At 38.5% G+C, this 72089-nt stretch overlaps 3 protein-coding genes across 6 annotated transcripts; 1 reads left to right on the top strand and 2 right to left on the bottom strand.

Annotated features, from left to right (window-relative positions):
• Positions 1-9247: 9247 nt before the first annotated feature.
• On the bottom strand, positions 9248-11329 carry LOC107778451 (late embryogenesis abundant protein D-34-like). Its single transcript, XM_016598706.2, has 3 exons — positions 10931-11329; positions 10113-10409; positions 9248-9604 (listed from the first exon to the last, which is right to left on the bottom strand). Exons 1-3 carry the CDS (start codon positions 11255-11257, stop codon positions 9443-9445), a joined length of 786 nt encoding a protein of 261 aa, XP_016454192.2. The 5' UTR covers positions 11258-11329; the 3' UTR covers positions 9248-9442.
• Positions 11330-12522: 1193 nt separating this feature from the next.
• Positions 12523-15175, bottom strand: LOC107778450 (lactoylglutathione lyase). Its single transcript, XM_016598705.2, has 4 exons — positions 14984-15175; positions 14592-14822; positions 13107-13182; positions 12523-12846 (listed from the first exon to the last, which is right to left on the bottom strand). The coding sequence occupies exons 1-4, from the start codon at positions 15062-15064 to the stop codon at positions 12806-12808; spliced, it is 429 nt and encodes a 142-aa protein (XP_016454191.1). The 5' UTR covers positions 15065-15175; the 3' UTR covers positions 12523-12805.
• A 15841-nt stretch (positions 15176-31016) lies between these two features.
• On the top strand, positions 31017-45821 carry LOC107778449 (uncharacterized). 4 transcript variants are annotated; one of them, XM_016598704.2, is made up of 3 exons: positions 31017-31355; positions 32840-33235; positions 44506-45821. In XM_016598704.2, coding segments are annotated over exons 1-3 (1428 nt in total). In that variant the 5' UTR covers positions 31017-31354; the 3' UTR covers positions 45537-45821. The 4 variants fall into 4 exon arrangements, with proteins under 4 accessions (XP_016454190.2, XP_075085673.1, XP_075085672.1 ...); XM_075229572.1 differs by having other exon boundaries at positions 31019-31355; positions 44509-45821; XM_075229571.1 differs by having other exon boundaries at positions 31217-31355; positions 32371-33235; positions 44509-45821.
• Positions 45822-72089: the final 26268 nt, after the last annotated feature.

Genomic DNA, 72089 nt, shown 5'->3' with positions numbered 1-72089 from the left:
ATTTTGCATTAATAATCAACATAAGCATCAAAGTTTACCAGCGTGACATCATATATGCATGCTGGTACATGATAAACATTTCCACCATTTATTGCTTTTCATGTTAAGGAGTAAAGTTACCAAAACGCACAAGAGATTGCCGCCCTTAAATTAAATTTCAAATGATCAGTGAAACTTGAGATGGTTTCTATGTGGATTATGTATTTAAACAGAGACGAGCATAATGTGCATGTGATAAATCAATGTCATATTACAAATTTTAAGATAAAGAGTGGTGTAGTGATTCTATTTGTATAGTACGCTGATATCTGACAAAAGAAGTATTAACATACATGTTGGTGGAATCTGACGATCAGATGCGCTTTTCCTTTCTTCATACAACTTGGGAAATTGCTCTTCCAGGAAGTGCTCAAGAATGTGGATGCTCCAGTTGGCAACCTGGACATCTACATAGCTTGTCGCTAGGATTAATCTCACAATTTTCACAATAAATTACACAAGGGAAAACAACATAGTGAGAAATGGCGATTGGAAACTAAGTAATAATTCCTTTTCGGGAAAAAAAAAATCAACATAATGGTTGGAGGAAGTTGAACTGACCATGGCCACAATTAAGAACTACAGGTCGGCACAACAACAGTTTGCAGATCCCACAAAGCAAATCTGTGATAAACACCTGCTTGCTGCCTGCACTTGTATGCTCATGTGCAAAGTTAAGGTTCTTTGATATTGTAGGAACAACTGCAGCTAATAAAACATCTACTGAGGAGTGCTCTGCTGGTCCACATTTCTGTGGAGAACAAGATCGGTCTTGCCATACATTTTACAGAAACCAGATAAAATTTACTTTTAAACACAACCATAGCCAATATTAGAAGACGTCTGAACCTCCAAATAGTAACAGTGACGAACAAAATGGGAGAGAAGAATGAACTTGTCAAAGGTAGAAAAACCGAAAAACACACATTTCATCCGTCGAAGTTGCCAAGTTGCCAACAATGCAACAATTGTGAACTTGATGACGCAAAAATATTGTATTTGTAGCATAGTAACTCATTCAGTATCATGCTCCTGCTAGTACGTACTTGCATTTTTATTTTTGTTCTCTATCTAATTTGTTTAACAATGTCCAGACACTTTCCCTGATTGTTTCGTCCTTCGAGTATGCTTTTTATCCTTTTAATTAGTTTCTGGGTTGAAAAGAATAAGATAGTTTCTGGGTTGAAAAGAATAAGAATTCTTATTAGCGTAGGATAAGATTTCTCAAATTCCATCAGCTTGTGATCAGGTGAAAAGTAAATTAATCAAAGGGCAATACCCAAATTCATTACATAGAAAGTTACACCAGTAAAAGTGAGTAAATTCCACAACAGATCGGATGTGGCAATCTGAACTGCACCTTGAACGCTATCATATTAGACGTCAAAGTTAATGACTGAAGCTTAACCATAATTGGACACTAAATCACATTTTTGTATGTAATATGGCCATTAATTTGGTTTCTTTTCGAGTGGGGGCCAAGTTTTCATGACATTTGCTATGACATCATATCTACTATTAGGCCAAGGATTTTTTCTACAAATTGAGGAGCTCCTCATTTGAAAACGCACTAATTCAAGAGTTTTTCACTCTTATCTTTCTTTCTCCTCTTTTATTTCATGATAGAGTATTTTGTAAGAGAGTGAGTGTTGGGAAACACTTGTATGAACCCTTTCTTTAGAGTGAAGTTGTGAGGTTATTCTCTTGGGTATTTGGGACTAATTAGAGTATTTACTCTAATTTTGTACTTTCTTGTTGGTATAGTAAAATTGTTCCTCTCCGCTTGTGGACGTAGGTCACCTTGACCGAACCGCGTTAAATTTATTTTTTATCTTCTTTAATTGCGTTATTATCAACTTGCATTGTCTTTATTATTGTCATTATAACGTTGTTTGGCTAAATTTAGCACTACCCGATATTTCGATCCTAATAAATTGGTATCAGAGCCAGATCTAACCGGGTTAGTTTAAATAGCCAAAATGACTCTAACAAAGTCTTATGTTGAGAAATTTGACCGAAGTGCAAACTTCGGAATGTGGCAATTAAATATGGAAGCTATTCTAATTCAGGATGGCTTAGATTTGGCACTGCAGGGAAATGAAAAGAAGCGGAATAAAATGACGGACGAGGAGTTTGCCGTCATAGACAAAAAGGCAAAAGCATGTATTATTTTAAATCTCTCAAATGAAGTTTTGCGTGAAGTTGCAGCAGAAAGCTCAGCCAAAGGCATATGGGAAAAGCTGAAAACTCTATTTATGAAAAGAACAGTAGAAAACAGGCTTTACCTAAAGCAAAAACTCTACACTTTTCGTATGGCTGAAGGTACCTCTATACTTACACATCTTGATACTTTTGATTCTCTTCTTATGGATTTAAGTAACATAGATGCTGAAATCAAAGATGAGGATCAAGCTGTGTTATTTCTTGTTTCCTTACCCCAGTCGTTTAAACATATAAGAGATACTATGCTTTATGGAAAGGATAATACCACTTATAAAGATATCAAATCTATTTTGAAATCAAAAGAACAAATAGATAGAGATATTACTGGGGAAACTAGTGGGAACCAAGGGGAAGGCTTATTCATAAGAGGTAGATCCAATAAGAAAGATTCAAGTAGTGAGAGACCTAAATCAAGGTCAAAATCCAGATACAGAAATGTCATGTGCAAATATTGTCATAAGAAATGTCACAGTATTTCTGAATGTTTTAAATTGAAAAATAAATAAAAGCATACAGAAAAGAAAAATGAGCACAAAAATACTGACACTGCCGAAGCAAGTGTAGCTAATGATGAGACTGAGGGAAATTTCTTTAGCAACTAATAATAGTTTCAAATCTATAAATGAGTGGATTTTAGATTCGGGTTGTTCTTATCATATGTGTCCCAATCGGGATTTATTCACTACATATGAATCTATTGGAGGTGGAGTTGTCTTGATGGGCAACAATGCTGCCTGCAAAGTTATTGGAAAAGGTACAATCCGAATCAAAATGCACGATGGTGTGGTAAGAACTTTTACCGATGTTAGACATGTTCTTGACTTGAAGAAAAATCTCATCTCATTGGGCACTCTAGAATCTCTTGGGTGCAAGTACACAGGTGAAGGTGGAGTTCAGAAAATTTCTCATGATGCTCTTGTGATCATGAAAACACGCAGATCGGGTACGTTATATACTCTATTGGGATCTACTCTTATAGGTTTTGATACCCAATTTTGCCCTCATATTTTCTAAAATAGTATATATATACCTTCAAAACATCATTTTTGCATCATTATTTAGCTTATAAATCTATACGAGTATTTTCTATAATTTTTCATAATTTTTAGAGCTTTTAAATTAATTTTTCTGTACTTAAATTATAATTATTAATTACTCCTTCAAATTATTTTGTGATGACTTAGTTACCTAAAATTATTATTTGCACCTATAATACATGTTTCAAATATTTTTACTTCATTTTATATAATTACATTAGCATTTTTTAAGCTATTTGCATAATTTTACAGTAATAGCCTATACTCATCCATAATTGCTTTTTATTTATGTTATTTGTGTCAAAATAGTATTTTATATTTTTATAAGGCTAAATCATTATTTTTAATTATTTTAGTGCATAAATAATATTTTATTTATTTATTAATCATTTTTATAAATTATTGTATTAATAAATTTTGCATATTTAAATAGTAGCCGAGATTTAAACCAATTTTCGGACCAAAATGGCCCAGAACCTTAGCCCAATAGACCCCAAGCCCAAACCAGGCGACCCTTGTAACCAACCCGGTCGCGACCCGCGCGATCGCGAAGCACAAAATGCTCCCTAGAGAAAATAAGCTTCGCGTTTGCGGCACATACCTCGGGAACGCAATGAACAATGACGTAAATCTACGCGAACACGATGAGAAATATTCCACCAGCCCCCAGCTCCCTTACGCGAACGTGTAAACAAGGACGCGAACGCGGACAACAAACAACTGGAACTTCGTGAACACATGACCACAATCGCGTCCGCGATGAACAAATCACTGGTCTCCCAAAATCACTTTGCGACCGTGAAGAACAACATGCATCATAAGCCAGAAACTCTAAAGCATGAAGAAAGGGCTTATAGCCCATCAGAACATACCAACAAGTTCTATAACACAACACGAACTTGCTCAAGGCCACAAATCACATCAAACAACATCAAAACTATGAATCACATCACAAATCGAACTTATAAACTTTCAACTTTTACAACTTGCGCGACACGAATGAAAGAAGCGGAGTTTTCCTAATAGTTCTGAAGCCTCTCGAAGATAAGTACATACGCCTCCATACCGATCTGCAAGATTCTACTAAACTTGCTCGTGACTCGTAAAACCCATGAACTTAGAGCTCTGATACTAACTTGTCATGACCCAAAAACCCACAACAGGCATCGTGATAGTACCTAGTCTCTAAGACTATGTAAGCCGATTACTAACAAGGATTAAGCCAATTTTTAACAATGATGATTTGAAACATAGTTTAATATAAAAGCTGAAACAAAAGCGGAATAAGCCTACACAGTAATAATCATAATAACCTCCCAAGACTAGTAATACAGAGTCGCGAATTCTAGTTGAATACATAGAATCATCTCAAGGATCGAAATACAATATTGTTCAAATGACTAACTGACAATACAATGTAAGGAAAGCACCCCAAGGGACTCCGATGACCAAGCAGCTCTACCTTGAATGCTCGCGATCATTAAGCTAACTCTGTCGGGTCCGATATCTCCAATACTTGGCTCTACACAAAAATGTGCAGAAGTATAGTATGAGTGAACCACGGTCGGCACCCAGTAAGTATCAAGACTAACCTTGGTGGAGTAGTGACGAGGTACAATCAAGACACTCACTAGACAAAATAACTTGTGCAGTATAGCAATATAAAGTTAATAATTAAAGTAGGAATTAGTCAATGGCAACCTGTGCAGTAATAATCAGTCTGGGGTCTTAAAGTTCAAAGGTGCAGAAGGAGCTCGGTTGATAATATAACAACCTATAGAGATAGCTTCTGCCCAAAAGGCGTTTGTCAACCCATCATTTGAAATCATGCAACGAGCCCTTTCCAAAAGAGTTATATTCATCCTTTATGCCACACCATTTTGCTGAGGTGTCATTCTCACATTACGATATCTAGCAATTTCTTCATTCTTTCAAAATTCGTTGAATTCATCATTATAAAATTCCAAGCCATTATTTGATCCAAGCCGCTTAACCTGTTTTCTTGTTTCCTTCTCAATCAAAACTTTCCATTGTTTGAAATTTAAGAAAACATCACTTTTATTTTTCAGGAAATAAACCCAAACTTTCCTTGAATAATCATCAATGAAAGTTAACATATACCTGGAACCACCTTTTGATGGGGTACATGAAGGACCCTAAAGATTTGAATGAATGTCATCTAAAGTACCTTTTGTTCTATGAATCGCTGGAGATTTGAAGCTGACTCTTTTTTGCTTCCCGAACACACAATGTTCACAGAACTCCATATTTCCGGTACTTTGGCCACATAAGAGACCTCTTTTGCTGAGGATGGAAAGACCGGGACCTCTTTTGCTGAGGATGGAAAGACCGTTTTAACTCATATGTCCTAATCGCATATGCCACAATTTGGTGATGTCAGAATCTGATTTATTTGATATTGAAACTGCAGTAGCACCTGTTGTCGCACCCCGTTTTCTCACGAAAGCGGGCCTCGACGTGTGACAAATCTTTTGGGTGTTAAAAGAAGAAGAGTCGTCACCTAACGATTTTTGGGATGCGTTAGGGCACTTATTATGTAGATAACTCTGTTTGACTAGTCAACGTCACCAAAGATCGGGTAAGGGCTCAAATTACCTCAAAGAGAAGGTTTTAGGCACTCTTCGAGGTCCACAACTGTGGGTCCCGACCGAACTTAAAACTATGTGGATTATAATTAGATGAGATAAACAAAGGGATTAAGGGTCAAAGAAATTTAATATAGCACAATAAGGATTACAAAGATATAACTATCAGGTCTATATTAGATGACTAAATGTATAAAGAGAAAAAAAATGAGGGGGGGTCCTAAGTTTTTTAGCCTAAAGGATCACCCCGTGCAACATAAATAATACTTCACAACTCCCTTGAGGTAGGGAATTGCTCATATTATCCAGGGGGCACAGACTATCATCTCATGCTACCCGATTACTATGTTTAATTATGATTTAAAGATATTTGGTTGCCCTGCATACATGCATGTAAATGATGGAAAATTAGAGCCAAGGGCTAAAAAGTTCATTTTCCTTGGATATGCATCTGGGGTGAAAGGATACCGACTATGGTATCCTGATCTCATGGCACCAAAATTTATAATTAGCATATATGTAACCTTTGATGAATCCTCTATGTTACATTCTAGAAAAGAGTCTTCTAGTTCTTGTAATACAGATAATGGAAAGAGTACACAGAAGTAGGTGGAGGTTGAGATTGGCATTCCTTCTGAGCCAAGCTCATCAACTTTGGGACAAAATACAGTTGAAACTCCTGAAGTTGAGCCAGAAGCTGAAATTCCCGAAGTTGAGACTCTTGAAGTTGAACTAGAAGAAGAGGAGTATTCTATAGCCAAACATAGACCAAGAAGAGAAAGTAAACAACCATTAAGGTTTGAAGATTATATTGCATTTGCTTTTTCAGTTGCATAGGAAATTGAAGAAATTGGAGAACCATCAAAATATTCAGAAGCAGTTTCTGGTGCTGACTCATCCAAGTGGTTGATTGCAATGAATGAAGAAATTGAGTCTCTCCACAAGAATGGTACTTGGTTTCTTGTGAAGCCGCCATCAGGAAAAAGAATTATTGGTTGCAAATGGGTGTTCAAGAAAAAGATGGCATTCCAGAGGTTGAAGATGCGAGGTATAAGGCACGATTAGTTGCAAAGGGCTATAGTCAGGTACAAGGAGTTGATTTTAATGATATTTTCTCACCTGTTGTTAAGCATAGCTCTATTCGTGTCTTGCTTGCCTTAGTTGCCATGTATGATTTGGAATTAGAACAACTTGATGTTAAGACATCTTTCTTACATGACGAACTTGAGCAACAAATATACATGCATCAACTCGAAGGATTTGAAATTGAAGGAAAAGAAGATCATGTTTTCTTGTTGAAGAAATCCTTGTACGGATTAAAGTAGTCTCCAAGACAATGGTACAAAAGGTTTGATTCCTTTATGTTGGGTCATGGTTATTCGAGGAGCATGTATGATAGTTGCGTTTACTTTCGGAAGTTAAATGATAGTTCATTTGTGTACTTATTACTTTATGTTGATGACATGCTCATTGCTGCTAAGGATTTAACAGAAATTCACAATTTGAAAAGTCAGCTGAAAAGTGAATTTGAGATAAAAAATTTGGGAGCAACTAAGAAAATCCTTGGCATGGAGATCAAAAGAGATCGAAAAGCCAACAGGCTATTCCTGACCCAGAAGAAGTACTTGGAGAAAGTCTTGGAAAGGTTTGCTATGAAAGATGTTAAACCAGTTAGTACCCCTTTTGCTACTCATTTTAAGTTATCAGCTGCTCAGTCCCTCGGTCAGAGGAAGAAGAGAGGTACATGGCACAAGTTTCTTATTCTAGTGCAGTCGACAGTATTATGTATGCAATGATTTGTACACGTCCAGACATTTCACAAGCAGTGAGCGTGGTAAGCCGGTATATGGCTTGCCCTGGTAAAGCACATTGGCAGGCTGTAAAATGGATTCTCAGATACTTGCGAGGTACTTCAAACACATATTTGGAGTTTGGGAGAAATACTAACACTTTGGTTGGTTTTGTAGACTCGGATTTTGCAGGTGATCTTGACAAAAGAAGATCACTGACATGCTATGTACTTTGCGTTGGTGGGTGCGCTATTAGTTGGAAAGCTACATTACAACATGTAGTAGCTTTATTTACTATCGAAGCAGAATATATGGTAGTGACCGAGGCGATCAAAGAAGCCTTATGGTTGAAGGGTCTATTTGCAGAACTCATTTCACACAAAGGTGGTATTACTATTTTCTGTGATAGTCAAAGTGCCATTCACTTGATTAAAGATCATATGTATCATGAGAGGACGAAGCACATTGATATAAAGTATCATTTCATCCGAGAAACCATTGCTTAAGGAAAAGTCTTTGTTCAGAAGATCAGCACTACTGACAATCCTGCTGACATGTTCACAAAACTTCTTCCAATGTCCAAGTTCAAGTTTTGCCTAAACTTGATTGGCATTTATAAAGAATGATTTTGCCCATTGGGGGTTTTACGTAAAAGGTGGAGCAAATTTACTATATATAAGCCAAAATTAGGCCAAGGTGGAGATTTGTAATATGGCCATTAATTTGGCTTCTTTTCAAGTGGGGGCCAAGTTTTCATGACATTTGCCATGACATCATATCTACTATAACATATTTGTGGACCAAATTTTCATGACATTTGCCATGACATCATATCCACTATTAGGCCAAGGATTTCTTGTTATAAATAGAGGAGCTTCTCCTCATTTGAAAACACACTAATTCAAGAGCTTTTTCACTCTCGTCTTTCTTTCTCCTTCTTTATTTTGTTATAGAGTATTTTGTAAGAGAGTGAGTGTTGGAAAATACTTGTGTGAACCCTTTTTTTGGAGTGAAATTGTGAGGTTATTCTCTTGGGGTATTTGGGACTAATTAGAGTATTTATTTAAATTTTGTTCTCTCTTTTATACTCTTATTGGTATATTAAAATTGTTCCTCTCCGCTTGTGGACGTAGGTCACCTTAATCGAACCACGTTAAATTTATGTCTTCTTTATCTTATTGTTGTTATTATCAACTTGCATTATCTTTGTTGTTATCATTATAACATTATTTGACTAAATTCCTCACTACTCGATTTTCCGATCTTGACACCGCAAGTCTTCTTTATCTTATTGTTGTTATTATCAACTTGCATTATCTTTGTTGTTATCATTATAACATTATTTGACTAAATTCCTCACTACTCGATTTTCCGATCTTGACACCGCAAGTCCTTCGCGTTGAGAAGGAACACATTTTACTCGAAATTAGGCCTTGGAATTAATTTTAATTATTTGCTTACGTCGGGAACTAATTAGCATGCTCGCCTATAAACAAGTTAACTAATCAGCACGCTCACTAGGCATTTTTACGTAGCAACTTGGAAAAAGATAGAACATTAACTAATCAGATTCATCTCTTTGGTACAAACTTGCAAAACAACAACTGTTCCACGATACGCAGCTATAAAAACTAATTTAACAAAGTAGAAAAATTTTACACAGCCAAACACCTAATTACATAGGACCAAAAGGCAAAAGAGGCCACACGAAAAGCTCTGCTAATTATTATACGTGCAAGAGTCATACTTATGAACTTCTTTCATTTAGTCTAGCAGCTGCAGCCACAGATGCAGCTACACCACCGGCATAAGTGGTCAACTCTGGATTGTTCCGCAGCTCCGCTTCCATCACCCCTTCTGCATCTTGCCTTGTCGCTGCCTTATCAGCCGGTAGTTTAGCGGTGGCACCCTATAATTAATTCACAACAAATACAAATTAAATACCAATGATTTCCCCTTCAGAAATCGGGCACTGCAAGTCGATCACAAATTTGGGTACATTCCAACCTATCTAAGGTTGTTTATATTCAAAAGGAATTCACTCATTCTCTTGACAATATTAACTTGACAATATAAAGGTAGTATTTCGACATGTTGAAACATATAACCTGCTTACTTTCAAATTTCTTAATCTCACTTATTTTTACTTATAACTTTATTCAAAATTCAGTATTCAAAGAATATAATTGAACAAAATAGTTTATTTTCGATTATCAATCTCACTTTTTTTTGGGAGAATTAAATAAAGGTCTAACTCTATATTCAAAATTCTAAGGATTAGTCAAACTTGAACAAAATAATTTTACTTAGAGGTCAACAACCCGTTTTAGAGAGTTTATAAGAACCAATTATACTTTAAAGTTAAGATATAAAATAAGTGAAATGCAACGCCATATTGAAATAACGTTAACTCTTACAGTCAAGACATCGTTAAGTTTGATTTTATCCACGTCTTGAGTCAGTCCCTCATTAACTGAAGCTGCCGACTGAGCTGTGGCCGCTAATCCTCCGGGCGTAATGAGGCTAAAACCGGTGGCTCTGACTTCTGCGGCTTGTATTGCGGCTGCATCGCTCTGCTCCACCGGCTTGTACCCGGCTGTGAGCGCCGTTGCCGCCAGAGCTTCTCCTATTGTTATGGGTGCTACCTCTGGTTCTCCTCCAGCTCCCCCAACTGCTGCTGTTACTGGAACAGGCTCCACATATTGCCCCAATACCTGCAACTCTCAAATCATGCTCTACGTATTTGTCGTTTACAATATACAAGGATGCTTAATAAAACTTTATAAAGAATTCACGAACTAGACACTTAGCAGAACAAACTATATTTTGACTTCTGAGTAAAATTAACATGAAGAGAAGAGACGAATCTTCCAACTAATGAGAAGGGAACAAGGAAGATGGGCACTATTTCAATTTTCATCGTCAGTGACAACCATTTTCAGCAGGTCATGCGACGAAATTAAAGAGTAACATAATAGCTTGACCTCAACGATAAGGGCGACCATACAAAATTTGGTGTCTTGTGCATTTGATGTTTGGTTTATCTATTTTGAATCACAATACGTTTTCAGAACGTAGTATTACCTCTCTGTTTCATTTGAAAGGGCAGGGTTTGACTAAGCATGGATTTTAAAGATAAAAAATTTGAACTTGTCATCTTAAACTTAAAAGACTTTTGAAAGATTCAAATTGCCATTGGTTTTTTTAAAGCAAGTAGTAAAACAAAAAGAGAGACCTGTCCAGCAACTGATTCAGTAATTATACGTCTGCCAGGAACAGTAGTTTCGGTCACGGTAACACCTTCATCACCAGCAACAGAAGTGGTAGCGTCGTGGCTGACAAGCCCACTTCTTTCGTTTTTGGTAGCAGCAGACTGCATAACAGAAGCTGGACCACCCTTTTGGGTCTGACCAAAGACCATGGTTTCAGCGCTCTGCATCATCGCTGCATCTTGAGGTGCAATTGGCTGCTTAGCTAACTCTCCTCTTACATTAAATACGTCTCCATATTTTATGGGTTCCTGCTGCTCTGTTTCAGGCCTTTGAGGTTGCTCTTCACTCATCTTTCCCGTCTTTTTTATGTTTCCGCTCTAGCTACTAAGGAAGGAGGAAATTTCTCATTCATATACTACTTTGATATTTCCTTGACGTTTTTATGTACCATGCAGATGGTCGAGGAAGTTAAGGAGCTGACACCTTGCAATTCTGTGCGAACGTGGCAGACTTGTACAATGACTCAGATTAATTTCTAACTTTTGAATGTTCTTGAATAGTCAAGATAACTAATGGGAATGAGAAATTAGTTGAAATTAAGGAGCCCTGCCTAATATTTTTACCATTAGTTGAAATTTGAACATGAAAAATTACCTAATATTGCTCTCCTCCACTTCATCACTACTAGAGCACAACTTAGATGTTTGAACACTCTTCATTAGCAACTAGTTATTGAAAAATCATAATGATGAGAATAACCAAGATTACAACAATTAATGATAAGACACTAATTGTTGGTTCGCCTAATTAATTTTGCTGCATAACCAAGTCTAATAATTTCTTATATTCTTAAATCAAGTAAAATGATTAATAACAAGGGGGGATAATTCGATTCTTACTGACAAGTTACAGCACCCATAACTCGTAGTTACATGCACAAGTAATTCATTCATCTTTATTTTATTTCATATAAGTCTGAGGATACGCATACTTATTGATTAATGTGTTAGCCTTTTTTTTTTTTTTGGTTCATGCCAACTCTCTTTAACTATTCTGGCGAAGGGAAGGAGCAAATCTTGCTTCATATTTGACAATTCATTTTACACGATTTGGAAAAGATTAGGCAGTTATATAAAAACTATATTTGTCAGTCGAGCAAGTAATTTTAGATGTTGCAGCTTATCATACTAGTTATATGAACTTATTGCATCCGACAGAAAAGCGAAAGTAGAATCAACTTTCCGCTTCCTTGACAATTTTCAATAATCACTGCTAATATCTAACAGTTTATTATGGTTATTGAACTAAATATAAATCTCTCAGTGGCTATGGCTATTTGTTATGAACGACATCGGCCAAAAGGCTAGGGTAGAGGACACGTTTGAGAAAATGAGATTTGAAACCCTGCTTAAAAAGAAGCAGGTACACAATGTTAAGATGGATTAGGACTACGCAAGAATTCAATCTATTTTCTTCCTTAGTTTTTCTTTGAGTATCATTCTGGAACCTCCCTTCTTTTCCATGTTTCCTCTTCAGTTGATAGTTTGGATTATTAGCTTAGTTGAGTTTGTAATAGAAACAAAGAAGCTGTAATTCATTCTACTAGGAGTACTACTTTTTCCACTAGCATAGTCTTATTGAAAGATCGATCAACATACATACACTCACACTGTTAATTTGGATTCATTTCTTATCATCTGGCAGATACAGTCAAGAATACAAGCTTCTTGGAACCAATTGCAAGGAGAAAGCAGGTTGATAAGTAAACACCACAAGTATTTTCATACTAATAGCCAATTTCACACAGCTTCATCATCCAAGCTAATGTTTCCTGAGGGTTTATTATACACTAAACTCTACAGCTACCAAGTACACAGAACCAAGAGCTTGGTCATTGTTCACGAGGCAGGAGCCCCACTGCTTACCTCCAAACCATTTCCTGCAGATTCAGGACCATATGTCATACAACTAAGTACCACTCTTGAAATCTTTACCTAATCAACTGCACGAAAAGAGCTCAATATATACTAGCATAGACATCCCATTGCGAGATTCTAAGGGTACAATGAACATCCTTTTGACATTTTTCTTCTTCTCTAAAGTTGAGCAGATGGTCATCCATTTTCATTAACTTAAAAAAGATTATTATCCCGGAACGAAATGTGCTATTGGCTTACACAACTAAAAAGAAAATCTCACCATCTGGATCAAAGAAGAAGACTTGTTTGGTCTTGCCATCTGGTTGAGTCCTCTCGTCAACTTCAATTCCTTTCTCCTACACAGCCAAGTTAAGAGAAAAGCAATGATGAGGAGATCTATTAGTCATCGATAACCCAGAATTGAGAAAGAAACCAGTCTAATCTAACCAATATATATATAGCAAATGCATCTGATCTTTGCCGAATCCATCTCAAGTTTTGCTTTTGCTATTGACCATTGTAAGTAGTGGTGGCAAAATGGATAAAAGAAAATAGTTATCCACCCATATTATCCATTAAAAAATGGATTGAATAATGAACTTTTTAAAAACGGGTCAAATATAGATAAGAACCATATTATCCATTTAGAAAATGAATAACCAATGGATAACTAATTGGTTTAACTTTTATATTTGTAAAGCCGCAAATTGAGGGTTCCTCAAGTTTGGGAGACTAGAAATGTTCCCAAAAGTGGTCATACTCAAAAAGCCATTGATAATATGGATATCTATATTAATTATTGTTAACCCATTTTTTATCTGTATTAAATATAGATCGGGTCGGATAATTTATCCGTGCTTGCATTACCTGTTTTCGACTCGTACCATATCCGACCCGACCCGACCCACCCGTTTGCCACCCCTAGGTTCGAGTCATCATTAATAAAGAAGTTGTAGAACATAGACACCAGTCTTCAATTCATGCTCACATTAACAATATCTAAAATAAATACTCCATCCGTTTCAAATTAGATGAGGTACTTCCTTTTTAGTCTGTTCCAAAATAAATGACACATTTCTGAATTTGAAAATAATTCAACTTTAAACTCTTTATTTTACCTATTTTACCTTTAATGAGAAGCTTTTATAACCACACAAATGTCATGGCTCTACAAAGCTTTTACCCCTTAAGTGTTTAAGACCACAAGTTTCAAAAGTCTTCTAAATTGTGCCGAGTCAAACTAAGTCATCTAAATTGAAACGGAGGGAGTACCAGTTATAGCTCTGCAAATGGATAAGCCTTAATTAGCTATCAGCCTATCCAACTTTCAATTGCTTCACCTCAGCTCACATTAGAAAAAAGGCTAATGCATTTCTATTAAATACAAAACGACTAAAACAAGAAAAGCTTGATGCAGTAGTAGGCAGAACAGCTCCAACCTCCTTGATAAACCTCAAAGAGGCAACAATCGACATTTCTTCCTACATGAACCTTCACATAAACAATTTTATTTTCCAATTTCCATTACAAGAATTAACATCATTTAAAGGGAAAAGAAAGGAAAATGGATAAAAAAAGATACCAAAAATCATCAAAATAAGGATGATATCAGCACTTTGACATCACATTTAACATAATCAACAGAAAATAGGAAAATCAAATAGTCAAATTCCTGAAACTAACTTTTTGTCTTTTAATCATAAACAATTACTTTAGGGGAATAATAAACAGAAAGTGAATTTAAAAAGAGAGGATTCAATTAAACCTTGAGAGTCTGAACAAAAGAATCGAAATTGGAGACGGAGAAGCAGACATGGTGACCTCTAGGCAGATTCTTCGGGTCGGCTACGGCTGACGTGGCACTCCAGGGACCTTCTGGAAGCTTCGTACTGGGGTCCCTCTCGATAAGGTGAAGATAGAAATTAGATGGTGCCAGCTTCAACCATATCACATCAAACTCAAATCTTGGTGTTTCCACTTTCTCAAACCCAAATATCTGCGAAAATTCCCAAAACCAATTTGCATCAGACAATCAATTATGTCTCATTTTGTTTTTTGAACCATCTATAAGATATGATATGTGTTTATTCTACTCTAATTTAGAGTTTAAACATAGAAAATATTATGGTAATGAAAGTTAATCTATAGGATGAAAACCTCAATGTAAAATTGGGCAAGGTGTTTGATATCAGAGGATTCTCGAGAGACATGATTAAGGCATGTTCCTTGTGCTGCCATTTTCTGTTGTTTGTGTGTTGAAAATTCTACTGTAGTGAGAATTGAGGTGCTCAATGTACTATATTTATCTGCTTTGCTTTCTCGACTACACGTGCTCGTTTTTGGTTCTGGGTTAATGGCTGGACTTGAAGTTGAGCCCATTAAAATTGGATTTCTTTAGATGTCAAATCTCAAATATTTTTTGAGGGAATTTTACGCAAATATCCTAAATAAATCTTAATTTATCAATATCTAATCATTAATTATAAACTTTACAAAACTAGCCAATCACATACATAAATTAAAAATTCAAATAAATAAAGATTTTTTCTCTCCAAAAATCACACACAAAAATCTCTTTTCATATTTTTAAATGTGATCAGCAGCATTAGATGCAAGATAGGAAAAAATATTTCATTGATGAGGTAGCAAACAACGTGATAAAATTTCAAAACAAAAAATATATATCGGATTCTAAAAATCTAAGCAAAAAGGGATATTTTTCAATGGGTATGGTTGAAATTTATTGAAAACATATAAATGAGTCATGCAAAATTTGACGAAGATTGGAGGTGATTTGGATTGATTTGGTAACAAAATTTGTAGTTAAAATTGAGTACAAAATTTTTTTCTGTGGCACATATATCAAACATGTATCTTGCATGTATCCCACATACAGGTATACGTGTGATTTTTATTTGATACAAATATGATACATATGTGATAAACAAATGATACACAATATAATGCACATACTTTTTTTTCATATTCATCTTCTGCTTCAAATTTTTAATTCATACCACCTCAAAACTCTGCCAAATCATCCCAAAATTGAGATTTAAATTTTTTAAGATATATCCAATCTATTCAACAACACTCACTTAGGGTCCAAACGCACACGCAAGTATATGCGGTCGACAAGTAATAAAGTGATAAGAAAGTATCGTTTCCATGAGGATTTATGATCAACTAATATCCAATCTAAGCTATTTATAAATTTAATGCTCAAGTGAGTGTGAAGATGATGATTGTGATTTTTGTAACTAAATTACTACGAACTAATAAACAAGAAAGAAAATAAGATCGCAAGTAGAGCAAACAAACACTTAGGAAGAATGCAATGAGATGGGGATATTCCAGAGTTGTGGGATTGGCATCTCTCCTATTGCATTTTTCAGGTTGATGTAATCACTTGACTTATCTAATTTGTTGATTAGCAGAGTTTATTATGCTCGCGAAGTTCTTTCGACGCTTCGCTCGCCTATTCAAGCCAACCCAAGACTATATGTCTATAGAATCAAACTTGACCAGAACGCATGTATATTTCCTGCAAAAATAATCAAGTAAGGCAACTAAAATATGTCTATCCTAATCACGAATCTATTCTCCTATTCCCAGATTCAAGAACTTACTCTATTCAATCCTATATGTAATTTATAGTTCCCACTTTCGAGTTCAACTATAACTTCGTAGATAGTACTCTATTGTTAGCTACGCAATAGAATAATTAAATACAAAATTGAATAAATAAATTACTATGATAAAGTCAAGCAAAACAATCAACTGTTAATTTACAATAGTCAAGAACAACCCATAACCCCGGAATAATGAGGTTCTTAGCCACTCATATTCCTAACGATCATCAAAATATTTTTTTTAAATATAAAAGTTATGAATACTAGATGAAGAATGGAAGAATTAATGAATTCCCTACCCCCGAGTGTTTCGTACTTGTGTTTCTCTCTCAAAGTCACCCCTGCCAAAATAGGTTTAGGTTTGCTTTTATACGAGTTGGGAGCGTCTTGGGGTAGAAATAACCAAGTTCCGACAAATAGAATAAATTCCCGTCACCAGCGCCCAGGGTAGTGTGGGGCGCTAGCCCTGGCATTGAAAATTTGGAGGTTCTGATTTGTACGCCACAGGTAGCGCCCCACGCTACCCTAGGTGCTACTTGTAGATTTTCTTTTATTTCGTCCCCCTTTTGCTTTAATTCACGTACCTTCGTCCCAAATTACCTCCGGATGATTCCTACACATAAAAATACCATGAATTAGCACAAATCATTATATTACACATCCGAAATCTACGAAACATGAGTAAAATGCGAGGCAATATGCATATAAATATACATACTTTAAGCTGAATATCAACACCCCGCACTTAGACTCTTGACTCCCCTCGAGCAATGGAACTATAACAACACCCCAACAACGTACATTTCACTAGGAAAGAGCAATTCAATTTTTTATTAATCATACACTCTACCTTTGACTATGATTGATACCAGCAATCAAGCATGAATACACGAAATTCACATTCTTCTATTTTTAAACATGCCCAAGTATACACAACGCAACTCAACCAATTCAAACAACCTATCCACAACCACCATACCTCAAGAGCCGATTTGTTACCACTAAGCACCCTCAACACGCGCACTCACCCAACAAGAGAAGTTTACAACATTATCAATCTGTCATGAGATCAAGTGACCTCTCCCACAAATAAAAGAGTGAATATAGAAATAGTCCACACGTTCAAATATGACATTGAACATAAATTAAGGACATTACAAAATTGAACAAAATTCGCCTACTCTCACAAAGAATTTTATGTGCATTATGTGGTCGTACTATAAGCTTGCCCATAGTGTATATCTCTACTAATCTAAGCTATCCAAATCTAGGATCAATTAGGGTTTTAAGATTGTAATGTATGCTAAGGGACGGGAAAGATACATTTAGAAATAGTAACTAACCCTCATAAGCACTTTAGTATACTACACTCAAAAGTCGAGCACTTTTTCTTCTTACCCAATTCACTCGCCACATATCATAAAAAACATAGCCCTTTCTTTAATTAAGCACTCTACATCCCCACTAGAACGAATTAATAATATTAGGATGTGTGTGTTTTTCTTCTTTTTGACTATCAACATTATTTATCTTTTTTTTTTCTTGCAATTTTCTTTTCTCTTTTTTTTTCTACACACACTCCATACATTAAGACTCATCGGCTAGCGGTATTTTTCACAACTTTAGCGCACCTTATGGGTCTTTCCATGATTTTACTCGAAAGCTACTTCTCAAATCTCTTACCTTACTTCTTTTAGTGACTAAGTGCCTTCGGAGGTAAAGATTCAACAAGCTCAAATTAAGAACAAAATAGGGATACAACTTATATTGTGGGTGCCAAAGAAAAGGTCTACAAGCTCAAAGGGGCTAGCAACGAGAAGATTTTATTTGTAAGTGATAAGCACATCTATGATCAAGCAAGAAATGCCTACGTCATCTCTTAGACTAGCACAACTTAATAGTTTCGCTTCGATTAACATACGGGGCAAGTTCTAGACTACACAAGATAGCACAAAATATCACTAATCCTTACACACACATTGCACATGACTCAACCAAGACGGTTATGTTCAACTCGCAAGTCAATCAAGCACATATAGTTGAGAAATTTTAAGCAATATTGCACTAGGTGACATACAAGTCAAACATCTAAGAAAAAGACGTCACAGAATAGGCTATTTACTTTACTTTAGGCATCACAATTCAAATCAAATATAACAGGAAGACAGAGCACATGCCATAGCCTAATATGCCAGCACCAAACATGTCAAAAGGTATCTCAGAGCAGCTCAGTTTTCTTCATATCCTACTCCTAAAAAAATAAAAAAAATAAACTAAATACCCGGTTCAAGCTACACCCTTGAAAAAGAATCGGTGTCCAAAGAAAAACCAAGGGATACTACCTAACTATCCTAAAACAATAAAAGAAAATCTTTTTGATATTTTTAATCAGACCTTAATCCCTCCAGAAAATTGTCCAAAAGATCCATCGTCAGGAAAAGTCAGAGCTTTTTTTATTTTTTTTCTATTTTTGTTATGCCTACTACGAATTCTAAAAGAAAAAATAATTTAAAAAATGTTATACACTTACAACTAAGCAAGTAGTTCCCCCACGCCACACTTATATTATGCATATTTTAATTCAAAACAAAGTAAGGTAGAAAGAAAAACTCCCTGCTAGGTGGACCCATGGGGGTCATACTCGGATCCTTCATCCTTAGAGTGCCCACCAGCCAAAGCTTCGGGCTCATCATCATCCGCTCCTAGGGGCACCAAAGCCATTGGCCCCGTGTTATCATCACCAATCTTATTCTCATCGTCTGAGCATTTGTGGGTGTTCTCATCCTTTGATGGGTGGATGGGTCTGCCAGGCGCAATCCCCAACATCTCCTTTGAAGAACTGGATAGATCATTGTGTGTATGCATACGCTCCTCATCTGTCACACCTAGCATGTTTATTATCACATTCAGGGAGCTATAGAGATACCCGTTGAAGTTGTCATCCCTCTCATTCTTCGCAACCTAGCTCAACTTGGATGTGGACTCCAACAAGGAAGTAATGTCCATCAACCCCTTTGGTGCCTCCACCACCTCATCATAGTCGGGGTACTCTGGTACCTCACGGGAGTGCATGTACTGCGTCAGGAGGTTGCCAAAGAAGAATCTTTTTATTTTTCGCCCAAAGCGTGTGCGGGCCATCTCCCCTAGCATGATCTCACCCGCATTCATGGGTCGCCCAATCATCAGAAAAAATATCAAATACACTCGGGCTTGAGTACATTCACTGTTGTGCTCAACCGACATCAATCTGGCATGCATAAAGTTTTGACACACCTTGGCAGTTTTGTTGAAGTCGAAGCACATCATCTTGAGAGGGCATCCCCCTTAGTCCTTGCCCACTTTGCATTAGAATCGACGCCACATAGAGTGTGATGTATAGACTGGCAGCTTGGGCATTTGACAAACTTTTGTAGCCTCTACGGGTTAGGGCAATCAACTCCCAAGAATTTTCATAAGGATGCCTTGTCCAATGGCACTTCCTTTTCTCGAACCCACGACATGAACCGATCCCCATTCCAATTTTCATAGAGTTCCCTCACCATGCTCAAATTTGTATGCCCCGGGCACTCAAGGAACTTATCCATTTTCATATCTCTCAACCGGGCAAGCATATCCGGGAAGTTCTTTTCTAGAGCTTTCATGTTGATTCCCATTTCAGAGACGTACCGCCTATATGGCTCAAAGTTATGATATCATTGGATGGCGTCCTCCTGAACCAGATCCAAGTTGGGTTGTAGTGCTTATGGTGCTCTCCTTGACCCATCGGCAACCTGCTTCCCTTTAGCTTGCTGAGATGACCCTTCACCTTTCTTGAGCTTTTTGGGAGGGGGAGAAGTAGTAGAGGACTTCCCCGCTCCTTTTCCCTTGGGACTATTATCTATATCGTAACATGACTTCCCAACTGATCAGTGGTAACTGCCAGACCAGCCGTACCTCGATGGTAAATGTATAACTGCCCAAGTGATGGTAACTGCCCGATCGACCGTAACACGATGGTAAATGCATGACTGCCCGACCGTCCATAGCACGGTGGTAAATGCGTAACTGTCCAACTGGTGGTAACTGCCTGACCGGTCGTAGCACGGTGGTAAATGCATGACTGCCTGACCGGCCGTAGCACGGTGGTAAATGCGTAACTGCCCAACCGGCCATAACTCGGTGGTAAATGCATGATTGCCCGACCGGCCGTACCACGATGGTAAATGATGATGCATATAACACTACGTTATGAACATTAACTTCGTTATCATATGCCTCAATAGGGACTTAGAACATACTTAGACATGCTTTGAGTTACATTTTACAGAAATGAACAGCGTAGGCATCCTTATCTACTAAGAGTAGAATCATTTATAGAATAACATCACGTTTACGTTTCGTTGATTGAATCATGCCAAAAGAAGGATGGATTAGCCTTAACATACCTGGTTTTAACCCACTTGCTCAAGAGTTCAACTCATATCCGCTTCACGATCTATACGATAACAAGAATAATACTATTGTCAACCATACGAAAAATTCTCTTAATTGCATAGCGGAAGATAACTTATCCTATAATGAAATGGAGTATTTCCCATGTTCTTAACATTCCCACAAGCCTACCATCGTCAAGGTAATACAACAGCATAACTAGCAATTCCTATAACAAGCTTTACAACTCAAACAATGATACAACGAGCGGAAAGCTCGGCTACGGTTATCAACCATACTTCTCCAATCTTTTCTTTCCTTCAAAACACATATCAATGATTACACCAACTGTAACTCAAGTTACTCCAACAATTTCCATCCACAACAAAACTTAAAAAATTACCGAATAGTCGATACAACAACAACAATGTCAAAATATAATTTTCCGCTATTAATTCCATAATTCTCATCCCACAATTTAGCCATGACCTAGACGAATTTAAATATACCAAGGAGAAGAAAATTCTTACATTATTTGCCAAGAAATACTCGTATTCCACCTTACTTCACAACGAAGAAATCTCGGATTAACCAACGTGCCAAAATGGAAGAACTAGATCGAGGCGGTGCACAAAACCCGTATATTGTCTTTGAGAAAGATTACACTTTGCTTTCATGAAATTTTGAGCTCATGTTGCTGATAATCATCTCAAGTTAATGTTCTTTGCTGCTATACTATGTTGAACCTATCTATTCTTCAATTTCATTCTCAAATCAAGTGAAACAAGAGACATAATTGTAACCTTTTTCCATTTACACATGTCCTCCTTAGCTTCTCTCTTGAGACATTGAGTTTAATAGTGCCACCACCACTTATGGGTGTAGATTAGTCACTAATGTTTCTGCCACCATGTGACATGTGGAATGTTATCCACTACACCAATTATTCAATAATTCAATTTAATTAGTCTTCCACTATAATTTCTCACTTAACTAATTACACACATAATTAATTTATGGATCTCATTTAACTTAAATACTAATCACTTTTAATCTACTTCATATATCCTACTATCAAGGTCATGTGGTATAGCAGTGCATTAGTTCATAAATACAGGGTATTATAGCTTGGACCGTATTTTATCCAAAAATGCCAAACTTCGACGAAACTCATTTTATTCAACTTGTTTACCCTCTGACCTTCACGACACATACTTATCACTTGTTATAAATAACATTAATATTTATAACCTCAAAAATAGTCTTGTCCTTGAACTTATGTCAATTATCTTTCGACAAATCTAGCGTACAAAAGTGTGGGATGTAACAACAACTTCGCATTCTCATATGCGTGCAGTCGAAACTCTTCGAGCTCATTCAGTTTCAACATCCGTTTTTCCCCAACTAGATCCATATCAAAGTTGAGCTTCATGATTGCCCAATATGCCTTGTGCTCAAGCTCAATAGGCAAGTGACAAGCCTTTCCATATACTAACATGTATGGTGAAGCACCAAATGGAGTTTTGTATGCCGTGCGATATGCCCATAGAGCATCATCTAGCTTGCTAGCCCAGTCCTTCCTACTTGCTCTCATTGTCTTCTCCAAAATTTGCTTCACCTCCCTATTTAAGACCTCAACTTGACCACTGGTTTGCGGATGATAAGCACGTGTGACCTTGTGTCTCACCCCATACTTAGCTAAGAGGTTGCCCAACAATTTGTTATAAAAAGTGAGTACCTCCATCACTTATTAAAGCACGCGGAGCTCCGAATCGAGTGAAAATATTTTTCTTCACAAAGCTCACCACCACTTTAGCATCATTCGAAAGCAAAGCCACAGCCTCAACCCACTTTGACACATAGTCAACTGCAACCAAGTTATACCGATGGCCATTTGATGCTGGAAATGGCCCCATGAAGTTTATTCCCCAAACATCGAAGATTTCAACCTCAAGTATGCCCATCAATGGAATTTCATGCCTTCTTGAAATTGTACCCGTCCTTTGGACATATTTTCACAAAAGCATGTGCATCCTTGAATAGTTTAGGCCAATATAATTCTGACTGCAACACCTTTGATGTCGTTTTGTCTCCACCATGGTGCCTCCCATATGATGATGCATGGCAATCATATAAAATTGCCTCCATCTCCTCCTCAGAACACATCGGCGCACCAGCTGATTTGCACATTGCTTAAACAAAAATGGCTCATCCCATAGATAAAGTGTAACATCATTCATGAATTTTCTCTTACCATCTGGAGATAACTCTGACGGAGTCACCCCACTTACAATGAAGTTCACATAGTCAGCATACCATAGGGTTGTGCTAGCTGTGATGGCTAGAAATTGGTCATCAGGAAAGCTTTCCTGAATTTCGCTCCCTTCCTCAACATGTGCGTGAGTCTCCAAGCGTGACAAATGGTCCGCCACCTGATTTTCTGTCCCTTTTCAATCTTTGATTTCCACGTCAAATTCCTGCAAGAGAAGAACCCAACGAATTAGTCGAGGCTTAGCATCCTTTTTCTCAAACAAATACCTGGTGGCTGAATGGTCTGTGTAGACGATGACTTTAGTTCCCGCCAAGTAGGCCCTAAATTTGTCAAACGCCCATACTACCGCTAGCAACTCTTTTTTTGTGATTGTGTAATTTATTTGGGTCGGGTTTAGAGTTTTTCTAGCGTAGTAAATTGAGTGGAAGACTTTATTTTTCCTCAGGCCCAATACGGCCCTAATTGTTGTGTCACTGGCATCATACATCAACTCAAAAGACTCTCCCCAGTCTGGGACGATGATAATTGGTGCAGTCACCAATATCTTTTTCAACTCTTCATACGCCTTCAAGTAGTGTTCAACAAACTTGAAAGACATATCCTTCTCAAGCAACATGCACCAGGGAGCAAAGATCTTAGAGAAATCTTTAATGAATCTACGATAGAAACCTACATGTCCCAAAAAGCTTCTGACTCCTATGACAGATATTAGAGGCGGCAGTTTTTCAATTGCATCCACTTTTGTCATATCCACCTCTAACCCATCTTTGGACACCTTGTGCCCGAGTTCAATTCCTTTCTCGTACCATAAAATGGCACTTCTCCTAGTCCAACACTAAGTTCATCGCTTCACACCTGGCAAGCACTTTACTCAAATTCGTTAAGCATTCACCAAAAGACGGTCCGAAGACCCAAAAATTATCCATAAACACTTCAATAAATATTTCTACCATATCAGTGAAGATTTCTATCATGCACAACCCAAATGGCATTCGCTTAAAAGCATAAGTTCCATAAGGACAAGTGAAGTAGTATTCTCCTGGTCCTCTGGTGCAATTAAAATATGGTTATAGCCGGAATATCCATCAAGGAAACAATAGTAGTTTTGTCCGGCCAACCTATCTAACATATAATCAATAAAGGGGAGGGGAAAGTGATCTTTTCTACTAGCATTATTCAGTTTTCGGTAGTCAATGCAAATTCTCTAACCAGTGACAGTCCTAATTGGGATTAATTCATTATTATCATTTATGACTACCGTCAATCTACCCTTTTTAGGTACACATTGCACTGTACTCTTGCTATCAGATTTGGATAGATAATACCTGCATCGAGCCACTTTATGACTTCCTTTCTTACCACTTCCTTCATGACTGGATTCAAGCGGCGTTAGTGTTCCATACTCGATTTGTGCCCCTCCTCCATGAGGATTTTATGCATACAAAATGATGGGCTAATACCACGAATATTAGCCATGGTCCAACCAATTGCCCGTTTGTGCTCTCTAAGTATGCGAAGTAGCTTTTCTTCCTGCAAAATAGATAACTCATAACATACAATAACAGGTAAGTTTCATCAACACCCAAATAGGTGTAATGAAGATGGGAGGGTAAGGGCTTTAGTTCCAATTTAGGAGCTTCTTCGATAGACGGCTTGGGGGGTGGCCCAGTTGGTCTATCTAGAGGCTCGAAATCGATCAGTCCTTTGATGTAAGCACATGCATCCATATGATACACCATCTCCTTTACCTCGTCATCCAAGTCAATGCTCTCAAACAACATAAGTGCTTTCTCTAGAGAGTCATCCAGATATGCACCCACATTATTTTTTTCTTCTTCTTTTTCAATCATATGTATCGTAGCTAGATCCTCAAAGTGACTTGGCAGCTGAATTACCTTGTACATATTAAAGATTGCTTCCACATTATCAACCAAGAGAATCATTTTTCCTCCACAATCTTTTATCACAACATCAGTGGTGGCTAAGAGAGGTCGTCCCAAGATGATAGGGACTTGTTCATTAGCTTCATAGTCCAGTATAATGAAATCTACAGGTAGAATAAATTGCCCAATTTGTAGTAGCACATCTTCTATCACCCTTTCGGGATGGACAATAGATCTATCAGCAAGCTGCAACATGACTGTGGTTGGACTTGGAGCTCCCAACCCCAATTGACAGAAAACTGAAAGAGGCATCAAATTTATGCTCATCCCCAAATCACATAGTGTTTGCCCCACATCTACCTCACCAATTCGAACAGGTATGGTGAAGCTCCCCGGATCCTTCAACTTTTGCGGTAATTTTCTTTGGATTCTCGAGGTGCACTCTTCAATAAGTGCCACTGTCTCAAACTCTATCAACCTCCTTTTGTTAGCCACAATATCTTTGATGTACTTAGCATATTTTGGGATTTCACGTAACACATCAACCAATGGGAGATTCAATTAAATTTGGCTCAGCATATCAAAAAATTGAACATCCTGTCAACGCTTTTCTTCTTCAATCTTTATGGGAAAGGAGGTCGTGGCCTTGCAATCAGAGTTTTTTCACTTTCTTCAGTTTCTTTCTCAGTTTTTCCCATATTTTTGGGGATCAGTTCACCCTTAGGAGTGACTTGTTCTTTCTTTCCTTTTGGGACTTCTTCTAATTCTCTGTCATTCCTCAAAGTTACAGCATTTACCTGACGATTCTTATATGTATTGCTGGGAAGGCCCCCTGCATGTCGAGTATTTTGTTGTGCAACCAACTGTCAATCTACCTTTATATATTTCAAAATTCAGTCCTCAATTGTTGATTATCTGTTTGAAGTTGCTGGTTGCCAATCAACAGCTTTTTCAACATATAATTTGTGCTTTCTTCTTCCTATTGAGGTGGCTTTTGAGGCTGATTATAGTTCCCTTAAGGCCTGTATTGATTCTGAGTGGTATGTTTCCCACTCCATGAGGAATTTGGGTGATTCCTATGGTTGGGATTATAGGTGTTGCCATATTGATTATTCTGGTTCATTGGACCTCTACCTTGCTGGCCCACATAATAGATAGATTCAGGATTCACCGGACATTGGTCACTCATATGACCATCTCTACAAATTTCACAACATATGGTCATCCTCTGAACCTGCTGCATCCGATGCCCTTGACCCATTGCCACCTTAGCCGTTTGGTTGTTTAGTTTAGCAATCTTTGCTCGCATGCCTGACATCTCATCCTTGTACATGTTGCTTTCTGTTTTATTATCCTTCTTGAGTCACTTCACACTGTCAGTTATGATCATTTGCAATGAAATTATTGAGCAGGGTCTGAATCCCACTGTATGGCTTTTGCATGCAACCTCCTCCACAAGCTGAATCTCGATTTAATTTGGAGGTCTCGTCCAATCCATCCATAAAAATATGTCCCAACACCTCATCAGTCTGACAATGATATGGACAGTCTCTCAGTAATTTTTTATATCTTTCCCAAGCTTGACGAAGAGTCTCACCATCTCGTTGTTGAAACCCAAGTATCTGGCTCCTCAGTGCCTTTGTCTTCTTAGTGGAAAAAAACTTGATTAAGAATTTTCGTGCCAAATCATCCCAAGTGTGGATCGAGTTTGCGGGCTCCTTGTTTAACTATTCCTTTGCTTCCTCCATTAGAGAAAAGGGAAACAAAGTCAGTCTGATATAGTCCTTAGAGACGTTCAGATAGTTGTATGTATCCATAATATCCAAGAAATTCTGTATATGCCTTTGGGGATCTTGGCTTGACAACCCCACAAATAACCCTATGGATTGAATTAATTGCACCATGTATTATTTCAGCTCAAAGTACCCAGTTATATCAGGCTTCATGATAGCCTGGGTCATTTTCGCGAGACTAGGCCTTCTGGCCTCAATCACCGATCTTTCTTCATTTTTTACCATCTAGATTGGATGTGGTTGGACTACAATACCCAACTCTGCAATTCTTGTTCTTTCTTTCGCCTCCTTCCTTAACCTGTGGAAGAGTCTTTCAGGTTCAGGATCAAGAAGAGGAAGGCTGTTCAAACTGTTGCTTCTTCTTAGCAATCAAGGTGAACACTTGTAGAGTCAGAAATAGTCAAATAGATTAACATTTGAACAAAAATAAATAAGAGCTTATTTCAGACAAATAACTAATTTCTAAATCCTCGGCAATGACACCCAAAACTTGTTGGGTCCAAACGTACACGCAAGTATACGTGGTCAACAAGTAATAAAGTGATAAGAAAGTATCGTTCCTACGAGGATTTATAATTAACTAATGTCCAATCTAAGCTATTTATAAATTTAATGCTCAAGTGAGTGTGAAGAAGATGGTTGTGATTTTTGTAACTAAACTACTACGAACTAATAAACAAGCAGAAAAATAAGATCGTAAGTAGAGCAAACAAACACTTAGAAAGAATTCAATGAGATGGGGATATTCCAGGGTTATGGGATTGACGTCTCTCCTATTGCATTTTTCAGGTTGATGTAATCACTTGATTTATCTAATTTGTTGATTATCAGGGTTTATTATGCTCGCGAAATTCTTTCGACGCTTCGCTCGCCTATTTAAGCTAACCTAAGATTATATATCTATAGAATCAAACTTGAAAAGAAACATCTATATTTTCTACAAAAATAACCAAGTAAGGCAACTAGAATATGTCTATCCTAGCGAATCTATTCTCTTATGCCCGGATTCAAGAACTTACTTTATTCAATCCTATATGTAATTTATAGTTTCCACTTTCGAGTTCAACTATAAATTCATAGATAGTACTCTATTATTAGCTACACAATAGAATAATTAAGTGCAAGATTGAATAAACAAATTACTCTAATAAAGTCAAGCAAAACAATCAACCATCAATTTACAATGATCAAGAACAACCCATAACCTTAGAATAATAAGGTTCTTAGCACTCATGTTCATAACGATCATCAAAATATTTTTTTTAAATATAAAAGTTATGAATACTAGATGAAGAATGGAAGAATTAATGAATTCCCTGCCCCCGAGTGTTTCGTACTTGTGTTTCTCTCTCAAAGTCACCCCTGCCAAAATAGGTTTAGGTTTGCTTTTATACGAGTTGGGAGCGTCTTGGGGTCGGAATAACCAAGTTCCGACAAATAGAACAAATTTCCGTCACCAGCACCCAGGGTAGCGTGGGGCGCTAGCCCTGGCACTGAAAATTTGGAGGTTCTGATTTGTACGCCATAGGTAGCGCCCCACGCTACCCTAGGTGCTACTTGTAGCTTTTCTTTCATTTCGTCCCCCTTTTGCTTTAATTCACGTACCTTCGTCCCAAATTACCTCTGGATGATTACTACATATAAAAATACCACGAATTATCATAAATTATTATATTACACATCCGAAATCTACGAAACATGAGAAAATGCGAGACAATATGCATATAAATATACATACTTTAAGCCGAATATCAACCCACTCAAAAGAAAGAAAATTTTGATATTTTTTTACTACAAATAGCAAATTGGCTAGTATTGATAATGTTTAGTACTAACTTATGGGCCGACATAACCGGTAATTTCCTAACAAAGATTTACCTCTTTAATTTTGAAGTTGGAACTTACATAAATACAAAATTTTGTATGAGTAGTATCTTCGTGTAATTACAATTCGACTCCTAAGTAATTTGGATCTGAAATTGTAGTGATTTTACTTCTTGTATCAAAATTAATAAATTAAATAGTTTGTATTATTTTCAAATAGTGTTGCTTATTGTATATTCTTGTTGTTTTTATTTATATTTATTAATATTAATTGCACTCTCTTTTCACTTTCACACCATTGTCCCATCAAAGGCCTATTTAACATCTCTAATATTTTTTTTAAATGTTGTTATTCTCTCTTTAGCATAAAGTAACTAGGAAGATGAGCCTATATATTACATGGAAGGTAGAGAAATGAAACGCTTATAGAATGAGATTGGAAGTTGATCAACATGCTTCTTCTTTTTTTTCTTATATAAAGTTGATCCATAAAATTATGCAGGTAGAATGTGTGTTTGACTCAAAAATAATTTTATGACTACTAATTATTAATTTTTGTGTTTATAAAATTATATTATTATTGACAAAATGGTAAGTTTAATATTGAATTATTGGTAAATATAAAAAATATCATTATCTTTAGAACAAATGTTAAAAAATTTAGCGACTAGTATTTCATTTCTTGATTTGCTTAAAGTCGTCGTCTTTAGCTGAATGGAAACAATGGACTATTAAATAACTCTGACACTGTGTTTGGATCATTGTTACCCATCGTTTTATAATGTATCGTATTGTACTGTACCCGTATTGTATTGTATCGTTTTATTAATACAATATTTGGATAGATTGTATTGTTTGTTGTTGTTAAATAATATTTTGTTATTTGGTTTGACTATATCGTACTGTACTGTAACTGATAAGTTTACTAAGATACCCTCAATTGTTTTAAATATTAATTTATCAAGAATTAAGTATAAAAAAAATTTAAGAAATTCCTTTCTACTAATTTATCACCAAATATGTCTTATATATAAATTAAGCAATTAACTTCATGCAAACTTTATTGAAATTAGTAGAACAAGTTAATAATATTAAAAACAATGATAAGTACACTTTGCACGCTTGAAAAAAAACCAATATTATTCAACTAATTGGAGATAAAATAATTAGAATTGAAATTAAAAATCAAAGTAGAAGAAATAATGAAACAAAAGGAAAGCAAAACCTATACATGACGTTGGAGTTGGAAGCGGCAGAATAAAATAAAAAAAGAGACAAAACGTAGGTTATATGTTGGAGTTAAAATAAAAAAAACATAAAGGGTAAAATAGAATTATAAGGTAATAAGTTAGAATATAATTGAAAAGAAAAATAGGAAACAATCTCATCGATTGTTACAAAAAATGGGATTATGCATTATTTCGAGTTTTTGGCAAAAATCATCATTTAACTATGGCTCAAAATTAGGGTACATCCTTGTGTAATAATAGTGAATAAAAAATATCCCTTAACTATTCAAAAAATAGCAAGAATCATCCTTCTGTTAATTTTCGTTAAGAAATTAACAGCTACAACCAAAACATGTGCCAAATACGTGACTTCCCCTCCCCCCCCCCAAAAAAAAAAATGAATCCCCCTTCACTCCTAATTCTATCCCTCTCGAAGCTATCCTGCTCTTGCATATTCAGTGAAACTAAGGTTTCAAAAGCTATACGTTCTACGTTTAACTTCAGAAAATAACTAGAGCAATAAGATACGTTATTTTCTTGAACAAGAATTGAAGCTAGGGCTATTCTATATTACTTATCTTCCCACACCTCACAAATAAGATAAAAGCAACAATACCCATTGAAAAAGTTTTGGCTTTTCCCATTCTATGGAGTAGTATTTTTGCTATTTCTCAAACTAAACATCTTCCTCATTCTTAAAAGCACCATCTTGTGGGTTGAAGCATAAGAAACAATAGGAAAATGCTCGCTCGAAATTTAAACGACCAATCATCCACACTAACTATTTAAGTATTTGATAATATTATATACAATATCTTTCACATTAATTTATACTGATATTACTGAATTTACAAAGTTCTAGTAAGTCTTTTATTTAATATAAAGATTTATTATTTTAATATTTATTATATTCAAAGAAAAATCAAGTTTTAGAAGCCTAAGCTTCGGTGAAGGATGAAAACGAGATGATCGGGAAGGACAAAATAATGAGATTTGGGGGAGTCACGTGCTTGACACATGTTTTGATTGCAGCTGTTAGTTTCTTAACGGGAATTAACGGAAGAATGATTTTTATATTTTTTTGGATAGTTAAGGAATATTTTTTGTTCACTATTATTACACAAGGATATACTCTACTTCTACTTTTGAGTCATAGTTGAGGGAATTTTAGCCAAAAACTCTATTATTTCGGAATATTGAATTTAATAATACAATTCAACAAATTTTAAAGTAATTTAAACAATGATGGTGTTAATGACTAACCACTGACAGTCTGACTCAGTTCATCGGTCCTGTGCAGCTAACATACAAATTCCAGTCCTCTCAACTATTAATCTCAGCGGAAAAAACAAAAGTAACTCTTTAATTTTGATCATCCGTCTCAACTCAGAAGCTCTCTTCTCAATTATTTCTCTTCATCTCTCTGCTGCTGCAGCAAAAGCCCATTGGTTCCTTTCAATTTGGCCTAAATTTCTCACTATCAATAGTAAGTTTTTCATTAATGTAATCTTTTTCTTAATTTTCTTTGCGCAATTGTAATACACTGAAGGTTCTGTGCATGTTCATTTCCAAGTAAATTCAAACTTCACTTTTTTTTAGCCATTTCAACAAGGATTAGAGAAATTAATTAAGAAAAATGAAATCTTTTTTTACCCCATAAAATGAAAGAAAAAGATGTGGAATTTGGGTCATATTTTAGGAATACAAGGTAGTAGGCCTTGCTAATTTGCTCATGCATTCTATAAGTGACTTCTTGGTTTTTTATGGATGGTCTGACTAATTTGAATTGAGAAAAAAATAATAATTTGGTTTATAAAACAATGTTTCGATATCTAGAAGCTACTACATATACCATTCAACTGCTGCAAAATTATACCAGCAATTAAGCAAATTTTGTTGAGAAATGTATATTTTTAGTCGTTCCCAAAAATAATGGCCGACAAAATAATTTGTTTTTGTATATATATGTATAATATACATATTTTATACACTTTTGGCTAGCGAATGCAATTAATTTCGGCCGATCAGTTTGTCCGGGCTAGCTTGCCCGCACTTCGATTATTCCACCCGGTTGCACCTCGATTATTCCACCCGGTACCTGCTATCTCTCACCAGCACTAATACCGCTAAACTCTGGCCACCAAGGCTTAAGCAAATGGGAAGAAATGACGTAGTGTCTTTTGCCTCCTCTGGGTAGCTATTATGCAAATTTTAGACAAAGGTTTTTGGTTAAAGATGAGATGTTTAAGTTTAGCTATCTGAAAGTAAAAGAACACAATTAATTTGGAAATAGTACACATATTTTGGCACCTTTCCAGAAATCTAAGTGCAGAATTTAATGACTGATACTGTTAATTGAGCTCCATTTAAAGTGTTAATTGGCCCGAAAACATGTTCAATGTTTGGTTTTATATTTTCTGTATCAAATCTCCCGTCTCTCATTCTTGTACAACATTCAAATTGTGTAACTTTCTTGATTTTTTTCAATCTTTCTTAAACAGTGGATGAACTGGCTTGGTTCTGACATAACTAAAGAGCAGCGTATACTGGCTTTTACTATTAATTCTAAGGATAATACTACTTAACAGCTTTTAAGTAGTCATGGTTCTTCTCTCTTGGATAGCTTCTTGAATCTGAAGTTGTTTTTCAATTGGCAATATGCTGTATTAGAACAACGGGATATAGTCCATGATTTTTACTTTACTACATATTCTTCAGCACAGAAAGTTCTCCAGTTTGTATATCAGGATTCGTGACCATAATCTGTGTTGTGCATCTCTTTCAAGCTACAAATGAAGAAGTGAACGGAATCGAGAATTTGACATCTCATTATGCATCATTAAGAATGTAAAAGATCGTCATACATCAAAAAGTTCAAAGTGCTTTCGAAGTCACGTATTATATCCATAGATCTTTGTGCATACTTATGAAGAACATAAAATTAATTCAGCATCTTTAACATGTTCATAGTGGAAGGTGGCGAGAAGATTAACACTTCAGAGGCAAATAATAGCTGCACGATTCCAAGAGAAATGGATGGTTTACATCTCAAGCCTGTTGCATGTTTGGAGTCAGGAGAAGGCTTACCTTATGCTCCTGAAGATTGGCCATATCCAGGTGATATCTGGACTTGGAAAGTTGGAAAAAGAGTCAAAGCTTCAGGATACTTTCAAGATAGATACTTGATTGCTCCAAAAAGGCTTCAAGAAACCCCAAGAAAGAAAATGTGGTTTTTGAGCAAGATTTCTCTTAAAGACTATATCAAAACAAACTTCCCTGAAGCTGATATCAATGTTTTTTTCTCATCATTCGTTTGGGAAATTCCAGCTGAATTCAATGCTTTTTTCTCGTCATCTGAGGGTAAAGGTTAGTATGAGAACTATGCAAATTTCTGACACTTCTTGATGGGATATTGTTCAATGTCATGTATGTTTAGGTTTTTCTGTGATATAATATACTGATAGATAAACTCCCTTTCTATGATTACACAGTTCTGTCTCTTGGCCTCTTTCTTTTCATTTTGGTCACCATATAGGCTCTTTAGACTTGAAAATTGCCAACCGCATTAGCATAATAACTTTATATCTGTTACATTCTCTTGTCTAATCATGGTGTAATTACTTAATGTCCAGAGCTGCCTCAAATTGCATTATTATTGTTGCTCTTGATTATCACTGTTTACTTGCAGCTGTCTCTTGTTCTTGATGTGATTAGGTTCTATCATAGCGCTGTTTCAAAGCATCTTACCTGCCACATTACTCGTTTTCGTTTGGTGTTAATCTAATACTGGATTTTTGTTGTCACCCTATGCTACTTCCTTGTTTGGAGACACCTGAAATCCTTTGCTTTGAAGATTGCAATATCCGGCAGTCGGTAATCTTTAACACCTTAGTAGAGGGTAGGACCAGGAATCTTCTTCGTATGCTTTGGCTTTCAACTCGGAGCCCTTTTGGTTTAACTAATTAAAAGTAGTTGATAAGCATCAAGTATGAGAAGCACTTGTAAGTTCTGATTTTATAAATAAGCAGTTATGCGTTTGAATATGAGTGCCACAACTAATAAGAAGCAATTAATGTGCTAAAAAAGTAAAAAACACTTTTCCTGAAATGCTCATAAAGTTATTTATATAAAATATAAATTTAAACATGGAAAAAGGATGAATGGTAGAAATGGAATGGAGAAGGAGTTAGTGATTTAATACGGAAATGACAAAACGACATTATAAAAAATTACAACAACAACATACCCAGTATTATCCCACACCGTGGGGTCTGGGGAGGGTAGTGTGTACGCAGACCTTACCCTACCTTGTGAGGATAGAGAGGTTGTTTCCAATAGACCCTCGGCTCAGGAAAGTATAAGTCCACATTAATGGAAATATAGACAAGAAAGGACCGTACCAAAAAGCCATATAAAAGCAGAATAAAAACAACAAGATAGATTATAAAAAATTACTAGGGATAAAATTATAAAAATCTTAGTCAAACCAAAACCTACGTGGTGCAAATAGATTGAGCGCTCCTAGCTTGCTCATTAGGTATTCATATTGTGATCTTCCCAGGGCCTTTGTAAACAAGTCTGCTTCTTGATCTTTTGACATCACATACTTGGTTCTGACAATCCCTTGTTGAATTCTCTCCCGGATGAAATGTAGATCTATCTCTATATGCTTTGTACGTTCGTGGAATATGGGATTTGTAGCAATTTGGATTGCTGCTTTGCTGTCACAGTGTAATTCCACTGGCAATTCAACCTCTACACCTTATTCTTTGCAAAGTCCTGTTAGCCATAGGATCTCTGAAACTGCAGCAACCATGCTTTGTACGTTCGTGGAATATGGGATTTGTAGCAATTTGGATTGCTGCTTTGCTGTCACAGTGTAATTCCACTGGCAATTCAACCTCTGCACCTTATTCTTTGCAAAGTCCTGTTAGCCATAGGATCTCTGAAACTGCAGCAGCCATGCTCCTGTATTCTGCTTCTGCTGAGCTTCTCGATATTGTGCATTGCTTCTTTGATTTCCAAGATACTAAAGAATCTCCCAGCTTCATCACATATCCTGTTACCGATCTTCTTGAGACTGGGCATGATGCCCAGTCAGCATCACAAAAGGCTGTGAGCTTTGTAGACTGTTTTGAGCTCATTAGCAAACCCAATCCTGGAGCACCTTTTATATACCTGACAACTCTAACTGCAACTTCCATGTGTGACTTCTTTGGGCAATGCATGAACTGACTTAGTACATGCACTACATAACATATGTCTGGCCTTGTCATGGTGAGATACAACAGCTTCCCCACCAGCCTTTGATATGGTCCTGCATCTGCCAACTTCTCATCTTCTTTCAAGTTTTTGTGTTGTTCATACTCCACAGTAGTGAGTTTCTGATTGCATTCCATTGGTGTAGCTTCTGGGTTTGATCCTGCCAATCCAAGATCAGTGGTCAATTCCATTGCAAATTTTTTTTGATTCATCAATATCCCTTCTCTTGACCTTGCTATTTCAGTTCCAAGAAAAAACTTCGACTTCCCCAAATCTTTGATTTTAAAGTTACACTGCAATATGGACTTTGCCTCTGAAATTAGACCGTGATCATTCCCGGTTATGAGAAGATCATCCACATATACCAAAATGATCACTAACCTGGTGCCTTGCTTCTTTGTGAACAAGGAATAATCAAAGTGACTCTGCACAAAACCTGAACCGAGCAATGCCTCGGTCAATTTTAGATTCCACTATCTTGAAGTTTGCTTCAACCCATAAAGGGATTTATGCATCCTACATACTTTCTCCCCCTGGCTGGGAAATCCCTGAGGTATGCACATATAGACTTCTTCAGTGAGGTCTCCTTGAAGAAATGCATTGTAAACATCCATTTGGTGCAAATTCCAGTTTTTTGCTGCTGCCAAAGCTAGAACTCTCCTCACTGTCACCATCTTGACTACAGGAGAAAAAGTTTCCTGGTAGTCTAATTCTTCAACCTGATTGTAGCCTTTGGCCACTAGTCGTGCCTTGTATCTTTCAACCTCTCCATTGGCTCTATACTTTATTTTGGACACCCATTTACACCCAATAGGAACCTTTCCTGCTGGTAAGTCTACTAATGTCCAAGTTCCATTTTCTTTGAGTGCAGTCAACTCTTGGTCCATAGCTTCAATCCACTTGGGATCTGCTGCTGCTTCCTCATAGCTCACAGGCTCCTTCAAGTTTGTAATTTTGGATAGGTAGGACTTATACTCGGCTGAAACACCAGCATGACTCAAGTAGTCTTGCATTGGATACTTGCAAGGGTGCTTCCCAGCAGATCCTGTCAGTGACCCATTGCATACATCATCTTGCATCCGCACAAGCTCTTTCACAGTCCTGCCTGATTTCCTGATCTGACCATCTGTATTGTTGAGTGTAATTGCATCTGAAAATGACTCTGCCTGTGGCTTTGCATCTTCAAAACCCAGTGAATGTGGTGAGGATGGTGCCTCTGCAGCAGGTGATGCTTCTTGAGAGAGTGTTTCTTCATCTATAGGTGCTGTTGCTGCTGGACCATCATCACTATTAGCCGATGTATCATTACTGCTAGCTGATGAATCAAGCGCTCCATTGGGAAAAATCTGCAGCTTTCCTTCCTTTAGCCGCTGAAAAGGGAAGATGTGTTCCATGAATTTGACATCCCTACTAACAAAGAAAGTGTTAGTTAGGATATTATATAGTCTGTGGCCTTTCTGGGATGATGAGTATCCCATCGGTACAGCCCCAATAGATCTGGCTGCAAATTTGTCTCCTCCTCCTACAGTTTTAGCAAAACAAAGGCATCATATGGTTCTCATGTGCTGCAATGATGGTACTTTCCCATGCAACATCTCATAAGATGATTTTCCTGACAATACTGATAAAGGAAGCCTGTTGATCACATAAACTGCTGCCTGCACACACTCTCCCTAGAACTTAAGAGGTAGATGACCCTGCAGTCTAATGGCCCTAGCTACTTCTAATATATGTCTGTGTTTCCTTTCTACTACCCCATTTTGCTGTGGAGTGTGAACATGGGAGGTGGGGGCTCTACCAAAAAGCATGTAACGACACAATCAACAGGTGAGCCCTTACCCGCACTCCGAGCAGGTGGGTATCGACAGTCACAACGACGAACTATGATGGATCATTCCATATGAGTGAAACAAATTTCTGAATCAGAATTAAAAAACTCAGATCCATTGTCACTTCTTAAAATTTTCATTGTTACACCAAACTGATCACTTCTTAAAATTTTCATTGTTACACCAAACTGAGTCTTTATTAAAGCTAGAAATTGTCTCAAGCATACAACCACATCACTCTCGAGTCTTAACAAGTAAATCCATATCATCCTATTGCTGTCATCTACTATACTACAGTAGGGAAAAATTTATGTCCATTGTGAGTTGACACTCTATATGGGCCCCATACATCTACATGAATCAAATCAAAAGGCTATTTGATCTACTTGTACTCTTTGGGAAAGGCAATCTTCCTTGTCTAGCTAAAGGACAGATTGTACAATCCCTTATTCTATCATTACTAGTCTTGAACTTCATGTTTGGAATTTGCTTTACTACTTTGTCTGGAGCATGTCCCAGTCTTCCATGCCATACTCCCAAGTCCTCCTCATTTATAGAATCATCATGTAAGTGTACAGTTGCAGCCTTGACTTCAGTTTTCTGGTGCTGCAGATTGTACAAGCCATCTAGTTCCTTACCAATCCCCTCACTTTCCCAATGTGAAGGATGTGAAGGTCCTGTATGATCCAAAAATCAGGATAGAAGGATATGAAGCATCTTAAGTCCCTTGTAAGTTTGGAAACAAACAATAGGTTGTAGTTAAATTCTGTAATATAGAGCACATTCTTAATGATGCCACTTTCACCAATTTTACTTTCTCCCGTACATACAATGTCTAGTGAGGTACCATCAGGTAAATACACCTTTGGTTCATTCTTTATACTACCAGTGTCTATCTTATCAAGCAATTCTCTGGTGTGAACCATGTGATTGGTCGCACCAGAATCTGCTATACAGTTTTCATTATTTACTTTGTCATTTGTGGCAGTAGTCTTAGTTGTACCTGCAAATTTTTTTATGTTATCACCTGCATCCTTGTTGATTAGCTTTAGGATCTGGTCATATTGTTCCCGAGTGAACATGATTGCCTGTGCTTGTGCTGGATTTCCCATAGGTGTATTCATCATCTGCTGCCCCTCCTGTGATACTGCATTGGCCACTGCTTTAGCCATTGGCTGCTGTGCTTCTTGTGTTGTTGCATTGACCATTGGTCGTTGAGGGAAGCTATTTGCCTTCTTTCTCATTTTGAAGTCAGCTGGGTATCCATGTATCTTGAAGCCGGTCTCTCTTGTGTGTCCTTTGTAGTTGCAGTAATCACAGAACAAGTTGTTCCTTCTAGGCTTGTAATTGTTTCCTGTGTTCACTCCTCCTTTATTAGTGAATAATGTTGTTCCATCTGCTATGTCAACAACCTGTGTAAACTTTCCCAAGGACCTTTGACTTTCCTCAGAAACTATCATAGAATATGCCTTATTCACAGTAGGCACTGGGCTCATCATCAAAATTTGGCTCCTAGGATGTGCATACGTTTCATTTAGGCCCATTAAGAACTGTAACAACCTCTGATATTCAAAATGCTCAGAATAGCTCTTGGATTCTGGGCAGTCACATCCAGGTCAAGACATCAATGCATCATACTCTTCCCAAAGATCTGTCAATTTTGAGAAATAAGCAGAAATAGAAGAAATTCCCTGTGATAAAGTAGCTATCTCCTTATGCAGAAAGAAGATACGGGATCCATCCACTTTGTCATACTTATCCTTCAAATCTGTCCAGACCTTGTGTGTACTTGATTTGTACACAATTCCACTGAGCAATTCCTTGCTCACAACATTCATAATCCTCGACAAAACTATTGCATTACACTTCTCCCAAAGTTCATGCAATGATCGATCAAACTTATCCTTAGTACATCGTCCATCGACAAAACCTAGCTTACTCTTACCAATCAACCCTATTTTCATAGATCTACTCCACAATGCATAGTTCTCAGTTCCAGTTAGCTGAATTAAAATCAAGGAGCTACCTACAGTGTCGCATGGTTGTATGGTTGTAGATACAGGGGATGATGATGGTCTATGGTTGTTCCTGTGCTGGTTCCAGTTGAGGTTTCTTCTCCCATCGCCATAGCTGACAATTCAAGTAATCTAAGTCTTCGTTTTCACGATTTACTGAATCGTCGGTCGCAAATTGAAAATCACAAACCCTAGCTCAATTGATCGAGAAAATCCCAATCAATCTGTAACAAAATGACTTTACAGAAATCAGAAGATGATAATCGCAGTGAGCATGAATCTATCTCCCGCACTCTGATACCATAATGAAGATTTGAGATTAGCTCAGTAAGAATGTTAGAGGAGAAAATGAACGAAAAGGTTCTAGAGAAGAATCTCCATTGAGAGTAATCTGAGCTAAGATATTTCCAAATCTTAAAACAAAATACAATGAGTTATGGTCTATATATACACACTACAACTAGCTGCAACTAATTCTCCTAATTCTTCCGTTAACATCTACAGTGCCCAATCCCATAATTAGTTATAACTAACTAACAACTACTAACAAACTAATCCTTCTGCCTCACGTGCTAGTCACGTGCTCGTTCCTTTCCTCAATATACTGTCCACAATTAAAACAACCTTATCATTCAACCAACATCTTCATTATTTTCATTTGTGGTATGAGAGGTGCCTCATTCAACGAAAGAATCAACTACCACATTCTGTTATTTAAGTCTTTTGGGAGTTACGCCAGCAATCATACTCATCAATGCCGAATTTTCCTATCTGCAGAGAATGATATGGATTGTGAAACTATTATTTATCTTCATTTGATAGTAACAAATAAGATTAAGATAATCTTGTCATAAGGATAAGGTTTTATTTTATCATATCTTTTTAGTTATTAGTTAGAGTAAAATAGAGATAACCTTATCTTAGATTTTAGATTTACCCAATTTCATCTTTTTAGTTAGAGATAGAGTTATAGTTTCTAAGAGTTGCAATCTCTCTATCCTAAAATATGATAGCATCCTCGGGAGGTCAACTAAAAGTCAAGTAAAGTGGGGAAAAATAGACCTTGGAGTAGAAACTTTGACAATATTGGAGGATATGAAGTCTAGTTCAACTTAAGTGCTTGGAAGGCTAAAATATGAAGATTTGCTTGTGAAGGAACTCAAACGGATCCAACTTGAATCCTCATGCCTTGGAAGAGTTTGGAAGGCCTCAAAAGAATTTCAACTTGTTGGAGGTTCACAATAGTTCATAAAGTGTCACATCTTGATCACATGCCACTTAAGTAATATTATTAGCTTTATAGCGTGTTTGGCCAAGCTTTCTTTTTTGGGCCAAAAGTGCTTTTTGACCAAATATTGAGGTGTTTGGCCAAGCTTTTAGAAGGAAAAAAGTGCTTTTGAGGAGAGGTAGGAGCAGTTTTTGAGAAGCAGAAAAAAGTAGTTTCTTTCCAAAAGCACTTTTTTGAGAAGCACTTTTGAGAACGTGCTAAAGTTTTGATAGCTTGATGCTCAAGTTATCCCCAAGAGAGCGAGTTTTAAGTATCTTGGGTCTATTATCCAAGGTAACGGGGAGATTGACGAAGATGTCGCACATCGCATCGGAGCGGGTTGGATGAAGTGGAGGCTCGTTTCCGGTGTTTTATGTGATAAGAACGTGCCGCTAAGACTTAAGGGCAAGTTTTATAGAGTGGTGGTTCGACCGGTTATGTTGTATGGAGCTGAGTGTTGGCCAGTCAAGAACTCCCACATCCAGGAGATGAAAGTAGCACAGATGAGGATGTTGAGATGGATGTGTGGGCATACCAGGAGAGATAAGATTAAGAATGAAGTTATCCGAGACAAAGTGGGAGTAGCTTCCGTGGAGGACAAGATGCGGGAGTCGAGGCTGAGATGGTTCGGACATGTTAAGATAAGAAGCATTGATGCCCCTGTTAGGAGGTGTGAGAGGTTGGCCATGGCGAGTTTGAGGAGAGGTCGAGGTAGGCCTAAGAAGTACTGGGGAGAGGTGATTAGACAGGACATGGCGCTGCTCCAGCTTACTGAGGACATGACTCTTGATAGGAGGGTGTGGAGGTCGAGGATTAAGGTAGAAGGTTAGTGGGTAGTTTTTAGTTGCTCACCGATAGTCTTAGTAGTACGCATGTCCCTTCATATTCTTAGATTTTTAATACGTTATGTGGTTTTGTTCGCTTCAGGTATTGTATCCCTTGTTGCTAGTATTTGTACTAATTATCCTTTATATCTCCCTTTTTCTTTTCTCTTCCCTCTTTCTTCCTTTCTTGCTATCCACTTCTTCTTATTACCTTCCTGAGCCGAGGGTCTATTGGAAACAGCCTTTATACCTTTTAGGTAGGGGTAAGGTCTGCGTACAGATTACCCTCCCCAGACCCCACCTGGTGGGAACATACTGGGTTTGTTGTTGTACTTTTGAGAAAAATACACTTAGAAGCAATTTTCAAAAGCTTGGCCAAATACTAATTATTGCTCAAAAGTGCTTTTTAAATTAATTAGCCAAACACAAATTGCTTCTCACCAAAAGCACTTTTTGAAAAGTACTTTTGAGAAAAGCTCTTCTCAAAATAAGCTGATTTTAGAAGTTTGGCCAAACAGGCTATTAGTTGCTGATTTTCCTTGTTTAGGCACGTGGGCCTAATTTAGATAGGCTTAGGGATTTCTTTTTTTAGAAATAGCGTCTAAAACGTGAGAGGCACCAAGTACATTCTCCTTGGTAAGGCGTAAGAAACCCTAATGATTCTTGAAGAACTCTACAGATTATTCATTCAAATGAGTGATTTTCCTTGAGGTAATCAGGGTTCTTTCTTGTTTCTTGATATCTTAGGTTCTTTATTGATACTCTACAGAAAGTGTTGTGTGTGTATAAATTTCATTGCCATTACTTGCTCAATTTAGGTTGAAGATCCTTAATCTTGCATTCTAGGTTTAGTTCTTGCTCGTTCTTAAATTCTTGTTCTTGTCCTAGTGTTATTCTTTATCTGGCCTTTCCAATTTGCCTAGTTCTTTCTTTATTCTCTTATTTATTCTTTGTTCTTTTGAGTTTCATCTAGTTTAGGGTTTGATTAAGTGTCTCTTTCAATTCTTGATCATGCATTTGATGTCTTGATACAACATCAAGAAAGCTAAAAATCCAAGAAATTCAAGAAGTCCAAGAATTCATCCGAGATTAGGATTTCTTTTCCTTAAAGATTGAGATTTCTTATTTCTTGTTTCCTAGTAATTTAATTTTTGTTTTAGTAGGATTATATTTGTAGTTCTAATCAAACTAGGATTGTTAGTTGGTATCTGATTCCTACTAGAATTCTTTTTCCTATTTTAGTTAGGATAGGTTTTCTTAACCTTATTCTTATTCTAATTTAATTAGGATTAATTTTTCTTAACCTTATTAATTTTACTCATTGTAAGGCCTATTTAAAGGGCTTAATATGCTGAAAATAAATATTGGTGATTAGTATTTCTAAGCTCTTGCTTCAAAAACGTGATTTACTTTTTATTTCACGGGATTGAAGAATGTGTGGGTGAGGTTTCTTTTCATCTTACATTCTTCTAACGTGAGTTTGAAGAATGATTTCGCTAGTTTTGTGAAAAACTTTAGCAGGGTGCTTTTGTTTTTCTCTCTTCTTTGTGCTTGAGAGGTGCAAAACCTTGAAAGTACGTCATGTCTTTTTGCAAGTTCTTGAGTCTATGCAATCTGATTGTATCTTCTTGTATTCTTTTTCTTAGTTTTTATTCTTTCTTTTCTAAGGTTATTCTTGTTGTTTTCTCCTCTTTTTGGTCGTGCAACCTCCTAGGTTCTCTTTAATCTTGTTCTTGAATTAAAATTCAAGTGATTAATACATTGCCCAATCTCCGTGCGCCATCAGAATAGGACCTCTTGTAATTTGTTTGGACACTTAAAATGATGAATTAATATCTTAAGAATTTATCCTCTCGTATTCTTCTTTCATTTTCTATTTCTCTCTATCATTCTCCCCTTTCCCCTTTCTCCCTTTTGGTACTATAACACCTCGAGGTGTCATCAATTTTAAGAGTCTTTTTTATTCTACTTCCACCCAGTGGCTAAGCTAGGAATACATAGTTATATACAAGTTGACTCAAAAAAATACTAGAATGTTACACCTAGGATTTTGAATCTGTGACCTAACAACTTGTTTGGATGGTTGTTATATGTCATTTCATAATGTATCATATTGTATTGTACTATATTGTTTTGATGAATATAATGTTTGGATAAATTGTATTATTTGTCGTCGTTTCATGATGTCAGAGACCAGCAATATGAAGAATAAACTTACAATATTACAAAGAAAAGTATGATATTAGGTTGAGCTATTATATAAAAGGTAGGATAGAGGATAAAATAGGATTATTTAATAATAAAGAAGGGCAAGATGAGAGAAAAAGATAAGGTAATGATGCGACCACACTCGGTCGTTACATAAAATGACAATTTTCGTTATTACGTAACGATGGATTTAACAACACGATAGAATAAAATTTAAGTAACAATTAAAACAAACATTGTATTTAAAGTAACGATACGATACAATACAACATGTAACAACCATCCAAACAAGCTATAAAGTAATTTTTTAACCCCTTTGCCACTATACTCAAACGTTCCCTTATGTTAAGGGGGTTCAACCATTTATATATAACAAAAAAATTCACTTCTTCCCTATTTACACAATATAATATTCCGGCGAAGGGAATTTAGTTGAACCCTCGTACCAACACTTAGCTACACCCTTGCTTCCACCTCATGGGGTTACTTTACTCTAAAGGTCATGAGATATTATTAGTACCAATCTGAAAGATAATAAGGCAGGTTATGATCCGGAATCCTGGCACCATGTAAATGGCCTGAGGAGCTCTGGCTTAGGTTGCTTAATATAATTATTCCTTTAACATCGGCAGTCTTCATTCCTGCTGAATTGGCCTTTCTATTTTACTCACAAGTTGGCATGTACCTTAATTCCGATAGATTTGCTTAATGAGTGATGTCTGTTAATAGCCTTGTTATAAGGTGGCAACTTGCTGCAAGTCATTCTACACATGTTAGCACTAACTTATTTCCATAGGACATCCTTAATTACAAGGTAGCAAACCTTCGACGAGAACAGCGATGAAAAGTAACCTGACTGTATGTTCGTAGCTGTTAATGATGTTGATTTTTAAAACTTTTAAGCTAGGTATAAGTCATTTTGAAAAGTATTTAGATCACATTAGTCATGCGTTAGAACCCAACTGAAGATAACCTTTGTGAAGTTTACAGCCTTGGTCTTTACTTTGTCATGATACTAACCACAAGGATTCAGTTCCAATTTTCTAGCCGATTATTAGGACCAGAAATTTTTTTGCTTTCTGGTATCCATGATGCCTTTGTATTTACTTGATAATGTTTGTTTTTACTTTTTAGCTGTTTTTAAACCCTTTTTGCGGAACATGTTGAGGCACATATTGATGTAGTTATTATTCCTTAACATTTTTTTTGCACACTTCACATTCATCTGCAGCAGAAGCTAAGCCACAATCTCAATCACCTCATCCTGGAAAGGCCTGTAAAACTGGTCAAGGAGGAGGAACTTCTTCGCGGAAAAGGAAGTCCAATCTGAAGCAGCAAGGACGGTATTTATGGAAGAAAGTTCATTCTAACATCGCTAATACTGAAGTCCCTGATGCGCTCTTAATTAAGGAAGAAAACATAGAAAGCAATGAAGCACCGAAAGAACCAGAAAGTTCATTGTTGGAGAGTGTTCCAGCATCTGATGACAATGCAACCATCACTCTAGCCTGCCAGCAGGAACCATCAACTTCTCTCAAGGAACTTCCTGTTGAAGTAGCTCCAGAGGATTTCGACAATTATATTAATTCACTTGATGACATTCTACTTTTGCCTCTTCACCAAAGTCCAAGCATTAGCTTTGGCTCTTGGAGAGAAAAAGAAATGACTGAAGCTCGAAAGAAACTTGTTAACCTCCTAAATATTGGTTTTCCTGCTTTATTTACCTCTGAAAAAATTACCGAAATCACAACCTTGTCTTTGGAGCTCCAAAATGATCCTAACCTCAGTGCTAGAGAGCTTTCAATGCTAAAGCTAATCCAAGAAATCCCATTGGCCAGCAACTATTTCCTGAAAGCTAAGCGATTAGCTAAGGAAGCTGACAAATTCTTTGCTGACCTTGAGGCTAAAGTGACTCATGTTTCTACGCTAAGGGATGAATACAATGCGTCAAAGCAAGAAATAGCTCTACTTGAGGTTGAAGACGTGTCTACTTCCTCAGCTATAAAGGAAATTGATGAAAAGATTGCCATCTTGCAATCACGTCGAGCTGCATTAGCCAAGGTTGCTGACAGAACTAACAAGAAGAGAGCTGAAGCAAAAACAAAGCAAAGAATGGTCATGGACAATCTTCCAAAGATAGTTGATGAAATTCAGGTGGCTAACTCCCAAAGCTCAGAGTGGAAGCTCAAGAAACAGAAGTCAGCAGAGAAGGAAGTTGAGATATTGACCAAATTTGCTCCACTCAAGGGGTTCTCCATCTAATTTAACTTTTGATTTTATCTATATCTGTTGTTATTTGTGTTTTCAAGCCTGAGGAAATTGATCTAACCTTCATTGCCATCTAGGGGTTTTGCTGTAGGTTGGTTATCTAGTTTTCATGAAATCTCTGGTCCAAAAAGGAAGAAAGAAGACAATCTCTGCTCCTCTATATGATGTGTCTGGGTATTTCCTATGTAGAACTCTTTCGTTGTAATATTTTGGAAAAACCTTCTGCTAAATGTTTAGGAGAGGTTAATTAGCCAGAAGGGAAATGCAACTGACTTGCAATTAAAATGCCAATATGAGATATGGACTAAATAAAGGTAGAAAGCCAGTGGAAATGGGAACGAGGCTATGGCCTATGGGTTTCCTTTTGCCTCCAAGAAAGTGTACATTGTCCTCTTCGTGTTTTGTTCTAAATACTTAGTGTATTCTCATAATTTATCCTATCATGTTTTGTCTAAAAACTTTGGGAATTTTTCTCCTACGCTATCCTAAAACTAGTGGTTTGCTTCTAGGTAGAATTCAGACAACCTATAATCTCAACAATTACAATGAATAATAGATCTTAGGCTAAAATTTATAAACCAGAAGAAACGATACAAGGAAAATATATGTATTGTATTGTTATGTAACAAATCAAAATGTCTTTATCACCTCTTAAGATTGTTGTCTTCCTTTATATTTACGAACTGATGTGGTAACTCTTCAAACATAACGTGAAATGAATACTCAACAACAAGTATAATCTTATCTTTATTTACCTCAAATTGTAACTCTTAAAACATAACGCAAAATGGATACTCAACAACTTGCATAATCCCATCTTTACCTAAACATGTTGAAGAGTTTTTATTCACCAGATCGATGCATCATTTGTTACTCTTCAAACATAAATTGAATGTATTGATCCGTCCCCATTTAACCTTACTGTTAGGTAAAGTACTTAGATTTGCCTTTATTTAACCGGCTAGACACGTGGAGGCTTTAAAACAAAAGACCCAACCCATTTGAAAATCCAACCCCACTAAGCATCATCAATACATTCAATAACAACCATCTTTTTGGACAATGTTTTCTAAATTCAATATGAGTGTTATAACTAGATTATATAGCTTCGCCAATTGATTATATTAACTATTAAATCTATTCATACACAAAATACTTTTTTAACATATAAGAGGGAATAAAAGTGATGACTTGGCATCGGCACCTCTCTTAGACTAGGATTGCTATTTATCTTTTTTCTAATTTTTTGCCTTTTTCTCTCATTATTTGGTTCTTTTTTGATTTTCTATTATTATTGTAATCAAGGAAGGCAATGAAGGGTTAGAATAGTGAGGTAACTGAGAGACATTGCATTCATCATTAATTAAAAAGGGACTTGAAAATTTAGAAACGGAAAACGTTCATAATCCTTGAATGTGTAATAGCGGAGAATTAATACTTTCCGTTCATTCTCATCTTTTTTCTCTCCTTAAAAGCTCCATGCCCTATATTTGGGCTGCATATTCTATCTATATGTTTGTATAAGCTTTTTGAACAAAATTAAGATTATTTTCTGATAATGAAATAAGTAGCTTCGAAATCGGTACGTACTAGATCTGCACCATAAGGTCAAGCCCTACCAAACCATAACGGAATTACTGGTATATATAATCCGGTTATTTGTATTCTTCTTTAATTTTTTTTTTTTATAAACTATGAAAGAGTTTTGTATTCTAATTTTGCAACTGGATAATTGAATATTAGAGATACATGATAACGACAACTGTGATTTGTAAAGTTTTTATAAATTTTATGATAGAGTAATCTATATATGCAATTGTTTTATGATAACGACAACTGTGTTTTATTATACGCAATTTTAGTCTTTTAAGTTCTGTTGTTCTTCTCCAATAATCGTGATATAATTGCTCTTTATTTTTGTGTTTTCTACTTTTCATTTTTTAATGTGTGTGTGTGTGTGTGTATATGTAAACGGGCCTCTACTTGAGCCTCCAAGGATAAAGGTACATGAACAGCCATTTGATCTCCATCAAAATCAGCATTGAATCCCTTGCAAACTAATGGATGTAAACAAATAGAGCACCCACTTTGCATAGATTAGGCATACAGGCATTCCAGCCCGTTTTAGTGGAGGGGCGCGCTATTTGTTTATATTCATTAGTTTGCAAGGGATTCAATGCTGATTTTGATGGAGATCAAATGGCTTCATGTACCTTTATCCTTGGAGGCTCAAGTAGAGGACCGTTTACTTATGTTTTCTCATATGAATCTTTTGTCTCCGGCTATTGGGGATCCCATTTTCGTACCAACGCAAGATATGCTTATTGGACTCTATGTATTAACGAGCGAAAATCATCGAGGTATTTGTGTAAATAGATATAATCCATGTAATCGCAGAAACTATCAAAATCAAAAAAGAAGTGACAATAGTCACTATAGTATACGAAAGAACCGTTTTTTTCTAATTCCTATGATGCAATTGGGGCTTATCGGCAGAAACAAATCAATTTAGATAGTCCTTTATGGCTCCGGTGGCGACTAGATCAACGCGTTATTGCTTCAAGAGAAACTCTCATCGAAGTTCACTCTTTTTTAATTGATTCTTTTACCACGTTGTGATATTTTACATCCTTGAATGACCCCATTCGAGAACAATTGGCTGCCGACAAAATTATCAACGACTGACATTCCTTATTTCTATTTAACAATGTATGAATAGTTCCTTAAGGTTGGTTAAGAGATTATTAAATTTTTGCTTTGGAATAGGATTAAATGGAAGAAAAGGGGTTGATATTGGTACAATCTGATCCATTATCAGAGAGCAATCCTGACCCCGACGGATCATTCCTTTTTCCGATATACAAAATAGGGGATTTCACTAAGTTGATTCTTAGAAAATGTCGAATCAAACTATTTGTCCTTATTTCAACAAAAGAAATACGGGCTTCTTCGCAAGAAGAATTTTTTTGTCTTGGTTCCAATTTAATACTAAAATTTCTATTGCACAGAGTTACAAAATGACTCCAAACTAAGTTGATCTAATTCCCCCATTTCTCTATCTTCTGGTTCTTCCTATGGTACCAATTTTAAACAGAATTGTAGGTCATCCCATTTTGTTTTAATTTTGGTTTAAATATGGATTAGCTTAATTGCCCGCCGAATAGACTTGTATTTTGTGAAATTGGAGGCTGAAATCACATAAAGCCCTTGACAGCTAATTATATGAGCTGATAGACACTTTGATCTAATTAATTCATGGTTGTCAAAATCTGAAGATAATTACATTAAGGATAGATAAAAAAAAATTATTCCTTAGCAGTTTTATAAATATGTGATTTTATTATTAAAGAAATGTACTTGACCAAAACGTGATTTCATTATTTTAAAAAAAATTGTAATTTGATTTAGGAATATTATGGTTGATCTTAGAGTTGACTTGAATTTGAAACATATTTAAATTATAGTTTTATTTGATTTAGGAGTTCGAGAATTTGGTAGCACCAATGTGGATGAATGAATTGTGCCCAAACGATTTTTAACCCGAATAAACTCATTTTATTAAAGTTTGAATTCATAATTTGAGTATGAGCTTATTACATAATATCATAAAAATAAGAAATAAACTATTGCTAAATTACATTTTGAATTATGTAATTCTAGATACAAATGAAAGGAATGTGAGTGCAACAAGATAAGGAGAGAAATGACGGACAACAATCGCGCAGGAGGACAAGAAGGAGAAAAGATGAGTTAATTTCACCTCAGTTATATTTGGTAATTAGCCTATTTTTCGATCAAGCAGAAAATAATTCGAAACTGATCATATTTAAGGTGACTTGGCATTTACTAAAGTAGCATGTTTTAAAGTTAGAGTTTTGTTTACCCAAAAAATGGATAGAGTTGAATTTATACGTAGTTACGAGGATATGTGATGTAACTTGATACAAAATGCAAGGATAAATATGATATAAGCGTAGATTGGAGAAAATACAATCTAGATGAGGTTATCAAGAACAGTGAACTTTAGGATTCGATAAATAGAATTAATCTAAGAAATTGGGAAAGCGATGTTTTACTGTAGAGGAATATAATACTTTTATTACAATGTAAGTCTCACCAGAAAACTATGTACAAAAATAATAACCAAGCCCTTTTATAGTGGAGGAATTCGGCTCTAAGCATAATAAAATAAACATTCACTGGGAGACCCATGATAAGTCAGTTTTTTCATAATTCCTGCCAAGAATCCCTCTAGTGGGATTGTAACGGCTTTTGTCTGTGAGCTCGATCTCGCTTAGAATCCTCGATTTTGGTTCGAGCTTGATTTCGGCTCGAATTTGTGATCTTGGTCCGAGCCCGATCCTGGTTTGAGCCCTCGAATTGATCTCAGGCCAGTGTTGGTTGGTCTTTGGATTACCAGCACGATAGATCGACCCTATGTCATGGTTCGATTCTTGTTCGAGTTTGATTATGGTATCGATCTCGATACGGACTGGCCTCCCCGGGTTCAAGGTTAATTCGTCCCTCCTTCGGGATCTTACTTTGATACATCACCCTTCGAACCATATCGGACGTGCCAAGGCTGAAATCTATTTCAACCGTATACAGATAGTCCCCTCATTTCTCAGAAAGAATATGGCGAGAAACAATATGATTTAAAACAACTCGATCGGATTATATCTTGTCGTTTTCATCGGGTTCGATCATGACGCATCTGGTAGGTGTCCCGTCGGTTTAATATTTCAAGGCATTTAATACATGTCAGGCGGTGGTCGGCCACTGCTCATACTGAACCGCCATCGTTTGAACCTATAAATAACCCTTGCTTTTATCTTTTACCATTTTTACATCTTCTATCTCCCAAAATTTTCCAAGTTCTTCTTCGTACTCTCCAACTTACTAGTAAAGCTGTGATTTCTTTCCGAAAAAAACCCTCTTCAATTCTACCAAATCTCTCTCACTTTCTTCTATTCCTTACTTTTGAATTCAAAAATGGCGAAAACATTGCAAACCATTCCTCAGAAAGAGAAGGCCTCACCTTCACAGTGTACCGCCGACGAGGTACCGGCAGAACCACGGCCTGAGGAGTGTGTTCCCGGGGCATGCGTCCTTACTTCAGATTTTAAGGTTGATAAAGGTTCATCGGTCCCTGGCCGGTGTGAGCCGGTATCGAGGTACATGTGTTAGATAACCGAGAAGCACCTCGATCTGTTAAAGAAGGATTGCAATTGGGGTGACAAAGAAATGATAATACCTACCCCTGACGAAGATATCACCTCTTACGTGAAAGGGTTTTTGAATGTATATACTTACCCTTTCACTTTGGGTCCCCTCCATTCCGTCATTATTGACTTCTGTCGACAATATCAGGTAACCCTAGGCCAGGTCCATCCTTCTTTGTGGCGGATCATTATCCTGATCCGATACTTTGTGAGCAAAATCGAGGGGATGTCATTCACTCTCGATCATCTTATCCGGTTGTACCGTCCCCGACTTTTTCGAGGAGGGTTAATAAAACTCTAGCGTCGGTCTACCAAGGCTCTATTCTCGAGTATTGACGAGGACAGGGACCGGGGTTGGATGGGCAGGTTCGTTCGAGTAAGGACATCGGACCTGATCCCGGCTGAAAAGATGCCCTTTCCCGAGGAGTGGAATATGAAACGTAAGTGTGATCTTGCTGTAGCTTCTACTTTGTTCTTCCATTTATTCTCGTATCGACACTCCTCCCTTTGTGATGTAGCGGTTCCCTAGATGCCCGGAGCGGTTCCCGATCTCAAGAACTGGGTACGGGCTCTCGTTTCGACCTCCACATACACCGAGCGCTCATGGCGTGATTTGTCAAAGGGTCGGTGGGAGGCCAAAAATCATGGTAAGCTCATTTCTCGGACTCTGATGATCCGAATGAGGCGTTTCTCAAAATATTTTTTATAAGGTCTCCCATATACAGGTTTGGGTAAAGATGCGGTCTTGAGGCCTCTGTCCAATGAGGAGGACGTTTCAACCTCTGTCCCAAAGCCGGTGAAGAAACATAAAAGGAAGAGAGCCTTGGTTCTAGAATATCCAAAACCGAAGAAGAGGACGGCTCGTAAGCCGAACAAGAATGTCATTCCTTTGACCGTGGAATTCGTTTTGCGTCTAAGGGATGAAGAAGAAGAAGAAGAAGAAGAAGAAGAAGAAGAAGAAGAAGAAGACAATGAGTCCGCGCTGGCGATCCGAACGAAGAGAGCCACCGATGCCTCATCGCCGGCTGGATCGATGATGCTCTATGAGGCTCCGCCTCGAACTGAAGATATACCGGAGAAAGATTCAGGTAGAGTCCCCGAACTATCGGATGTCGAAGACGCCTCTCATCGGAGTCAACCGGCAGGGGCTACAATCGAAGAGCCCCTCGAACCCCTCCGAGCCGAGGGGAACGCTCCAAGCGAGTCGTTTGGGGCAGCAGCGATCGAGGATTCGCCTACCTTTCCCGCATTTTCCGCAGGGGTGATTTGGGAAGCTCAAGCTCTGGGAGCCCTCGATCTAGACAGGCCTCATTATGAAGAAGATCTATTTCGTGACCTGTTTACTGGTATCGAGGACGTTGCCGGTGCCGGTGATGAATCGGATCTTTTTCACGGATTGCGGCAGGCTTTGGATCAGGTGAGCCTTTAAAATTATTTTGTCGGCACTGTCTTTATGTTCGTTTTTTGTTAACTTCGCTTCTTGTTTCTTTGTAGGTAGCGGCATTCCATTGAGAACAATGTTCTCGTTCCCAGAATGAGCTGCATCGATACGCGGCCGACCTGCACCGCGCTGCTGACGAGAGGAACTCTCTTAGACTTTCCTTAGGGCAGAGAGAGGAGGAAATAAAGGACCTCCGGGCTGAGCTGGCCAAGGCTTATAGAGATCAGAATGATTTGTCTGAGCAGGTAATGATGCTTTTGCAATACTATGGGCTTAATACCGGAACGACAGCTAACATTTTGATCCCACAGCTGCAGCAAAAAATTGAGATGATCGGGAAGCTTCGTGAGGAGGTTGATGCGATAAGGATGGAGTCCCTGTGGTGGAAAGAAGGTATGGACCGCTTTGCTGCAAAAAAAGAGACCGCTCGAGCCCAGTTATTATCGTCTGAAACCCAACTTCAGAAAATGAAGGAAAAAGGCCTGGTTCAAACAAGAAGAATTGAGGAGCTTGAGGCTCGGTTGACCTCTGTACTCGCCAAGGCCGAATCCGATGCTGAAAAGGCAAAGGCCGACGTGGATGCGCTCGTGGCCGTCTATCGGGCCGATGCTAAAGCTGCCCAAGTCCAGGCAAGAGAGGCGGCGAGATCAGCTGACAGTAGAGTACATTGGGTCGCCGAACTTGCTAAGTGTCGATCCATAAGGGAAACTCTCGAGGAGATTCATGCTCGCGGCTTCGATCTCGCGGAAGAGATAAAAAGGGCAAAAGAACTCGAAGCTGATGCTAAAGCTCTGATTTCTGACGGTGATGACGATGACGATGGGAGCAAGAGCGGATCCGAAAATGGGGGGGAACCTAATAAAGAAGAGACCACTCTCGATCGAGAAATTTAGTTCTTAGTTTTTACGTTGTAATCACCCATGCAGATAAATTTGTGTATAGACATATCTCCCATTTTTGCCGATTTGCTTCTGTTTTTGTTTCCCGTCTCGCGAGGACTTTATTTGCCCTATGAATGTTTCCACAATGTTTTAAACAACTTAACCAAATTTGGACCTCGTAGCCTCTGTAACCGAGCGAGCGTTTACTCAAACTTGGGGCAATGTAGCCTTTTAGGCTTATTAGTTATCAATGATTCGATCTTGAAGAAATATAGTCCGTGGGCATAATGATCGAGCGAGTTTTTTGCCCGAACTTGAGAATGTAGCCCGTAGGCGTAGTCGAGTGAATGATCCGAACTCGAATTAATGTAGCTCGTAGGCTTAGTGGTTGAGTGAGTGTTTGCTCGAGCTCGAAATAAAAATAGCCAGTAGGCTTGGTCAAGTGAATGGTTCGAACTGGAAGTAATGTAGCCCGTATGCTTAATGGTCGAGTGAGTGTTTGCTCGAACTCGAAATAAAATAGCCCGTAGGCGTAGTCGAGTGAATGATCCGAACTCGAATTAATGTAGCTCGTAGGCTTAGTGGTTGAGTGAGTGTTTGCTCGAGCTCGAAATAAAAATAGCCAGTAGGCTTGGTCGAGTGAATGGTTCAAACTGGAAGTAATGTAGCCCGTAGGCTTAATGGTCGAGTGAGTGTTTGCTCGAACTCAAAATAAAAATAGCCCGTAGGCTTGGTCGAGTGAATGATTCAAACTCGACGTAATGTAGCCTGTAGGCTTAATGGTCCAGTGAGTGTTTGCTCGAACTCGAAATAAAATAGCCAGTAGGCTTGGTCGAGTGAATGATTCGAACTCGACGTAATGTAGCTCGTAGGCTTAATAGTCGAGTGAGTGTTTGCTCGAACTCGAAAAATAAAATAGCTCGTAGGCTTGGTTGAGTGAATGATTCGAACTCGAAGTAATGTAGCCCTTAGGCTTAATGGTCGAGTGAGTGTTTGCTCGAACTCGAAATAAAAATAGCCCGTAGGCTTGGTCAAGTGAATGATTCGAACTCGAAGTAATGTAGCCTGTAGGCTTAATGGTCGAGTGAGTGTTTGCTCGAACTCGAAATAAAATAGCCAGTAGGCTTGGTCGAGTGAATGATTCGAACTCGACATAATGTAGCTCGTAGGCTTAATGGTCGAGTGAGTGTTTGCTCGAACTCGAAAAATAAAATAGCTCGTAGGCTTGGTTGAGTGAATGATTCGAACTCGAAGTAATGTAGCCCGTAGGCTTAATGGTCGAGTGAGTGTTTGCTCGAATTCGAAATAAAAATAGCCCGTAGGCTTGGTCGAGTGAATGATTCGAACTCGACGTAATGTAGCTCGTAGGCTTAATGGTCGAGTGAGTGTTTGCACGAACTTGAAAAATAAAATAGCCCGTAGGCTTGGTCGAGTGAATGATTCGAACTCGAAATAATATAGCCCGTAGGCTTAATGGTCGAATTGTATCTTAATTCTGATTGCACAATAAATCTCGAAATAAAGGAATTTTCATTGGATATAAGACGCCGATAAAAAAGAGAACTTTCTTCGCACGTTATTACATGCTTGGGCTCGGGCCAATCTATATGAGCATGGTTCGCTTCGACCATTTGGCTCCTTACAGTTTTTCCTATTGGGACCCTGTTGCTGTGAAATATCTTTCTTGCGGGACCTCGGATATTGTCATAAATGCTGCACGACCAATGGTTGCCTCATTAAAAACCTTGCCGAAAAACCCATTTGGGAAAAAACCGGTCTAAGGGTAAAAGAGTGCAACGCGTGCTTTCTAGCGAGAGATCTGTCCCTTGCTCGGACTTCTGCAGGGGTTGGTTTCGAGATATAAACGAATATGGAAAGGTTGTACCTTAACAGTAGTACCGTTTTAGATGTGATACATTCTAGCTGCTTGATAGCTGTTTGCCGTTTATAACGCCGATCCTGTACGACCCCTTTCTGATGCCCACGAGTACCTGATATGGTCCTTCCAAATTCGGTCCTAGCTTCCCTTCATTCGGATTTCGGGTATTGATGGTAATTTTTCTCAACACCAAGTCCCCAGGCTTGAAATGGCGGAGCTTGGTTCTTCGATTATAATATCTTTCGATTCGCTATTTTTGGGCGGCCATTCGGACGAGAGCAGCTTCTCGTCTTTCATCCGATAATTCGAGGCTTGTATTCATAGCCTTGTTGTTTGATTCTTCCATCGTGAATCAAAATCTGGCACTGGGTTCACCAACCTCGACTGGTATCAATGCTTCAGATCCATTTACTAAGGAGAATGAGGTCACCCCGTACTGGATTTTGACGTTGTCTGATATGCCCAAAGGACTTCGGCAGGATTTCTTTCCATCTCCCCTTAGCGCCGTTCAACCTCTTCTTTAAGTTTTGAATGACAGTTTTGTTTGTTGATTCGGCCTGCCCATTCCCTCTCGGTGGTATGGCGTCGACAGTATCCTTCTTATCTTATGGTCTTCGAGGAATCTTGTTACTTTGCCGCTGACGAATTGTTTTCCATTGTCACATACTATTTTGGCAGGTATCCCGAACCGACATATGATATGATCCCAAATGAAGTCTATAACTTCTTTCTCTCTTATTTTTTCAAACGCCTGCGCTTCAACCCATTTAGAAAAATAGTCACTCATAAACAAAATGAATTTGGCTTTACCTGGGGTCGATGGCAGAGGGCCGACGATGTCCATTCACCATTTCATGAATGGCCACGGGGATAGGACTGAGTGGAGTTGCTCTCCGGGCTGGTGGATCATCGGTGCGAACCTTTGATATTTGTCACATTTATGAACAAATTCCTTCGTATCTTTGCCCATATCGATCCAGTAATACCCTGCTCTGATTAATTTTCGGACTAATGTATCGGCTCCAGAGTGATTCTCGCAAGTACCCTCATGCACTTCCCGTAGGACGTAATCGACATCCCCCGGACCCAAGCATACCGCCAACGGTCCATCGAACATTCTTCGGTACAACGTTCCGTTCGAAGCCAACGTGAATCGAGCAGCTTTGGTCCGTAGGGTTCTGGAATCTTTAGGGTCCGATGGGAGTTTCCCGCTTTTCAAGTATTCAATATACTTGTTTCTCCAATCCCAGGTTAAGCTTGTAGAATTTATTTCGGCGTGACCTTTTTCGATTACCGATCTCGAAAGTTGAACAACATTCCCTGAGCCTGTATCATCCACCTCGGCCGATGACCCCAAATTCGCAAGTGCATCGGCCTCATTATTCTGCTCCCGTGGTACATGTCGTAACGTCCATTTTTTGAAATGGCACAAAGTGATAAGCAGCTTATCTAAATATCTTTGCATTCTACCTTCTCGAACTTCGAAGGTTTTGTTTACCTGACTCACCACCAGCAAAGAGTCGCAGTTGGCTTCAATGACTTCTGCTCCCAAGTTTCTAGCTAGCTCGAGACCTGCAATCATGGCTTCATACTCGACCTCGTTGTTAGTCAACCTGACTATTTTAATAGACTGCCTTATAGTGTTACCCGTGGGTGGTTTCAAAACTATGCCTATCCCGGACCCTTTTACGTTCGAAGCCCTGTCTGCAAAAAGGATCCATACCCCTGATGGTGCACCTGATTTCGATAGTTCCTTTTCGACTTCGGGTACGAGGGCTGGTGTGAAATTGGCCACGAAGTCTGCTAAAATTTGGGACATGGTGGTCGTGCGGGGTTGATATTCGATATCGTACCCACTGAGTTCGATGGCCCATTTGGCCAGTCGGCCTGATAACTCGGGTTTGTGCAAAATATTACGAAGCGGGTAAGTGGACAATACACATATGGGATGGCATTGAAAGTACGGTCTTAACTTTCTCGAGGCGCTTATCAGTGCAAGCACCAATATTTCTAGGAGCGGATATCTAGTCTCCGCATCTCCTAAGGTTCGACTCGTATAATAAACGGGGAATTGCGTACCTTGCTCTTCTCGAACTAGGACACCGCTCACGGCGACTTCCGATACTGCCAAGTACAAATAAAGTTCCTCGTCTGTTTTTGGAGTGTGAAGCAGTGGTGCGCTTGATAGATATCGTTTTAGTTCTTCTAATGCTTGTTGGCACTCTGGGGTCCAAGAAAAATCATTTTTCCTTTTGAGTAGAGAGAAAAATTTATGACTTCGATCAGACGATCTTGAGATGAACCGGCTTAAGGCGGCAATCCGACCCGTTAGCCTTTGTACGGCCTTCATGTTGTCTACAACGACGATGTCTTCAATGACCTTGATTTTATCGGGGTTAATCTCTATTCCCCGATGTGACACTATGAAGCCAAGGAACTTGCCCGAACCGACCCCGAAAGCACATTTCTCGGGGTTGAGCTTCATGTTGTATTTCCTTAAAATCTCGAACGTTTCCTGCAAATGAGTTAAATGGTCCTTTGCGCGCAGGGACTTAACTAACATGTCATCAATATAAACTTTTATTGATTTTCCTACTTGTTCTTCGAACATTTTACATACTAGGCGTTGGTAAGTAGCCCCTGCGTTTTTTAGCCCGAAGGGCATCACATTATAATAATACGTACTATATTTGGTGACAAATAAAGTTTTTTCCTGGTCCTCCGGGTTCATCTAGATTTGATTATACCAGGAATATGCATCGAGAAAGGGGAGGATCTCGTGGCCGGTCGTGGCATCGATCATGCGATCGATATTGGGCAGCGGAAAAGAATCTTTGGGGCATGCTTTGTTCAAATCCTTATAGTTCACGCACATTCTAAGTTTGTCCCCTTTTTTAGGGACTACAACTACGTTGGCTAACCATTTGGGATATTTCACCTCCCGAATAGACCCTACTTTGAGAAGCTTGGTTACCTCGTCCTTTATGAATGCGTGCTTTCTATCGGACTGGGGTCTTCTCTTTTGCTTCGCCGGTCTGAACCTGGGGTCCAAACTTAGCTGATGCGTTGTTATGTCCGGCGGGATCCCTGTTATATCTAAATGGGACCAGGCAAAACAATCGATGTTATCGATAAGAAATTGAACGAGTTTCTTCCTGAGTTCAGGGCTCAACCCCGTTCCCAAGTATACCTTTCGCTCGGGCCGGTGCTTAATTAATATGACTTGCTCCAGCTCCTCGATCGTCGACTTTGTGGCGTCGGAGTCATCGGGAATCACGAAAGATTGAGGGACCCTTTGATCTTCATCCTCTTCGATTTTCTGGTTGTCTGGCTGGGTTGAAGCCAATGTTTGTGATTGCTATTTGGTGTCCCGTTCTCCTTCCGGGCCCGATCCTCTTACCGGCGAAAGTGAGGACACTGGTTTAGCTTCGTCGACGGCGAACATTTCTTTCGTGGCTGGTTGTTCTCCGTACAACGTTTTGACACCTCCCGATGTCGGGAATTTGAGGGCCTGGTGTATGGTCAAAGGCACAGCTCTCATGTTGTGGATCCATGGCCTTCCGAAAAGGGTGTTATATCTCATATCGCCTTCGATCACGTGAAACTTTGTTTCCTGGATGGTTCCGGCCATGTTTATTGGTAGGACTATCTCACCTTTGGTAGTTTCGCATGCCATATTGAACCCGTTTAGGACCAGAGTTGCGGGTGCGATCTGATCCTGTAGGCTGAGCTGCTCCACTACCTTTAATCGGATGATGTTGGCCGAGCTACCTGGATCGATTAACACACGCTTAATTTTAGTTTTATTCACGAGTACGGATATTACCAGTGCGTCGTTGTGAGGTTGGACGATCCCCTCTGCATCTTCATCATCAAAGGACAGAGTCCCCATGGATGCGTAATCTTGAGTCTGAGATTGCTTTTCCCTCACCATCGATGTTTTAGTGCGTTTAAGCATTGGTCCCCGAGGGGTATCGATGTCGCCGATGATCATGTGGATAACGTGCTGCGGTTCTTCTTGCTCGCTTTGTTTGCCGAAATCCCTACTTCTAAAATGGATCTTTGCCCTATCACTGAGAAACTCCCGAAGGTGACCTTTGTTAAATAAGCGAGCTATTTCCTCTCTTAGTTTCTTGCATTCTTCTGTTCTGTGGCCATGGGTACCATGATATTCACACGTTTGATTGGGATTTCTTCGGGCATGATCGGTCTGCATTGGTCGAGGCCATTTAGTGTCTTTGATGCGTCCGATGGCCGACACGAGAGCGGATACACCAACGCTGAAGTTATATTCTGATAATCGAGGTGCTTCTATAGGATCGGCATATTTATCGAAGTCGCTCATACTCATAAGCCCCTGAGAATTTTGTCCTCGATCAATCCTTTGATTGTTCCGAACTGCGTTGCGTGCTGAACCGTTGTTCACCCGATATGCGACGTATGGTCGATATCGGTCTTTGTTCGATCTTTATCCTCTATCGATCTGCTTTTGATTACTAATTGTCCTGTTCTGATGAACGGGTCCGTGCGGGGCTCCCGACTGATCATCCTCGACCCTAATTTTTGATTGATATCGGTTGTGCACATCTGCCTAAGTTACCGCTGGGTACTCGATCAAATTTTGTTTCAGCCGATGTGATGCTATCGAACATAGCCCGTTCAACCCTTGGGCGAAGGCTTGTATGGCCCAGTCGTCTGCGACCGGGGGTAATTCTATGCGTTCCATCTGAAATCGGGATACGAATTCCCTCAGCATTTCACCCTGCCTTTGCTTCACTTTGAAGAGGTCTGATTTCCTCGTTGCAACCTTTATGGCACCAGCATGTGCCTTTACGAATGAATCTGCTAACATGGCAAAATAATCGATGGAGTTCGGCAGTAAATTGTGGTACCAGATCATAGCTCCTTTCGAGAGGGTCTCCCCGAACTTTTTCAATAGCATGAATTCGATCTCATCGTCTTCCAAATCGTTACCTTTTATAGCACATGTGTAAGAGGTGACATGTTCGTTAGGATCAGTCGTACCGTTATATTTGGGAATTTCGGGCATACGAAATTTTCTGGGGATTGGTTTCGGTGCCGCACTCGACGGAAAAGGCTTTTGTGTGAATTTTTTCGAATCAAGCCCCTTTATCATTAGTGGAGCCCCCGGAATTTGGTCGACCCTAGCATTGTACGTTTCTACCCTCTTGTCGTTGGCTTCGACTCGTTTTGTGAGTTTCTCGAGCAATTTAGTAATTCCGGGAGTAGTCCCCGATTCTTGCTCGTTAGATTTTACTTTGGCAGGCTCTGTTCCGGGGGTGACTTCTCGAAGTGGATTGGAGATCGGCCTGCTTTGTGCGCGAGTTTGGCTCTGTAGCTGAGCTATCGCTACTTGTTGGGCTTGCAGCATCTCGAAGATCATACGTAAGTTGGCCCCGATTTCCCCTGGGTTTTGGGTGTTTCGGGCTACGGATCGAGTACCGCCCTGAATGCTTCTTTCTGGTTCGGAACGCTGGTTCGCCTCCAAAGCTATTTGTGAATTGACATCTAGTGGTATTTCGGCTCGAATTTCGGGTATTTCGATTCGAGCCTCGGGTGCCAAGTTGTTGGTTTCATCTTGAAGGCCGGCTTCGTAATCGATCGGTGAAGCCATTCGATAGGTGGCTATTTGTAGCTGACCCTAAATTCAAGATGTTTTCAGAAATAAGTGCAAAGCACAATGGCTTTGGGTTTTTCGGATTTGTATCAAATGACCACTGTTATCCTCGGCCCCACGGTGGGCGCCAAACTGTTTACCCGAAAAATGGATAGAGTTGAATTTTTACGTAGTTCCGAGGATATGTGATGTAACTTGATACAAAATACAAGGATAAATAAGATGTAAGCGTAGATTGGAGAAAATGCAATCTAGACGAGGTTATCAAGAACAGTGAACCTTAGGATTCGATAAATAGAATTAATCTAAGAAACTGGGAAAGCGATGCTTTACTGTAGAGGAATATAATACTTTTATTACAATGTAAGTCTCACTAGAAAATTGTGTACCAAAATGATAACCAAGCCCTTTTATAGTGTGGGGATTCGGCTCTAAGCATAATAAAATAAACATTCAGTGGGAGACCCATGATAAGTCAGCTTTTTCATAATTCCTGCCAAGATTCCCTCTAGTGGATTGCAACGGCTTTTGTCTGCGAGCTCGATCTCGCTTAGAATCCTCGATTTTGGTTCGAGCTTGATTTCGGCTCGAACTTGTGATCTTGGTCCGAGCCCGATCCTGGTTTGAGCCCTCGAATTGATCCCAGACCTGTGTTGGTTGGTCTTTGGATTACCATCACGATAGGTCGACCTTGTGTCATGGTTCGATTCTTATTCGAGTTTGATTATGGTATCGATCTCGACACGGACCGGCCTCCCCGGGTTCGAGATTAATTCGTCCCCCCTTCGGGATCTTACTTCGATACATCACCCTTCGAACCATATCGGACGTGTCAAGGCTGAAATCTATTTCGATCGTATACAAGTTTGATGATAATATTAGAACCGCGCGAGCGCGGGTAAGTTAACTAGTATCAAAATAAAAGCATACTTTTTTCAGATGTTATTGGTTTATGAAGGAAAGCGTAATACTAATGCGGATAATAGAAGCTTTGTGTTTATCATATCGGGGTGTTGAAGGTATGTCTTTTTTTATTTATCTTTTCATGTATTTGTCTTCTAGGTTGTACTTGCTAGAATTATAATTTCAGTTAGTTTAGGTGATAAAATTTCACATTTATAGTTTCCGCTGCTAGATCCTAATTCATTGGGTCTTTCGATACCAATAACGAATCTAGAAATTTATTAAGGGTGTTCAAATTTGAAATAAGTGAAAAAAATTCTGACAAAAAGTGTTCAATATGTATTAAATACCTCTAAAGCGTAATATTTTACCTATATACACAGTTAATTTTTTTTTTACGATGGTGGGTCAACCACCTTTATAAGAATGCGGCTTCGCCACTGTTCGATAAAAGCCGAGGGCGCCATATTCTAGAAATAGTAGGCTCTTATTAATTTTCTGGATTGGTGATGCTTTTTATAGTTCATCAATCTGCTCATGAGTTGAATTTTCAACGCACTTACTTTTCATCTTATTTGTATTTTATGTATGACATGATTCGTTTTCCTTTAATTTTATACAGATTTTATGTTTGAGTACGTAAGCATTGGGAAACAAATATTGAAATGTATCTAAATTAATATGATTCAGTGTGCTCAAACAAGTTAAATTATTATTTGACATGATTAATATTCTTTAATATTATTCGCGGGTTCTAATACTAGTTTCACCTAATTAAGAAACATGGTCTTTGAAGTTTGTTGCATTTGTCAAAGGACTTCCATAATTGAAAATTTCATTAACTTTTTTTTTTCTTTTTTTCCCTCAAGTCTATTTATTTGCATTTGTATAATAATTTATCCTATATTCCCTTGCCATTTTATTTGAGTGTTTTTTAGTCTAAAATTAAAATTAGTTGCATATAATTCTGGTATCATCTCTTCGTGGTATCAATCTTCCTATTATAGATTTCTGACATACAGCACAACATTAGTTGTATAGATAATACAAGTCTATTTATTTACAATTGTATTTATAATAATTTATCCTTCATTTTCTTGCCTTTTTATTTGAGTGGTTTTGGTCTTAAATTAAAATTAGTTGCATATAATTCTACCATCATTTCTTCGTGGTATCATTCTTTCTATTATAAATTTCTGATATGCAACACAAAAATAGTTATATGGCTAATACAAAAGATGCCCATGACGTCCTAATCTTTTTAAAAAAATCCTATTATAGAGGATAAAGTGAATGATAACATTAGTTTTTATAAAGCTATGTATATCTTTATTTATAAAGTTCAAACAAATTTTATTATTTTAGACATAATGTTTTTATTAGGACAACATTCTCACCTGTCTTCTACACGAATTAGTTTTTATTATACAACATTGGTATAGTAATTATTATTATGTTCTTAAAGTTTAACAAGGTAAGTTAAAGTAAAGTGTCTTTCAATAATTTTGTTATTATTTCCTTGTTTGAATTAGGCAAGAATTTATAATATTTAAAATATTAAAATTAATTAAATCTTTTACCTCATAATATGTCACGACCCGAAAATTTTTTACCTTCGGGATCGTGATGGCGCCTAACATTTCACTTGCTAGACAAGCCAACGTTAAAGGATCTTTAAGCCAATTTTTAATCAATTCAATTAAGTAAGACCAATTAAGCCGAAGAGAAATTAATACGGAATACAAATGACATAAAACTAATAATATCTAAGTACAACCGGGATTTGGAGTCACAAGTTCACGAGCTTCTAAAATCTTTACAAAATATGGTTTGAAATAAATACAACTGTCTCGAATGAAAAGAACAGTAAATATGGGAAATGGAAGGGGATTTCAAGGTCTGCGGATGCCAGCAGATCTACCTCGAGTCTCTGAATGCCAATCCGAGCTGATACGCCTCACGGACAACTGAGACCAGTACCAAAATTTGCACAAGAAGTGCAAAGTGTAGTATGAGTATAACCGACCCAATGTACTCCGTAAGTGTTGAGCCTAATCTCGACGAGGTAGGGACAAGACTATGACAGGACATCCACGTATATAAACCTGTACAGACGAAAATATACATACAAAATAATAACAAATAAAGAATTAGCAAGTACTAGTGGGAAAGGGACATGCGAAAGTGGTACAAAATACGGTAACTACAGCAGGGAATAATAACAAGAATCAGTCAATAAGCCTTCAATCAACAAAATAAACAAGCATAATGAATAAAACTGCACGGCATCACCCTTCGTGCTTTTACTCTCAACCTCAACATGAAACAGTAATAAGGGCACGACATTACCCTTCGTGCTTTTAATCTCAATCTCACCATAAAATGATAAATACGGCACGACATCACCTTTCGTGCTTTTACTCTCAACGATAAATACGGTACGACAATATCACTTCTTTCTTATTTTGTCATGCGATTTTATTCTATCATCGATGATTGAACTGTTCTATTCTTATTCTCTCACAGATGGTGAGAACACGTAATATATCTACCGACGGATAGAGACCAGAGCCCTCGATGGCAACTATGACCAGGTGTAGAGGTCGAGGCCGAGGTCGCGCTAGAGGCCGATGCAAAGGTAGATGTAGAGCTCAGTCTAGAGCTCGAGCAACAAAACCTGTTGTAGAACCTCAGGTGGATCTTCAGGAGGAGGTTCCAGTTCAGACTGTACTAGGTGGACTAGTTCAGGTTCCGAAAGGATTCATAGCTACTCCAGTGCTTTAGGACGCTCTAGTCCGTTTGGTGAATCTTATTGAGGGCGTGGCCCAGAATGGTATATTTCCAGTGGCACCAGCCGTCTCACAAGCTGGGGGAGGAGCACAAACTCCCACTACTCCCACTCCGGAGCAGATAGCTCCCTAGTATCTGGCTCCAGCAGCCCCGCCAGTTGGGGTAGTTCAGCCAGTTGCTGCGACACAGGTCGGTGATAGGCCCGCCATGTCTTATGAGGCCTTATTGAGACTTGATAAGTTTACTAAGCTCTTTCCAGTTCACTTTAGTGGTATACCTTCTGAGGACCCACATGATTATCTTGATCATTGCCATGAGGTATTGTGGAATATGGGTATAGTTAAGACCAATGGGGTCGATTTTGATGTATTTCAGATGACGGGTTCCGCCAAGAGGTGGTGGAGAGATTATATATTGACCAGACCAGTTGGATCGCCTGCATTGACCTGGGAGCAGTTCTCACGGCTATTTCTAGAGAAGTTCCTCCCTATCATATTGAGAGAGGATTTTCGCAGGCAATTTGAGCATCTACAGCAGGGCAGTATGCCGTTACTCAGTACGAGACCCGTTTTGTGGATTTAGCCCATCATGCTCTCCTTTTACTACCTACTGAGGGAGAGAGAGTGAGGAGTTTTATTGATGGACTCACTCACCCTATCACACTTCAGATGGCCAAGGAGATCGAAAGTGAGATTTCCTTTCAGGCGGCTGCTAATGTTGCTAGGAGGATCGAGATGGTTCTTGCACAGGAGAGAGGGTAGGGGTCTGATAAGAGGCCTCGTCGGTTCATTGGGTTCAGTGGTGCCTCATCTGGAGGCAGGGGTAATTTTGGTAGGGGTCATCCTCCCAGGCCGTTTCATTCAGCTCTTCAGGCATCTCACGGTGCTTCAGGGAGTCACGGTCCTATTATGCCTTACTCTGGGTAGCCAGCATTTAGTGCACATTCAACTCCTATCATTGCACCACCACTCCAACGGTTACCCGGCCCATTCGAGTCAGCTTCAGCTTCAGTAGCCATGACAGCAGGATGGGTGTTATGAGTGTGGAAACATTGGTCACATCAGGAGGTATTTCCCTAGGTTGTCGAGCAACAAATCTCGGCAGGATTCTCGTGCCATCATACCGACACCGGTTGCTCAGCCAGCTAGAGGTGGAGTCAGTCCATTAGAGGTGGAGGTCAGGCCGTTAGAGGTGGAGGCCATCCTAGAGACGCATTTCAGAGTGGTGGGGCCCAACCCTAATTTTATGCTTTTCCAGCTAGGCTTGAGGCTGAGTCATCCGATGCCGTAATCATATGTATTGTTCCAGTTTTCCATAGAGATGCTTCAGTTCTATTTAATCCAGGATCTACTTATTCCTATTTGTCTTCCTATTTTGCTACATATCTGGTTGTACCTCGTGATTCTCTAAGTGTTTCTGTCTGTGTATCTACACCGGTGGGAGATTCTGTTATGGTAGATCATGTCTATCGTTCGTGTGTGGTTACTATTGGGAGTCTTCTACTTCTCGATATGGTAGATTTTGATGTTATCTTGGGTATGGATTGGCTGTCACATTATCATGCTATATATTTTCACGCCAAGATGATGACCTTAGACATACCGGGGTTACCTCGACTAGAGTGGAAAGGGACTCTTGGCCATTCTATCAGCAAAATTATCTCTTATGTGAAAGCTCGGCATGTGGTTGAGAATGGGTGGCTAGCTTATTTGGCTTATATTCGCGATCCCAGCGCGGAAGTTCCTTCTATGGATTCAGTTCCAGTTGTCCGTGAATTTCCAGATGTATTTCCTATAGATCTGTCGGGGATGCCACCCGACAAAGATATTGACTTATGTATTGATTTAGCTCCGGGCACTCAGCCCATTTCTATCCCACTATATCGTATGGCCCCGTCGGAGTTGAAAGAATTAAAGGAGCAATTACAAGAATTGCTTGATAAGGGTTTCATTAGACCTAGTGTCTCACTCTGGGGTGAGCCTGTGTTGTTCGTGAAGAAGAAATATGGGTCGATGAGAATGTGTACAGATTTTCGGCAGTGAAAGAAGGTGACTATCAATAACAAGTATCTGTTGCCATGAATTGATGACTTATTCGATCAGCTTCAGGGTGCTAAGATGTTTTCAAAGATCGACTTGAGGTCTGGTTACCATCAGTTGAAGATTAGGGCATTTGATGTCCCTAAGACAGCTTTTCGCACCCGGTATGGGCATTACGAATTCCTAGTGATGTCATTTGGGCTGACAAATGCCCCAGTGGCATTTACGGGTTTGATGAATCAGGTGTTCAAGCCTTATTTGAATTCCTTTATATTTGTGTTCATTGATGATATCTTGATTTACTCCAGCAGTCAAGAGGAGCATGAGCAACATCTTCGGATTGTGCTTCAGACTTTGAAGAATAATCAGTTATATGCTAAATTTTCAAAATGTGAATTTTGGTTAGGCTCAGTTGTCGTTTTGGGGAATATTGTATCGGCCGAAGGCATAAAAGTGGATCCTAAGAAGATTGAGGCAGTTCAGAATTGGCCTAGACCTACTTCAGCTACTGAGATCCGGAGTTTCCTGGGTTTGGCAGGTGTCACGACCCAAAATTTTCCACCGACGGGACCGTGATGGCGCCTAACATTTCACTTTCTAGGCAAGCCAATATTAGAGAATCATTAAACCAATTCCTTATTTACATTCAATAAATAACAATAATTAACTAAGGTAAAATATAATAAGTGCGGAATATTATAAAATTGTATTAATTAGTACCATCCGGATCTGGAGTCACAATTCACAAGCATTCTAGAATTTACTACAAGTAATAGTCTGAAAGAAATACAACCGTCTGAATGAAAGAAAACAGTAGGACATAAAAGATAGACGGGGACTTCAAGGTCTGTGAACGTCGAAAGATCTACCTTGAGTCTCCGGACAGCGGACCAATAGCAAAATCTCGATCAACCTGAGCCGGTACCAAAATTTGCACAGAAAGTGCAGAGTGCAGCATCAGTACAACCGACCCCATGTACTGGTAAGTGTCGAGCCTAACATCGACGAAGTAGTGACGAGGCTAGGACAAGACACCCATATATAACCTGAACAATATAATCATGCTAGTGGCAACAACAGTAAATAAAGAAATAACGTAGAAATAATGGGAAGGGGACATACAGTGGGGGAATACAATATAAAGAGTAAGAATAAGGAAAAGAAAGAATTAAATCGAAAATCCTTAAACGAATTGAGCAAATAAAACAACAAAGGAAAACTGCACGGCATCACCCTTCGTGCTTTTACTCTCTACCTCACCGAATAAATAAATAGAACGGCACGGCACGACATCACCCTTCGTGCTTTTACTCTCAGCCTCACCAAATAAATAAATAGAATGGCACGGCATCACCCTTCATGCTTTTACTCTCAGCCTTACCAAATAAATAAATAGAACGGAACGACATAACCCTTCATGCATTAAACCTCTCACAATATACACGGCATCACTCTTCGTGCTTTTACACTCTTACTCACAATATAAATAATGCATGCACGACATCACCCTTCGTGATTTACACTCCTCCTCACAAATCACAGAATCAATAACAACAGATAGATAGGAGTATCATAAAGAAACCAGTACTTTACCCATAATCAATAGCATAATATAATCTCAACCTTGAATCAATATTCGAAAGTTACCAAATCTCAGTGAAACCAAATATGTCACCCAACATTTCAAATAACCCGCTAAGCATGGATAGTAGAATTTAAGGCTACAAAATAGACGAGAATAGAATTTCACTCGCATGCTATGACTTGACAACGATGCATAGATGCTCGTCACCTCACCTATACATCGTATTTAACAACCAAACACGTAGCAAATGAACACATAATACATATTTCCTCAAGCCAAAGTTAGACACGACACTTACCTTGCTCCGAAGGCCACTTAATTCTCAATCACAGTTTTTCCTTTGGAATTCACCTCCAAACCACTCGTATCTATTCAAAAATGACTCAATAAATATCACAAATTGCTAAAGGAATCAACTTTAATGAATAATTATAGATTTCCCAAATTTTCCTCCAAAAAATCAAAAAATCGACCCCGGCCCGCTTGGTCAAAATCCGAGGTTCGGACCAAAATCCATTTACTCATTCATCCCCGAGCCCGAATATATAATTGGTTTTGGAATCCGACCTCAAATTGAGGTCTAAATCCTCAAATTCCCGAAATCCCTAGTTTCTACCCTAACCCCTAATTCTATCATGAAAACTCTAGATTTTAGGTTGAAAAGTCACTAAATGTAATGGGTAATTGAAAGAAAATGGTTTAGAATCACTTACCAACACTTTGGGGAAGAAATGACACTTGAAATATCGCCTCACACCGTTTGGTTTTTGAGAAAAATGAATTTTTGGCTAAATCCCGTGTTTGGATTATGTTAAGTGCTGGGCGACAGTGTTCATCGCGTTCGCGAGAGCGCTGTCACTTTCGCGAAGAGTATAGGCTGCCAAGCCTTCGCGTTCGCGAGACAGTGTTCGCGATGAAGAAAAGGCTGACTCCCCCTCTCCAGTGCCTAACACTACGCGTTCGCGAAGGGTAACGCCCCCATCGCTTCGCGTTCGCGAAGAAGAAATCCCTGCCTCATCAGTTTACTCTTCGCGTTCGCGAGAGGACCTTCGCGAACGCAAAGAAGGACATGCCAGAACCCAGACATTGCAGAAAAAACCAGATTTCCAAAGTCCAAAACATCCCGTGGCCTATCCGAAACTCACCCGACCCCTCGGGGCTCTAAACCAAACATGCACATAAGTCTAAAAACTTCATACGGACCTGCTCGCGCGATGAAATCGCCAAAATAACACCTAGAACTCTAAATTTAGCCCCAAATCAAATGAAATTCTCAAGAACACTTTAAAGTTACTATTTTCTCAACCGAAGGTCCGAATCACGTCAAATCAACTCCGTTTCTCACCAAATTTCATAGACAAGTCTTAAATATCATAATAAACCTGTATCGGGCTCCAGAACCAAAATACAAGCTCGGTACTCACAATGTCAAACATCTATCAATTCTTAAAAACAATTGATTTTCAGACTTTTAATTTTCATCAAAAATTCATAACTCAAACTAGGGACCTCCAAATTCAATTCCAGGCATACGCCTAGGTCCCATAATTCGATACGGACCCATCAAAACCGTTAAAATACAGATCCAGGCCCGTTTACCAAAAATGTTGACCGAAGTCAACAAAAATCAACTTTTAAGGCAAAAATTCTTATTTTCATTAGTTTTCAACATAAAAGCTTTCCGGAAACATGCCCGAACTGTGCACGTAAATCGAAAAGGGTAAAAATGAGATTTTTAAGGCTTAAGAAAGAAGATTCGAGCTCTAAAACATAAGATAACCTTTTTGGTCATCACAGTAGGATATTATCGCCGGTTTGTGGTGGGATTTTCATCTATAGCATCTCCATTGACCAATTTGACCCAGAAAGGTGCCCCATTTAGATGGTCAGATGAGTGTGAGTTGAGCTTTCATAAGCTCAAGACCGCTTTGACTACGGCGCCAGTGTTGGTGTTACCTACAAGTTCAGGATCTTATACGGTGTATTGTGATGCATTTCGCGTTGGGCTTGGTGCAGTATTAATGCAAGATGGCCAGGTGATTTCATATGTGTCACGGCAGTTGAAAGTTCACGAGAAGAATTATCATGTTCATGATTTAGAATTGGCAGCCATTGTTCACGCGCTGAATATTTGGAGGCATTACCTCTACGGTGTCTCGTGTGAGGTATTTACTGATCATCGTAGCCTTCAGTTTCTGTTCAAACAAAAAGATCTTAATTTGAGGCAGAGAAGATGGTTGGAGTTGTTGAAAGACTATGATATCACCATTTTGTATCACCCCAGAAAGGCTAATGTGGTTGCCAATGCTTTGAGTAGAAAGGCTGTGAGTATGGGCAGCCTTGCTTATATTCCGGTTGGTAAGAGACCATTAGTTGTAGATGTTCAGACTTTGGCTAATCATTTCGTGAGGTTAGATGTTTCAGAGCCCAATCGGGTTCTAGCTTGCATAGTCACTCGGTCTTCTTTATATGAGCGTATCAGAGAGCGACAGCATGATGATCCTCATTTGCTTGTCCTTAAGGACACGGTACGACACGGTGGTGCCAAACAGGTTGTTGTGGGGGAAGATGCAGTTTTGCGGATGCAGGTTCATATTTGTGTTCCTAATGTGGATGGACTTCGTGAATTAATTCTTGAAGAGGCCCACAGTTCCCAGTATTCTATTTATCCAGGTACCGCCAAAATATGTCAAGATTTGCGGCAATATTATTGGTGGAGGATAATGAATAAGGATATAGTTGCATATGTAGCTCGGTGTCTAAATTGTAAGAAAGTCAAATATGAGCATCAGAGACCTGGTGGTTTGCTTTAGAAGTTAGAAATTCCTGAGTGGAAGTGGGAGCGTATCACTATGGATTTTGTTGTTGGGCTTCCACGGACTCAGAGAAAGTTTGACGCAGTTTGGGTCATTGTGGACAGGTTGACCAAGTCAGCACATTTCATTCCAGTAGTTGTTACCTATTCTTCAGAGTGGTTAGCGGAGATTTACATCCGTGAGATTGTACGCCTTCACGATGTGCCCATCTCTATCATATCTGATCGAGGTATGCAGTTCACCTCGCACATTTGGAGGGTTGTACAATGTGAGTTAGGCACTCGGGTTGAGTTGAGTACAACATTTCATCCACAAACAGACGGACAGTCAGAATGTACTATTCAGATATTGGAAGATATGCTTCGCGCTTGTGTTATAGACTTTGAAGATTCTTGGGATCAATTCTTACCACTTGCGGAGTTTGCCTATAATAACAACTACCAGTCGAGCATTCAGATGGCTCCATGTGAAACATTATATGGGAGACGATGTCGTTCGCCAGTTGGATGGTTTGAACCAGGAGAGGCTCGGTTGTTAGGTACCGATTTGGTACAGGATGCCTTGGATAAGGTCAAGGTTATTCAGGACCGACTTCGCACAGCTCAGTCTAGGCAAAAGAGTTATGCCGACCATAAAGTTCGTGATGTTGCCTTCATGGTTGGAAAAAGAGTATTGCTCCGGGTTTCACCTATGAAAGGAGGAATGAGATTCGGAAAGAAGAGCAAGTTGAGCCCTAGGTATATCGGACCCATTGAAATTCTTGAAAGGGTGGATGAATGTCACGACCCGAAATTTCCACCTTCGGGACCGTGATGGCTCCTAACATTTCACTTGCTAGGCAAGCCAACGTTTGAATAATATTAGCCATTTTAAAACAATTTTAAATTAATTAATAACAAAGAAACAAATACGGAAGTAAAGTCTGAAATGAAATGAATAATCCATAATAATAGCGATGTCTAAATACCATCCCAGAACTGGAGTCACAAGTGCACGAGCTTCTAGAATAATACAAATAAAGGTTTGAATAAAATTCAAGTTGTTTGAAATATAATACACAACTGAGATAATATAGAAGGGGACTTCAGAACTGCGAACGCTGCGTAGTTATACCTCAAGTCTCCATTGGTAGTTATATCCGGGAAAATCTACAGTACGTCGCTGGGACCAACTCTGAAATCTGCACAAGAAGTGTAGAGTGCAGTATCAGTACAACCGACCCCATGTACTGGTAAGTGCCGAGCCTAACCTCGACGAAGTAGTGATGAGGCTATAGAAAGACACGTACATAAACAACTTGTACAAGTATATATAAATACGAAGTAACAATAATACAATAAATAACAATTTATA

The sequence above is a fragment of the Nicotiana tabacum genome, chromosome 14 (assembly GCF_000715075.1).
Source record: "Nicotiana tabacum cultivar K326 chromosome 14, ASM71507v2, whole genome shotgun sequence".
NCBI classification, from domain to species: Eukaryota; Viridiplantae; Streptophyta; class Magnoliopsida; order Solanales; family Solanaceae; genus Nicotiana; species Nicotiana tabacum.
Note: the sequence above shows the minus strand (reverse complement) of the source record. Positions and strands in the feature narration are given on the sequence as shown.

Bases quoted from the DNA above. Each gene is read 5' to 3' on its own strand.
- LOC107778450 (XM_016598705.2), bottom strand. From the start codon at position 15,064: ATGGCAGCACAAGGAACATGCCTTAATCATGTCTCTCGAGAATCCTCT. The intron at 14,823-14,983 runs GTTTTCATCCTA...GAATTTTCGCAG, and splicing joins TTGCCCAATTTTACATTGAG to ATATTTGGGTTTGAGAAAGT. The intron at 13,183-14,591 runs GTTTAATTGAAT...TTGGCTGTGTAG, and splicing joins CTTTTGTTCAGACTCTCAAG to GAGAAAGGAATTGAAGTTGA.
- LOC107778449 (XM_075229570.1), top strand. From the start codon at position 32,830: ATGTTCATAGTGGAAGGTGGCGAGAAGATTAACACTTCAGAGGCAAAT. The intron at 33,236-44,505 runs GTTAGTATGAGA...ATTCATCTGCAG, and splicing joins CTCGTCATCTGAGGGTAAAG to CAGAAGCTAAGCCACAATCT.
- LOC107778451 (XM_016598706.2), bottom strand. From the start codon at position 11,257: ATGAGTGAAGAGCAACCTCAAAGGCCTGAAACAGAGCAGCAGGAACCC. The intron at 10,410-10,930 runs GTCTCTCTTTTT...TGAGAGTTGCAG, and splicing joins CTGAATCAGTTGCTGGACAG to GTATTGGGGCAATATGTGGA. The intron at 9,605-10,112 runs GTAAGAGTTAAC...AATTAATTATAG, and splicing joins AACTTAACGATGTCTTGACT to GGTGCCACCGCTAAACTACC.